Below are 72,089 nucleotides of genomic sequence, written 5' to 3' on the forward strand. Positions count from 1 at the left end.
TTCTCCGCTAGCGGCGAGCTGCTGCTAGCGGAGAAAAGAAAGGACATGTCCTTTCTTCAGGCGGAAGCCGCGCAGGCTCAGCCGCGCGGCTTCCACCCTTGGCAGCTCCCTCCTATGTCGGCTCATTCATTTGAGCCGACAGCAGAGGGTTAAGCCGCGACAGCGATGGTCACGGCGGGCGGGCAGTTCACGTGTGAACTAGCCCTTAGGCATACCTCGCAACTTTTGAAGAACCGAAAGAGGGCGGCAAATTAAGCCTGCCCACTTTTGTGTTGACTCCGCCCACTCGTTAATTTTTCATGTGCCCGCACACAGTATAATCCTCCTACAGTCACCCGTAAATTATATGTCCCCCCTCTATCTCTCCCCCAGTTTCATATACACCCTTCATCTGCCCCCAGATTCATGTTCCTCCATCTCTGCCCCCAGATTCATGTCCCCACATCTCTGCACCCAGATTCATGTCCCACCTCCATCTCTGCCCCCAGATTCATGTCCCCTCCATCTCTGCCCCCAGATTCATGTCCCCACATCTCTGCCCACAGATTCCTGTCCCTCCATCTCTGCCCCCAGATTCATGTCCCCCATCTCTACCCCCAGATTCATGTCCTCTCCATCTCTGCCCCCAGATTCATGTCCCCACATCTCTGCCCCCAGTGTCATGCCGTCCTCTCCATCTCTGCCCCCACTGTCATACCGTCCTCTCCTTCATCTGCCCCCAGATTCACGTTCCACCTCCACATTAAACTTACCTTCTCCTCCGCTCCTTCGCCGCTCTCTGCGCGCCTCTCTCGCTGACACATGCGGCTGAAGCGAGGAGCTGACACAGGTCAGCTCCTCGCTTCGCCGCTGCCCGCGTCTCTCCCTGACACATGCGGCTGAAGCTGCTCGCGTGCTCGCTTCGCTGCTGTGTGTCTCTCTCGCTGACACATGCGGCTGAAGCGAGGAGCTGACCTGTGTCAGCTCCTCGCTTAGCCGCTGCCGCCGGCTCCTGGCTTGTCACATCGCGTCTACAAGCCAGGAGCCGGCGGCAGCAGCGAAGCGAGGAGCTGACACAGGTCAGCTCCACGCTTCAGCCGCCTGTGTCAGCGAGAGAGAGACGCAGCGGCGAAGCGAGCACGCGAGCAGCTTCAGCCGCATGTGTCAGGGAGAGACGCGGGCAGCGGCGAAGCGAGAAGCTGACCTGTGTCAGCTCCTTCCTTCAGCCGCATATGTGTTCAACTCAGATCTGTGTCCTCTGGACGCAGATCTGAGTTGAAATCGGGACATACCTCCCTCCAACCGGGACCGCGGGACATGTCACCCAAATCGTGACTGTCCCGCAGAAATCGGGACGGTTGGGAGGTATGCAGTATAATCCTCCTACAGTCACCCGTAAATTATATGTCCCCCCTCTATCTCTCCCCCAGTTTCATATACACCCTTCATCTGCCCCCAGTTTCATGTCCCCCTTCCATCTCTGCCCCCAGATTCATGTCCCCACATCTCTGCCCCCAGATTCATGTCCCTCCATCTCTGCCCCTAGATTCATGTCCCCCCAGATTCATGTCCCCCCTCCATCTCTTCCCCCAGATTCATGTCTCCCCTCCATCTCTGCCCCCAGATTCATGTCCCCCATCTCTGCCACCAGATTCATGTCCCCCCATCTCTGCCCCCAGATTCATGTCCCTCCATCTCTGCCCCTAGATTCATGTCCCCCCAGATTCATGTCCCCCCTCCATCTCTTCCCCCAGATTCATGTCTCCCCTCCATCTCTGCCCCCAGATTCATGTCCCCCATCTCTGCCACCAGATTCATGTCCCCCCATCTCTGCCCCCAGATTCATGTCGCCCCTCCATCTCTGCCCCCAGATTCATGTGCCCCATCTCTGCCCCCAGATTCATGTCCCCCCATCTCTGCCCTCAGATTCATGTCCCATCTCTTCCCCCAGATTCATGTCCCCTCCATCTTTGCCCCCAGATTCATGTCCCCCTCCATCTCTGCCCCCAGATTCATGTCCCCCATCTCTGCCCCCAGATTTATGTCCCCCATCTCTGCCCCCAGATTCATGTCCTCTCCATCTCTGCCCCCAGATTCATGTCCCCCCTCCATCTCTGCCCCCAGATTCATGTCCCCCATCTCTGCCCCCAGATTCATGTCCCCACATCTCTGCCCCCAGTGTCATGCCGTCCCCTCCTTCATCTGCCCCCAGTGTCATGCCATCCTCTCCTTCATCTGCCCCCAGATTCACGTTCCACCTCCACATTAAACTTACCTTCTCCTCCGCTCCCTCACCGCTCTCTGCGCGCCTCTCTCGCTGACACATACGGCTGAAGGAAGGAGCTGACACAGGTCAGCTCCTCGCTTCGCCGCTGCGTGTCTCTCTCGCTGACAGATATGCGGCTGAAGCGAGGAGCTGACCTGTGTCAGCTCCTCGCTTCGCCGCTGCCGCCGGCTCCTCTACAAGCTAGGAGCCGGCGGCAGTGGCGAAGCGAGGAGCTGACACAGGTCAGCTCCTCACTTCAGCCGCATATGTGTCAGCGAGAGAGACACCCAGCGGCGAAGCGAGGAGCTGACCTGTGTCAGCTCCTTCCTTCAGCCGCATGTGTCAGCGAGAGAGACATGCAGCGGCGAAGCGAGGAGCTGACCTGTGTCAGCTCCTTGCTTCAGCCACATATGTGTTCAACTCAGATCTGCGTCCTCTGGACCGTGTTCCGTCCGTAAGGAGTCCGCATGAGAACCCTTCTGGACAGAATACAAGCGCAACTGCAAGCGCTTTGCAGTTCAAGCACCTGTGCCCCATAGACTATAATGGGTTCTGTGGGTTTGCCGCGCACCACCCGAACGAACGATTTCAAAGGAATCCACCTACCAAAGGAACTGTCACATGTTATCATGATAGCTGCCTATGTCCCCCACCTCTGCAAAAAACATTTCTGCCTGTTATATCTACATGCTGTGACCCCCCTCCTCGTGTCCTCCAACCACATTCGGCTGTATTATTATTAACATCACTTCACACAGAGAACTAAATGATCCTGCAGTGTGTCTTTGATTCTTTCTTTTTAGTTGCTATGATTCCTAGTATTTCTCTATCTGCCATGAGCTTGTATGTGTTTCTCTCTTGTTATATACTACTGTACATCTATGAAACTGTATCATTGAAATTTCCCCATTGTGGGACTATTAAAGGATTATCTTATCTTATCTTATAGACAATGGGGCCCGTGCGCTTGAACTGCACAGCGCTTGCAGTTGCGCTTGTGTTCCATCTGTAGGGGTCCTCATGCGAACCCTTACAGACGGAACACATCAGCATGTGTGAACTGGCATTAGATCTCCTTTCTGATTCTGTTTGATGGCTGGCAGACTGACACTTAGCCTTCCACTGTTAAAAAGGCCTATTCATCCCAAAAGGAGCAAATGTTCAGAATATAATCACGGACAGATTCTGTAAGGAAGGTTGTAGCACAAAAGGGGAGAAAGCTGCTGTTTGGTGGTCATTGGCAGGTGATGATGGGAAGCTTGTGAGTACAGACATGCCGTGAAGAAGTATTCATGGCGGTCGGGGCCTAGATAGAGAAGGAAATGGAAATAATGCTAACGTGATGTGGCTGCCAGTCATGAGGAGAAGTTGCGGTGGGGGCCCAAGCTGGGCTTTTGCATCGGGCCCTGGAGCCTTTAGAACTTATCCCCGTACTTGGTCAGCTACAGCTGTAGAATAGTAGAATATAGACCAACACCAGCTCCAGCCAAGCTCCCAGTGATGCAGCTAAAGACTATACAATCCCTTTTTAGGTCCCGTTTCTGATACCTAAAAAAACAAGGCTGCTGGCTGAGTAAAAGTAGAGTAGGGCAAGTACTGAATGTTATAAAATCTTAAAATGATGCCTGTTTTTGTACAGTGCAAAAATGCAGCACTCAATATTTCTTCCACTAGGTGGCGCTTTGCACTAGTGCATTATACAAAACTAAATTGAAGGGATTTGTACTCATGCTCATGAATGTGTTGCCTTACTAGCACCCCATGTGGCCTGACTCAGTATTGCAAGTAAATATTAAAATCTAATAAATACGCCACATAAAGAGAAAACATCACAAAGTGTTATAAAAAGGTACAAAAATAAAGGTACAAGCCAAGAGAAGTACAGTATTAGTGGGTGAAGTTTCCTATAGGGTTGCCTGCTTTGCTTGCTCTCAGGCTTTGCCAGCACTTCTGAAACCACGCAAACATGTCAGCTGCTATTCAACAACTGAGAAACTGCTAATAAAGCCGAACACTCGGTGCCACATTTACATTTATATGAAAGCCACATCTCTCGGCTGCAGTGAAAATATTGTAACCACCAGTCTGGTTTGTTAGCACACTTCACACAGACCATTCCACAGGACATACCACTTCCTGATGGTGGGAAGCCAAAAAAAGCTGAAGTGATGAATGAGAGGACCGCCAAATATATCAGGTATCTCCATTTGTTCCAGTGGCTTTAAGGTGTCTTTGTTGCTCTTAGAGGTTTGGTTTGTAGATTATTTTTCTAACTGAGTTATGGTTGCGATGAAAAATGGAAAATTTGTCCTTACACCACTGACTATAAGATGGAAAAAACACTTACTGAATTCTACATAGTGAAGGAAAAACATGTTTTTCTAAAATGTGCGATGACAAGAGCAGTATAGTATATATGCCTACCGTATACACGTAACCTTGTCACGGCGGCTAAGTCCAGACTCCAGAACTTGTCTTCTCATCATTCTAACTCTGAAAATTTAGGCGACTACTTTGTGATTTTTTTCCCCCTGATTTTGTAACATTTTTAGGGTGCATTCACACTGCGTAAACGGCAGCTTATTCTGAACGTAAAACACGTTCAGAATCAGCGGCGTATAAAGCAGTTCCATGCATTTCTATTGGAGCCAGCATACGAGCGCTCCCCATAGAAATGAATGGGCTGCTTTTTTCACTACGAGCGCTCCCATTGAAGTGAATGGGAAGTGCCCGCATGTACAGCTAGCTCTGCTCATGCCGAGCCGTACACGCGAGCACATCCCATTCACTTCAATGAGAGTGCTAGTAGTGAAAAAAGCAGCCCATTCATTTCTATGGGGAGCGCTCGTATGCTGGCTCCAATAGAAATGAATGGAACTGCTTTTTACGCCGCTGATTCTGAACGTGTTTTACGTTCAGAATAAGCTGCCGTTTACGTAGTGTGAATGCACTCTTAAGGAGTTATCTGGGAGAGGGGCTCAATATAAAAAAAAAATCCTATTAATATTATAAATGTGAAAGTTTGTGAGTTTGGATGTTTGTGGGTTTGTGTGTCTGGATGTTTGTTAGTCAATCACGCAAAACCCGCTCCACCGATTTGGCTGAAAGTTTCCACAAACATAGTTAATACACTCGATTGCGCAATAGGCTACTTTTCGTCACAATAGCGCACATACGTTTGTGCCAGGACCCCCACAAAACCCAAACTCACACCACCATCTCTGCAATCTCACACACTTTGGACCATAGCAAGCCACAAAATTCATATTGCCCTCTACAGCCTAGCCCCTAACCCCACACAATCACATATACATATACTTTACCACTTTGCCCCTCACCTTACCGATACTCCAGGAGGCTCTCTTTAACGCTCCGGAGCAGCCATGTTTGCCGACCCCCACCGCTCTGACAATCCGCAACACCGCCCACCCATGTCAATACCCCTAGGAGGTCTAATAAATGCAAAAAAATTTTTTAAAAAAAGTAAAAAAAATATAAAAACAAATAAAAAGGATTAAAAATTCAAATCACCCCCCTTTCCCTAGAACACATATAAAAGTAGTTAAAAACTGTGAAACACATACATGTTAGGTATCCCCGCATCCGAAATCGCCCGCTCTACAAAGCTATACAAATATTTTTCCTGTTCGGTAAACGCCGTAGCGGGAAAAATGGTCAAAACTGCCAAACTGCCGTTTTTTCACTGTTTTGATTCTGATAAAAATTTGAATAAAAAGTGATCAAAGCAATAACATTTCCCAAAAATGGTAGAACTAAAAAGTACACCCGGTCCCGCAAAAAAAGACGTCCTATACATCCCCATACACGGACGTATAAAAAAGTTACAGCTGTCGGAATATGGCGACTTTTAAAAAAAAAAGTTTTTAACACAGTTTTGGATTTTTTTTAAGGGGTCAAAATGTATGTAAAACCATATAAATTTGGTATCCCCGGAATCGTAACGAAACACAGAATACAGGGGACATGTCATTTTGGTTGCACAGTGAACACTGTAAAACCAAAGCCCGTAAGAAAGTCGCAGAAATGCATTTTTTCTTCAAATCCACCCCATTCAGAATTTTTTCCCTGCTTCCCAGTACATTATATAGAATAAATAATGGTGGCATCATGAAGAAAAATTTGTCCCAGGAAAAATTAAGACCTCATATGCCTCTGGGAGCGGAGAAATAAAAAAGTTATGGGGTTTAGAAGGAGGGGAGTCAAAAACGAAAAACGAAAATCAAAAAATGCCATCGGCGGGAAAGGGTTAACTTCAAATACTTCTGTCCCAAAGTCACTATGTAAAGTTTCTCACAACACCGTATATATAGCAGCTCAAATACAAATTAACTTCAACACAAAAGTCTCACGTATTCTCAGAATTATTGCAAAAACAAGATACAAAGTTACATTTCATATCCCATACCTTATACACAGTACGAAAACCTTACCCACACCTGTATATACCCACTGCTACAATCACCGCAGACGAAGTCGTGGGTACCAGCTAGTGTCTATATAAATTCAGCGCTCAGACCGATTTGTTGGGTTATATTAGTAGAGATATATATAGTAATGGTAGTTAAACATGGTAGTCATGTGTAATGTTTCCATCTTTAACAAAGCAGATCATCTTCATACATGGATTGCACCAGAAGCAGTACAAAGTAAGAGATGGGTGGCATGAAAATGGCAGTAAATTCTATGCTACTCGACTTTTACTTTCCACTACTTCTGATTAGAGATGGACGAACGCCTCAGGACTCAGTTAGTTTCAGGTTCAGGTGGTTCGGGTCCAAGATTATTTAGGGACGGAAAAGCTTGGTATGCCTTAAAAAGGCTTCAAACATTTTGTAGGATACCCTTAGGGCATCTAGGACCCTATCTATCCAATTTCTAGCTCTCTAAGGCAAACACAGCCGAGGTTAGGTCAAAGTGAAAATGACATTATTACACTCTGGGGTCTCTTTAGAGTCATACTGGAGCTTTCCTATGGGGTCAGGCATCCGGTGTCACTGCTGAGGTGACAGGGAGGCACAAAGCAAGTAACGCAAGGTGACTATGAATGTTTTCACCTCCCCTAGGCCTCCAACTATTGCATTCTAGAGTCTAAAGAGACGTCAAAGTATAATGTGGTGGCCATCTTAAAAGAATGAAACGAAGCAAAACTCACTGGTCCTCCGCCATTTCTATTCTGACTCTGTCCATGTTCTCCGCCAGTCTCTCTCTCCGATACATACCATAGGAAAAGAGCCTGCAGCCGATCACTATCCACCTCAGCCAGTGTTTGGCTCAGCATCATTACCTGTGTGTCCGGAGGGACTAAAGGCCAGCGGGGACTAGAGGAAGCAATGACACAGGGCAAGCGCTAGAACGGTGAGGTGATCATTGCTTCTATTTTTCTAACCTGTTCAGAGCAACCAGACAACCCCTTTAAAGAAGTCTTGCCAGCCTTCAGGAGGTGTTCTTTGATTCCCTATTGTACCCCATTCACTAAGCTGTATATACTGTAGAACTCAATTAACAATGAAAGCCCATAAGATCCTGTCTTGATCAATACCATCCCCTAAATAAGGAGGGGGGGGGGGGGGGTATTACAGTATGTATCTTTTACCGGTATTCAACTACACCCTCAAGGACTCCATGGTAGAAATTCAGCATTGGGTCTGTATAAAGATGCTGTATAAGACATGCCCCAAATCAGGTGGCAATAGTGCTAGAATCACGTTGGGTCTTCTGTTACGTTCATCATTCGCATTGTAAAGATTTTTACTGCCTCATTTGGAATCTCATCCACTATGCTAGTACTGTGCATTAAAAACCAGAAACATAGCACAGTTAGGGGAAATCGAACAACTCAGTTTGAGAGATTTATTTACCTCATTTTTTGTGTTTTTTTAGAGTGTATTTTAGAGGTATAGGCACTCCTTTGAAGGGGTTTACGTCTGATACATGGGGGATTCTCCACTTGGCTTTTTTGAGTAGTTCTGTGTATTACAGGAGGTTAGTAGCTGGCGAGCATTGGCAGAGAACCTGCTATGGCTACACCTTATGTGGATGGGCCACATACAGCGGACATGGAGTTCCCCTATGAGTGCTCCTCTGCAAGTCACAGCGATAAAAACTATGCAAAATCTGGGGGGTTTGTTGTGGCTCATCTATAGGTAAGGATCGGAGGGAACCAGTGAAATATACAGCAATAACATGAGACGCCACGGGTTGAAAACATTAACATCAGGGTTTAGTGGCAACTTGTGAGTGAGATTTGTTTTAAGCTGTGGTGCTGTGGAGGATGGGAGGATGGTATGGTATTTGTCAATGGTAGGCCAGAAACTCTCAACTGACTCCTCCAGCCTACCTTCTAAGTTAGGCAGAGAATGGGTAAGTGGCGGCCCATATGACAGAAAACAATGTAAACTGTGGACAAAGAACCCTTGCTACTATAAAATCCTAAATTGTCACAGCTTAACCCCACAATGCTTCACAGGTAACCTAGCATCTTCAAGGGTATCAAGAAGCATATGCAAGGAGAACACCATTTAGAACCTCTCTTACAGCAATACATGAAGGAATCGCTTTGTTTAAGCCAATGAGATCATTATATTAGGACCAAACCTCTATCCATTTTTGTAGATGGTCAATGGAGCCTTTAAGATTAATGCAAGAGTTGAATCAAGATGGAAAGCCAAGAAAACCAGTTAGATCAAGTCTCTCCAACCTCTCTGACCAGCCATACACGTTAGATTTATGGCTGCTTAGATGGCCAATTCCTAAAACGGACAGAATTCTGACATGTAGATTCTGACAGCAGACTTTAGTCTGCCAAAAAGAGATTGTCCACGCTTTAAATTTCCGACTGGCTGTTGGCCAAAGTGGCTGCAAATATCTAACAAGGTAGATTTGGTTTTGACAGACTGAATTCTGGCCATAGCAGTATTATTACAGCTGATAGTTGGCAGAATTTTGCAAAAATTTGCAGGGCCAGATTAAGCCTTCAGGACTTATTCGCATGACCATGTAGCCATGAAAAAAGTACACCCGAGGGTTACCCGCTTCCACAGAATCTTCAAAGATTTTATCTATTGAGGGATCCGTGAAAAAAGCCCAGAAAATAGTATGTTCTATTATGTCATGGATTGCTCATATGCACCATTAAAACAATGGTCATGTAAATATAGATCCTATGTCTAGAATGGAACATTCTAAAAAACAACAAGTATTCAGCCATGAAATTCTGTCGTGTGAACAAGCCCTTAGACATTTCGTCACTGCGGCATAGTCGCCACCTATGTTTTTAAATTGCTACATGCTGGGATTTTCAGAAATACATTTTTCTTAATAGAGCAACATAAAAATTTCTTACAATAAATTAGGCAGCAATTTCAGGGCGACTATATCTCAGGAAATCTAAGCTACTCACGTGACTCCATCGATTTTGAAGATATGTTTAAGCTACTCAATGCATTCCCTTTAGACAGCAAGTTCACAGCGATGTTTTGTAGTGTAATAAAAAGCCTAGGTGTAGCCTCAACCTACATGTACATGAATACGGCAGAAATACCCCAAAGAGACTAAAGAGACTATTTAGCAAGCAAACACTGGGTTAAGGATCAGCATAGCCGTGCATGATGAGAAGTTTATATCAGCAGGGTGCCCGCACCACTGGTCACTCCCAGTTTGCATGCCAGGAGAACGCTGCCATGCAGAAGGAATTGCTAAGCCTGCTGAAGTGTTTCTAGAGCTTGCTAGTGATGGAAGGATGGGAGAAGGAGCCAGGGCTCGGAGCTGGAAATCAGTTACTATGTCTGTTTATTTACACTGCAGAGACACCGGACAGAGGGCTGAACTGCGCTTACTGATCATTTCATCCTCCACTGACTGTGCAAAAGTCATCTTTCATGTAGAAAATTAAAGAAAGCTGTAATGAAGGAAGGATAAATCCTCAAAGGAAGGAGCGAAGTGTGATTACTCTAATTAAAATGCTCAAGAACCGCACATATGTGTTTCTGATCTGCTCATTTCTTATGTTTCCTTTGTGAAATAGTTGTTCCAGTTAACCCTTCATACAGAACATAGACCATGACACATCAGTTGTATGAAAGTTAGTTGAAAATTACGCATCTCTGAAGTATAGGGCAACATAAGGCCGCTTTCCTAAATCTAGGAAGCAAAGAAGGATTTTAGCATTCATATTAGAGCCTCAATACCTGGACTATTGTGATACTTCAGCCAAACCTAACTCATCCTGGAAATATAAGGCCGGGTTCTGATGGGGTTTTTTGGTCCAGAATTTGACGCAGAGGTCGCCTCAGATTCCGGACCAAAAAACGACTAGTCGTGCCTGGATGCCGGTGCAGTGCAGCGGCATCCAGTCACGTCATTCCTCTCCAGATTAGGCCCAAATAAATGCTCCTAGTCAGGAGGAAGGTGTCACGAGGCAGGGAGGGAGGTGTCACGAGGCAGGGAGGGAGGTGTCACGAGGCAGATGTCCGCGGCTGAATCAGCCGCAGAATCTGTCTGAAGAAAGGGCATGTCGCTTCTCTTTTCTATGAGCGGGAACAAACCGCTTGCGGTAAAAGGAAATGGATGGCTCCCATTCATTTCAATGGGAGGTGGGTTTTTTAAGCACCACGTCAAAATCCTGACCAAAAAACTCCATTTGAAAACAGCCTAAGTTTTCTGCTCTTTCCAGATAAAAGAGTGTCTGATGTTATGGGATCAGATGCGGGATCCACAGCAAAATTGAGCAGGATGCTTATTTATTTAGGATCCTGTTTCAATCTCTACCTCCCAATGATGGAAGGCAGAATCAGGATCACAATTTTGATGCATAATATGCCATGTGAACATTTCCTAAGGCTGGTGATACACGGGGAGTATTTGCAGCAGGATATCTGCAGCGAACTAACTGAAGGCTAACCCACTGCAACAGTAACAACATAGTGAATGAGATTTCTACAGATTTCATCTACATTTAGCAGTTAAAACCCCATCGAAAAGTAATCTGCTCTGATGGTTGCACAAGATCATCATGTAAGTGACGGTCAATACACACAACTGAGTGACATCTGAGTGCTTTCCGTGATACATTCACATCCATGTAGATTCCGCATCCATTCTGTTCTGATAACACGGAGCAAAATAGGACCTACTCTATAATCATCAGTATTACCGGAATACAATAGATCCAGAAGTCCATAGAAGTAAATGCATCACATATGTTACTCTGAGTGACATCTTACTTTTTTCAAGGATAAACTCAGCCGCCAACTCGGATGCACACTTGGTTATGTGCATGGACCCTTTTTGCTACAGGTTTCAACCATCGCTTTCAACTTTTATGATGCCTGCAGGTATGCTACAGCAAAAAACACCTAATTTTGGGTGGGTAATTCATGGCAACATTTAGGGTAACAAGCTGCTCATTTCTCATGAGCCTCCAACCCAAGACCCCATGCACAGAGGGCAATAGGGCTGGAAAATCCATTCATATACTGTATATCATATGCATTTCTCAATCCATACTCTCCACATTTTATAGAGAAGAGAAGAGACACCGAGCGCCCTAAGTGTAGTAGTACACTGTAATAGGGTAAACCAATAATAATATGTGTAAAATGAAACAACCAGATGGCCTCTCACCTTGCGGGGTTGTGAACGGATCACAACGGCCTAGATAGCATGCAAACAATATTCTGTCCTGGAGAGAGTGGCAGCAGTTCAATCTGCATACACTGGAAGATCGTGAAAGGAAATGGGCATAGAAAGGATCAAAAGTCTGTATCAGAAGATCCGCGTTCTCTGGAACCTTTTATTGGGGTAGGTATTGAAGAGTATACTGTTCTGTGCCGTACTGTTCAATACCTACCCCAATAAAAGGTTCTTCGACCAAACTTCTTGGCCTATGTTTCGTACCTACAACCAGAGAGCGCGGACCTTCTGATACAGACCTTGCCCTTGCTGTGTCCATCTCCTCATCTTAGTGATATATGATGTGAGGAATCAAACTCCTCTATTTTAGCACAGTCCAAATCTCACTTCGACTCCACTGTCATGGTGAGACAGAGACAGTAAATCTCCCCTAATTCAGTAAAAAGCCAGGGATTGATTCCTATGACAGTAATTTTTTGACTCCGTAATTTTTTTCTGACTCTATCCAAAATTGGTCCTAACTCCATGGCTTCAACTCCACAACCCTGGGGACAGTGTAACCACAAGCAGGTAGGGACTCTTCACATTATAAATCACTATGCTACTGGGCATCCACGTCTCTGCTTTTTTAGGTCTTGATTCCAAAATGTGCATGTTCCAGAGTAGTTGCCATGTCCAGCTTGGACATCACCTACAAGGGCTGAGAGTGCTGGTAACTGGAACCATCCAAGGGAGACAATCCATAGAGCAAACACAATGTTTGAGGTGGTTCCACAAATGCTCAATTGGGCTCAAATCTGGGGAATTATGGGCCAGGAAAGTACTTGAAAGTCCAACCACTGGCAATCATTTCTAGCCGTGTGATACTAGTTTTATACTAATGCTGACTCTCTGTTGTTGGGGTCTGTCAGGGGAACCAAACAAGAGCAAGGCAGATTACGCATGGGGCTATGCCAACCCCATTGACTATATTGGGATCCGTCAGGTGTCTGTTGTTTTTAAACCCTTCCTGAGGCTGCAATCTTTCAATTTTCATTTTTTGATTTCTCGCCTTCCAAACCCCATAACTTTTTTGTTATTCCATTCACAGAGCCATATGAGGGCATAATGTTTGCTAGACAAATTGTACTTCATAATGGCATCATTTAATATTCTGTACGATACACTGGAAACCTGGAAAAATTCCGAATGGCACCACGGTCAGGTCAGTTGTTTTTCCCCAGATCGCTATATATAATACTAATGGACATTTATCTCTTTCGAAGCAATTCCTATTTAACTTCAATTAGTAATGTATCCCACCAGGTGGTGATAGTTTACATGTAACTGTTACAAAAGTTTTACACCGCCATCTTGTGTACAACTTATATATTACAGCAAATTATTCTGTTGCAAACTAAATATTGTACAACACAAGTCGCCTCTTATTTTTTTCACTTTCACATTCCTGTTTTTCATAGTTGATATTTTGTATATCATCCAAAAAACTGGTTAAACTAAAAAACGAATTTATGAGATCAGAGTATTTTCTCAAGGGAAATAGGAATAAACTAGACATGGTGCCAAATTTGCAAAATAACATTTTCTATCCTAACAAGAATGCCAATGTTGTAGTGCTGCCGATGCCAGCTACCATGACTTCAGCAGACACCTACGTGCATGCTTTGTAAAAATGAATGGGCTACGGGGTTATCATTATTATCCCAGAGCTGTCAGCAAAAGATCCTCTGTCCAACCAATGGTCCATGTAAATCTGGACCTGGATTTGGTGTTTGTTCTTGTGTCACTTTTGTGACATTCTTTGCTACATATTCTGCCATGAATTTTGTTTTCAATGTAAAACTGTGCTATTTTTGTAACAAAAATATAACAAAATTAGCTACAAAATGACTTATTTAGAGTATGTTCACACTGTACATTTTACTGGATGAACATATGGAAACAGTGTCACATAGCTCTCATACTCCTCTTTGGGAGTTATGCAAACAGCATAGAGCAGCACTGTTCAACTATACCTGTAAGTCCTGGCCCTAGAGGTTAGGACAAGGAGCAGTTAATCCACAACTCGGCAGTAATTTGCCAAGATGGGAATGACCCTTTAATATATCTAAATTTCACAGATGGTGCAGAAACCCGTTGGGGGAGGCCAGGAGGGTGAGAGTAGTAATAGTTGCTGTGTTAGCAACAATCTTGACCACATCATCTAGCTCCCCATCTAGGCTGGTGCAGTGCTGAGGGGGGCTGCAGGGTCCTAGGTGGTCGTGGTAGTGTTTTTCCCTGGGGAAAATCATAATAGTTGTGAACATCCCTGGACCTGCTGTGGATTGGAGTGCCCATGATGGTTGTGCAGGAATTACAGGGACAAGATAATATAGCATCTGGAGGTACAATTCATATACTGAGGACAGGGGCTGAGCTGATTGATGGTATTCCCTTTCACAGTCTGCCTCTCCTTCCCTGGGGCAGTCTATCACTATAAATATCATGCAGCACTTCTTACAAAGTCTCTACAAGTACCTAGCTGTGGGGAGTAGGTAACTCAAGGTTGCCCTGTCTGTCCTGAAGCCAAAACAAGGTCAAAGCTATAAAGTACCAGATACACTGTCTACCAATAAGTATTTGGGCACCTGTGGTAGAATACAAAAATAACATTTATTCATATTGACTAGTTGGTAGAACCCAGCAGATGCTTCCTTATGGATGATATTGATAGACACAATACTCCTGGATGCCTGGTGAAACTCCTGGTGTATGTGAGCCATCAGTTGGGTGCGATTTCTCTGGCCAGCACTTGTCGGTCTCTATCTCCCAGTTTCGGGGGTCTGCCGACTCGGGGCACTTTCCGACAATCACCGTTCACCTTCCACTTCATAATCACATAGGCCACTGTCGATTTTGGGTAATTCAATTCACTTGCTATGTCCCTTAAGGATCCACCATTTTTGTGGTACCCAACAATTACCCCTTTTCTTGCATGAAACTAATGCAAATACACTAATGCCAATGCTGTTTCTTATGTAACGGCAGAAGGCATGATGTACATCACGACCACAGATATCTTCATTTGCATGGGTGTCCAAATACTTATTGGTAGACAGTGTAATTCTTATCCATATATACTGATCATGTCCATAACATGGGTATGGAGAAATCCCATGTCCTAACTACTGAATGACACTGGACTGTACAGGTTGATGGTGTCTAACCTAATTCTGCCCTCTAGCACAGTCTCACAGATTCTCATCACACAACTTCCTCCTTCTTAGGGCCCATGCACACGATGCAATGCGGCGTTGATTCTGACACGAAAAACTTGTGTCAGAATCAGCACTTCAAAACAGAATCCCATTGAGTTTAATAGGTTCCGTCTTACGCGTGCTACACATTATAATCAATGGGAGGCTTTTTAACCCATTGATTTCAATGTGTTACGCACGTTAAACTGAACCCATTGAAGTCAATGGGATTCTGTTTTGCAACGCTGACTCTGACACGAGTTTACGTGTCAGAATCAACGCCGCATTACATCGTGTGCATGGGCCCTTAATCAGAGATCATGTGAAGGTTCACTGTCTTCCCCTTCTCAGATTCCCCACTGTCTGGGTTGTGCCCTCAACTCAGCACCCATTCTGATCTATTAAAGGCACATATAAATGTAATTATAAATGTAATATATGCACTGTAGTGTCAACCTGTTTCTCAAAAGTGCATAGAAAATGAAAACCCTTTCTGTACTTCTGCCCGTGGGAAACAGACAAAAACAGCTTACTAATGTAAAGTACATTTCAGATTTACAATCTGCCATCATGTTACTTCTGAAATTATAAATATATTACACCAGAAAAACATGGCCATTTTACCCCTAGGGCCAACTGTACATCCACACTGGATTAAGCAAGACAGTCCTAGATGATTCCAGGTGCTGTCCCGCTGTTCTAAGCATTAGCCCCAGTTTTTTTTGTGGGGTGGTTGAGGGGGTCTTATTAGGGGACTAGTTATGGGAAAATTAAATTATGTTGGGGGCCCACTTTCAAAAAAGTTTTAACAGGGCCCCCTAATGTATTAAAACGGACCTGTGTTTTGGAGTCATCATATTCTGACACCCATATTGTGCACAGGTTGCATAGGGTGTCTTTATTTTTTCCAAGGCCACATGTACTTTTTAGTTATACCATTTTGGGGAATGTCTATCCCTTTGATAGCTTTTTATTACTTCCTGGTGCCGCCTTGTGTGTGGCTGCCTGATACAGTGCTCCAAGCTGGGAGCAACCTTTATCTTTCCTTTTTCACTCTTTTTCTCTGTATCTTCAAGAATCCTGTAACCAAGCAAACTAGCACTATGAATTAGCAACTATAAATCGAATGGAAGATCCTGTGGAGTATTTTGTTCCTTTTGTTTCTATTGTTAAGCATGGACAATGACTCAAGACCTGGAGTTTTTCCTGTGCACATGTGCCTGTTACCATCCCCCCAGGAGCTAAGGACAGCATGGACACCATGTGGCATGGAGGAGAAACCTACATGGAAGTGTGGACTTCTTCTTTTCAAGGAGATAATTTTTAGAGTCTATTGCTGATGTGTGAAGATCCCTACAGCTGACTGGTATTTCTTTCTATTACTGTGGACACGTGGGACTCTGTTACAACCTGGGAACCTACCATCACCCACCTACCCATGTGTTTATGGAAGCTTGGCAAGAGAGCAGCACCCTGTCTACCTGGATGGCTTCAGACCTCTCTGGGCAGTAGAACACAGTGGTAAGAAAAAAGGAAGAGGAGGGCTTGTGATGAAGGATATTTGGGGCATTTTTTTGTGGTTAATGGACAATAGCGCTGATGCAAGATACCGAACTATCAGCTGTGAGCATGAGATCTCACCACCAACCAAAGGAACTGCCACATGTTATCATGATAGCTGCATGTGTCCCCCACCTCTGCAAAAAAAACAAAAAAAAACAACGTTTTTTTGCCTGTTATATCTACATGCTGTGACCCCCCTCCTCATGTCCTCCAACCACGGTCGGGCTGTATTATTAACATCACTTCACACAGAGAACTAAATGATCCTGCAGTGTGTCTGTGTTTCTTTCTTTTTAGTTGCCATGATTCCTAGGATTTCTCTATCTGCTATGAGCTTGTATGTGTTTTTCTCTCTTGTTATATACTACTGTACCATCTATGAAACTGTATCACTGAAATTTCCCCATTGTGGGACTATTAAAGGATTATCTTATCTTATTCAAATTTTTCTGAGAGGCGAAAAAGCAAAAAAAAAATAGCGGTTCAGCTCTTGTGATTTTTTTTTTTTTTTTTTTAACACTACAGCCCAGTGTGCTGGAATCTCGCTATATTTCCCCCAGGTTTTTAACTTATGTGTGGTCCAGTTCGGGTCTGGAGTAGGCCTCAGCCCCAAGTGTGAGTCCTGGGCTCATTACTGGGCCAGAAAAAGGCTGTAGATTCTGCATTCCAGTATAGATCCAGGGAGTGAAAGGAGGTGCTTGTTTCTGTGGCTGTAAGTAAGCCACACATATAGTTAGGTTATCACTTCTGTTTAGTTAGTTGCTCAGATGAGCAGGTTTTTAGTATGTTTTTGCCTGAAGTTGTTTTGCTCATTTTGTGGCTGAAGTCAAGGTTAATTTATGTTCCTGTTTTTTTCTAAATAAACACGTTTGCTGCATATTTTGTGTCCCTGTCTTGACTGTTTGGGTCCGCACCACTGCTTCTCCCGAGCTAACTTCCCCACAATATATAAATCCCAAACAGAACCTGGATTCACTGCTAAAAATAATACAGTTCCAGTAAATAGCAGTTCAGGGTTCTTGTTCACAACAACTCTGCAAAGGTGACAGTGGAACGACACATAATAGGCGGTGTGATACCAAATTTCCTTCTTCTAAGCAACTGTCAGTGATCCGGGCAGAAACAGGGGTGTGTAAAGATGGTGAACAAGGAAACTATGGGAGTTCTTTGTGCTAGATCATGCAGTTCTCTTTACTTATAGTCTGTATGTATGTGCTCTCACATAATCACTGTTTCCAGCACCTCCTAAGAACAAAGTTCCTTAAAACGACCATCCTTCTTCTCTCAGTCCAATAAAATGCCCCATTTCAGTCTGTCAACTGGTCAAAATGTCTTTGAGTGCATCATAAACAGGGGCGTATCTATAGAGGATGCAATCTCCACATCTGCCACATAAAATATTCCATTATTCTAAATGGATGATAGGTAATGGCAGATTTTGCACTGGGGATAAGAAGCTTCAAATTACTGCTCTGGTCATAGAGTCTTGTCCAGCAGTCAACAATCTTTCACCAACAGGTGTACTATATGCATATATAGAGCTATGAGTTTTGAGTCCATTCTGAGAAAACTGCATTAAGCTAGGACCCCATGTGGCGTAAACGCAGCATTTTACAGTCACAACAAAGTGATTGGGATTCTAACTAATCCATACCCACTTTACGGTACAATATATGCTGCGGACTCACAGCGATTTCCAAAACTGTTGTGGTTTTGGAAATCACAGCAAGTCAATTCTACCTACGGAAATGATAGCGGTTTCCCTATAGGTATAATTGAAAAAGAAAGTCTGCGAACTTTCTGTCAAAAGTGCTGTGGGAAGAACTGCTAAGGCTAAGGCCACACAAATATTTATTGGTGTGTCACATCAACAGTCTCACCATTAATAGAAGCGATTAAACTGCCCAAAGGCTCCAGTGGGCAAGAGAGAGCAACAGTGAGATGAAACATTTCCTGGTCAGATGGACCCAGATTTCTGCTACACCATGCTCATGGGAGGGTCGGCATTTGGCAGACACCGAATAAATCCATTAACCCTTCTTATCAGTAGTTCAGGCTGGTGGAGGTAGAGTAATGGCGTAGCACAACCTGCATTCTCTAATATGATACCTGCCGTGATGAACTATTATGATTCTGAAGGCCAAGTAGGTCCAATGTGCTTCTACTGTAGATCCGCGTCTCTTCAATGTGTATGATTAAGTGTATCTACATTACACTATGTATTCACTGTTCTTTGTGACTGGTAAGGTATCTTTTGAGAAGACATCTTCAAACACCACCTTTGGCACTGGTGAGATATGATTATTCTATTCGTGTCCCATAAGATAACTGTGTGTCACCATACAAGGTCCACGAACATGTATAGACCCTGCCATTCCATAGGCAGACCATCTTGCTACAGATGTTTGCTACCTACAGCTACTTTTAGATGTACTCACTAAGCACTTTATAATATACAAGTTTTTTTTAAGCTTGATGTAAAATATACTATTTCTCCTCTTTTGCAGTGAACCGCAGACTATCTGTCATGGGAAGGAGTAGGATAACACAGAGCAGATGTGGACTTTCCATTTTGAGGCCGCTCACAAACTCACCTTTAATTTATTTATTCCTAAACATAGAGTATTGTTCACAACTGCGTATAAATAAACCTGCCCGCGGGTCTGATTTATATTCCCGCTAGTTACACGGGATAATTACAACTTTATTTACTACAAGCCAATTAGTCTGCGCGGCCGTCATCTGGAGCACATGTATAATGACGCTCTACAATGAGGCCATGTGAGCGCGCTCTCTGGAGACAGGTTACTAAATCTGCATTACATACAATGTCATTTATATCATTCTGTATTGTTATGGAGCCCGCTCACAATTATCCATAATGTGTTTGTAAAATGCAGAGCAGAACCCTATATGGATGTAATTACCATGACTATATACATTAGCTAACATGACATAGTATCAGGCTAGAGAGAGAAATGAGAGACCTTATATCCCATAGACTATAATGGGGTCCGTTGGGTTTCCGCCCGGTTTCCACCAGAAATCAGTTGAGACAAAGGTACTGCTTGCAGGATTTTTCTCTCCGCATATTTTATGCGAAATGGGGGACTCGTTCCCGAATGGTCGCCCAATACTAGTGTGACCACAACCTAAAAAAAAAGTTGCAAAAGAAATGTATTTTTTCTGTAGCATTTTTCATTGATGTTTTTCTTGCGTTTTCCTATGCCACTCACTCATGTTTTTGAAAATCTCATGTCAGTTATACCTGCGGAAACGCAGAAAGTCCATAGAGGAAAACTCTGCGAAATCGGAATTAAAAATGCTGCAAAAAAAAATGCAATGCGTTTCTACTGTGCTTTTTTTCCACAGCTTTTTTTCTGCTGCGCTTCGCTGTGTGGGGCCTGAACCCTAAGGCTAAGGCCCCACGGGCCGTATCCGCAGCACTAAAGCGCTGCGGTTCTTTCTGCAGCACTTTTAAGAGAAAGTTCACAGAGTTTTCCTCTGCGGATTTTCTCTTAACATTATATCTGCAGGAAAGCCGCCAGCGTTTCCGTAGATATAATTGACATGCTGCGATTTGCAAAGCCACAACGGCTTTGCAAATCGCAGCGTGTCCGCTCTGCGATCTTTTCCGCAAAGTGGGGATGGGATTCGCATGAATCCCATCCACTTTGCCTGCACTGTACAACGCCGCAATTTTTCGCAAATCATGGCGTTTCCGGTCCGTTGGGCCCGGCCTAAAGAAATTTATAGACAAAAGCAAAATATTTTTGGAAGTATAAATACTAATCCCAGCGGATTTCGGGAAAGGGTTAAGAGTAAATTTCAAAAACAAAAAAGATCGGAGGATATGGGAATTTAAAGTCATGATGACCTTTGACACTCTCCATATAGGGTTAAACCAGTCACAGGATTTTATGACGTTTTACAACAACTAGACACCACATGACTGATCAAAGGAACCATAAACTCAGAGAACCTTCCTGTGAACTGATATATATATATGTTTTTTTTAACTGCTTCTTTGCATGTTCTGCTTTCCATCTATTTTGCATCTAACACTCTATTCCTGTATAAATATGCCTGCCTTCAGATATTGTGTTATACCAGCCTGATGAAGAGATAGCTTTAATATCCCGAAAGCTCGCAATTTGTCATCATTTTTTAAGTTAGCCATTAATAAAGGTATCAACTACTGAAGACTTCTCTCAAAAAAAAAAAAATAATTATTTCATATCCACTGGCTAACACGGTACAAAGATATATTTTCTTTATTAATGGGGTTGAGCCAATCTTGAGATTTCAGGATTGATTTTAAAATCCGATTTCCGATCATTTTCTGGCTGATCCCGATTGTGAAATTTGCTCGATCACAGAACGGAATCTGATCCCGATCGCTCATCCCTAGTCAATACTTCTGTATGGAAAAAGTCACTTTTAGGGTTGAGTCGATCTTGAGATTTCAAAATCCGATTTTCTAGCTGATCCCGATTATGATATTTGCTCGATCGCTCACCGGAATCTGATCTTTTCCAATTCCGACTGCTCAACCCTACTTATTAACCCATTATTAGCACTAACAGACCTTTACAATAAAATACTTTTTTGCCCAAACCACCCCTTTAATCTATTACAATAAACACTACAGAAAATCTTTATGTTTTTTATTCCAGACTCATAGCAAAATATAAGTGCTATATATAAGTTGTGTAAAGTGCTTTGTATTTTTACATACATATTATTATGCAGGACGTGCCACTACAACAGACAGTAAATAGAACATAATCCACATAATAGTCTGCATATAATATCAAACTACAATTGTAATAAAAACTAGGGACACATGAAATTATCCATATTAGGACATAATAATAATAATAAAAAAAGGTCAAATCAGTGTTGCCCTGCTAGTCATACAAGTGAATACACTTTGCTGTTTATGGAAGCCCTCAATTTGGTGACAGTACAGTAATGGAGGAAGATGTAAGAATTACTGTATATAGGAAATACTTCATCTTATTGGTTACAGTTACATAGTAGATGAGGTTGGATGAAGACATAGGTCCACCAAGTACAACCTATAACCTTACAGTGTTGATCCAGAGGAAGGGGGGAGAAAAGCTTATACCAATTGGCGCATGTCAGGGAAACAATTCCTTCCAACTTTGGCAACCAGTATAAAGCCATGGATCAACTTGTCCTTCCCAAAACCCATATAACCCATAATATTTTTGTGTTCAAGAAAGGCATCCAGGCCCTCTCTGAACTTGCACAATGAATCCATGTTTTTTTAAAAAAAAAAAAAAAAAAGTTATGCATAGTCCATTGATATACTGTACATTTGGAAAAACTTTGGACGATACGGACTGGATTCACATTAGAGTTCGCTTACGTTTGGGGAATATGTCCCCGAATCCGTTTGAAAAATGCAGAAAGAGAAGTTCTGCAAGAAAGTGTTTTCTCTCTGCAATTTTCAGGCAGAAAACCAGACGAAACCCAATATAGTCTATAGAGTTTGAGGATTTTCGTGGGTAACTGTTTTTTCAGCGCATTGGATTTCCATTTTCAGGTCCCCAAACGGAGTATTGGTTATTTCATTATTTTCAAGCATCCCCTGGCTTTAAATATATATTCTGGACAATCCCTTTAATGGGGCACATAATGGTATATACAGAACTATAATTATGCAACTGCATACAAGAAGAAAACGTCCATTGTCCATAGCAATCCATCACAGCGCAGATTTCACTCCTTGAAGTGTTTTTGAAAATTGAGATCCAGATCTTCCACTGGAGATGACATAGTAAGCAAGAGCCGCAGATCATGTGGAGTGAAATAGAATAGACATTCATGTAATTTTCAGTTTGTTTCATTCAGCTTGTTGTGAATTACGGACATCACTGCTACATGAAAAAGAGAAATAGAACATAGTAGAGGAGAATATTTTTCTATCACTATAAGTATATTATAAAAAGAGAACGAAAACTTGGTAATCTTCAGTAGTTGATACCTTTTTAATGGCTAACTCATAATGATGACAAATGGCTAACGTTTCGAAGCGCAAAAGGCTCCTTTCTCAAAGTAAATTTAAAAACATTTTTGAAGGATGCATATATATATATATATATATATATATATATATATATATATATATATATATATACAGAGCAGGCACAAAGGGTGTTAGATTTCAGGAGGGGGGGGGGTTGGTTGTTAGTAATTGGTGAGACAATGTAAGCATTTGGTAGAGACAATGTGGTAATTGGTGAAGACAATGTAAACACTTGCAGGTCCTTATCAGTTCACACTGTAAAAAGACATGAACCCCTGTGATGCATTAAGCCCACATTCTAGTGTCTGAAGCAGTTTCGTGAATTTATACTCATGTATGCGCCTTTCTCTCTTTGATCTGAAATTCCCTCTCAAAACCAGAATTTTCATGTCATTGGTGATGTTGTGGTCCCCCCTGCAGAAATGTTTTGACACAGGAAGGTCAGTTCTTTGTTCTTTAATTGTATGGCGATGTGAGTTCATACGCAGTCTAAGCTGCTGTCCGGTCTCTCCAACATACAGATTATCAGTGGAGCATTTGGTACACATAATTAAATACACTACATTGGATGTGCTGCAGGTGAAGGTACCTGGAATTTTATATTCCCTGTTAGAGTTTGGTATCTCTATCCTGTCTGTAGTCAGTATGTGGGGGCAGGTTTTGCACCTCTTATTTCCACATGGAAATGTTCCTGTGTTAGTTGGAGGTGACAGTGAGCTGCTGACAACCATATTCCTGAGGTTTGGTGGCTGTCTGTAGCATAGGAGAGGGGGGTCCGAAAATATGGATGTTAGACGGTTGTCTTTTTGTAGTAGTGGATGTAATTTGCGTGTGATACCTCTCAGCGCCTCCAGTTGGGGGTTATATGTGACAACCAGGGGCACTCGATTGATCTCTTGTTTGGTATTGTATCTTAATAACTCCGATCTTGGGATTCTGGTGGCCCTGGTGATTTGGTTATCAATTGTTCTAGGATGGTAACCCTGCCTCAAGAATGTGTCCCTGAGGCCTCCGAGGTGTTCTTCTCTATCTGCAGGGTTAGAACATATGCGATGGTATCTGATGGCCTGGCTGTAGACAATGGAGTTCTTTATGTGTTTCGGATGAAAGCTATCCCATCTTAGGTAGGTTGGTCGGTTCCGAAGATTACCAAGTTTTCGTTCTTTTTTTATATTTCCAACCCACTGGCTAACACGGTACAACAACGAACATTTTCCTTTTATAAGTATATTATATACTGTACTTTACTTCAGTTCAGGATACAAGTCCTCATATAAAGGGGGTGGTCCACTGTGACTTTCTACAACGGGAATATGTTCATGATGCTGACTTGAAACAGGAGAACTGTAAAGAGCAAAAAAAATCATTTAGTCAAGGTGACAACTTCCAGCAGTGATTTCATTTGCAGATTGTGGATTAAAGCCTACCTACGGGTATAAACAACTTTCTACAAATGAATAGCACAGGTGACTATAAGAAACTTTGTAACATGTCTTATTAAAGAAATAGGTTTTATTCCCCACTTTTCAGGCTGAGTTACTTTCTGCATATTCGTCTATGAAGAGGAGAGGAGTAGGATGAGGCTGCCAAAAAAGATACTCAAATAATTACTGCTGCTACACTCTGCTACCCTGTGCTTTTTTAACACTGCTAGATTGTAGATAAGACGCTACTAGTGACCAGAAAATAAATTAAGTAACCAGCTGGTGGCAACCTCTTACTTCACCCCTCCCCTCTCCATAGAGCTCTGTACATCAGGCTAAATACAGAGATGAATATAACGTAAACAACATTTTGAAGATAAGAAGGAAGAGAAAAGCTTAATAAGAGCTGAAGGAAACAGATCTCCTTAATAAGATATATTACAAAGTTTCTTATATTCACCTGCACTATTCTTTTATGAAAAGTTGTTTATAACTAGAGGTAAACTTTAACAAAAAATGGATATATCTTCCATAATTCAGGATGGTGAGTAGATATGATAATAGAATGTCATGATCGGCAAGGAGTTCCTACAATATCACGTACTATTATGTTATATACATAGCGCCTGATCAGGATCTGAGCAAGTGCCAAGTACAATGGATATCAGCAGGAACGCATCCAACACCCATGGGCAGAGCATTGGCACGGGCATTGAAGTCAATGAGAGACTTTTTTTTCAGCACTGAATCTGGTGTGGATTCCACACCTAATTCAGTGCCATTTTCTTCCATGTGAATGCACCCTTAATTGGTTACTGTTATGGTGTGCATTATATAACTTTCATGTAGGGCTCAACATCCTTACAATTATTACCTGACACACAGACTACTTCAACTCTGACTTTTTAAAAAATCACCACACGATAAAAAAAAAAAAGGTTGCTAACCCCTGATATAGACTGTTTATCTCTTACAACGAACTTAGATTTGTGGCTGTTAGGGTTGGTTCACACTAGCGCATGTATTCCGTCCACAAGGAGTCCGCATGGAGACCCCCCCGGATGGAATACAATCGGAATTACAAGCGATGTGCTTGCAAAGCACATGGAGCCCATAGACTATAATGGGCTGTGTGTGCTTGCCGCGCACTGCCCGCACGAATGAATTGTGCAAGCAGTGCGCGGCAAGCACACGGAGCCCATTATAGTCTATGGGCTCCGTGTGCTTAACTGCACAGTGCTTGCATTAGTGTTGGTATTCCGTTCAGGGGGTCTCCATGCAGACTCATTGCGGACGGAATACAAGCGCTAGTGTGAACCAACCCTTAGTTAGGCTGAGATATCAAAAAAAGCTATGTGTCCACAATGTGGGGCCTCAGCCTAGAGAGGATAGTTTGATCCACCAACAAGCACAAGCAGCTCTTGTCAACCATCCAGACACAGGTGGCACCTTCAGTAAACATCTCTGAACCATTTCCATGAGTTTGCACAAGGAAAATTGGTTTCTTCAGCACACATTGACAGCCAGCCACCATCACTTTCATTTGCAATGGGGTCAAGAATGAGAAACCTGGACTGCTACAGCCTGGAATTGTATAGCTTTTAGCAACAAGTCCAGGTTGTGTTTGGGATCTGACGACGGTCAGGGTTGAATATGGAGACCCCGTGGTGAGCACTTCAAAACTGCTCATGCTCTGCGCACTGTCCCAAATACCGGTGTCATGATCTGAGAAACCATTATGTGCTACAGTTATTCAGCCCTTTTAGTGATAGGAGTGATACAACTCAGCCATATGTGCAGGACATCCTGTGACATCCAGGGCCTCCTGTGTTGCCTCTCATGGCAGGGCATCTGCTATCTTTCAGCAGGATAATGCTTGCCTACACACAGCAAGGGTTTCCCATGTGTCTGTCTCCACCAGATTACAACACTTGCTTAGGGTGCCCAGCCGTCAGATTTGTTGCAAATTCGGCATTTATGAGAACAGCGGGGACACCAGTTTCAGTAACCTATGAGTGTACAGGACCTACAGGTCCAGCTGCAACAACTGTAGGCAAATATGCTGCAGGATACAATGCGGAACCTGTAGGCCTCTATGTCCAACTGTATCTCAGAGGAAGACCAACAGAGACTCCCCAATAAACTTGTCCTTTCACTTTAATATTGCAATCACTTACATATATTATTATTAAATTCAAACATTTCATTTTGTTCAATTTTGAACACCCAACAGACATCATAAGCAGCAATAATGGCAACTTCATGCTGTGAAAAAAGTCTCAGACATATACGCATGAGGCTTTTACTTGCTCCTACAGACATCTCCCATACATGTATGCTGACACTGTAAACTCAGGAAGGGCATCATAACTGTGGGGATAGAAGTCTCTGACTACAGACACTTTAAGCTCTCAAGTGCTATGGTCTATACAACCACAGCATCTGAGGGGTTAAGACTTTCACTTAATGAATGGCTCCCCGGCGGTGATAGCAATGAAATATTACAGTCTTACTGTGGTCATTCTCAATAGTAGCAGAGGGATTTTACCATAGACTGCAATATAGTAGTATTGCAGTGTATGATTTAATCTACCAATCACATATTAGCATATGAGGGAGGGGCAAAAAAAAACAAAAAAAACATCAAAAAGCCCAAATTGCCATTTTTTAGAATTGCTGAATTAAAAGGTTTTTCCAGTTAATTTGTTACTGATAACCTATCGTCAGATTACTCTCCCTCTTAGATTTCAGTGACAAATGAGCGCACACTTGATCATCAAAATCAGGAACCAGATCCTGCATATTCTTAATTTCATTTAGCATCCATCTGCTGCTGGACCGTAACCAATATGGTTTTCATAAGATATCTATTTGACGCCTTATAAAGTTGAATTATGAAAGAATCTGTATAAATGGCTTCTAGTTACTGCTCTAATATAGAGTTAAACTGTAAATAAAAACTATATAAGGCCCGGTTCACATTAATGTTTGGGTTTCTGTTCGGGGAGTCTGCTTGGTGACCCTCTCCAAACGCAAACCTATACGCATAAAAAAGCAGTCCCTAAGGAAACCCGCAGACTGCATAGACTATAAAAACATGTTTGCTTGTGAACCAGGCCTAATATAGACATGATATAAACAATCAATGCAAAAAAGTAACAAGTCACAATATTGAGTTTGTGCCAAAATGGACACGGTACAAACCTCTCGTTTACTGGAGATTGTGAAGAATCGTCGTCTTCTACAAATGCTGGATTTTCCAGGGGAAACACGCTATAGTACTGAGGAGGAGATATTGGCAGGTCTATCCCATTAAGTATTCCAGTACTATTACTAGAGACAGGAGAGGAAGCACTTGGATTTCTTGCTATAGCATCATAGGGGGTGTAGGGAGGAGGAATATACTGGAGCACTGTAGCACCATGGAAACTTATTGGCTGATTGATTCCCGTGAAGACAAAAGACTGTCCAGTTGTGGGTTGTTCTGGCTCAGCAACTGTATCATTATGTCTCTTACATAGCCTACCAAAAATCATCTTAAATCTACACACAGAAATCAATACAAAGGTCACACTAACCGAGAGCATAATAGGACCAATCAGTTTAGTCCACTCAAAACCATCATCATATCGAACCCATCCCATTATAGTAAAAGTGATTCCAACCAGTCCCATAAAAATTCCCGAAAACAGTAAAGTTGCCCCAGATTTACTCCGTTCGGAAACCCGTACTTCAGGTTCGCTGTTTGGATATGGAGGGAGGGAAAATATATTGATGGGGGAATCATCCACACGAGGACTGTTCTGTTCCATTATGACAAGCCAGCTGCCTCTTCCTCCATCCAGGTAAGAAAGAAATCCTCTGCAGTCTGAAGGGGTAAAAGTTCAGACAGATCCTACGAGCCCATGCTCACATGATTACTGCACAGAAAGGAGAGACTTTGGTATAAAGTATAAAGGTCTGAGCAGTGGAGCTTAGATATAAGTGATAAATCTATATTCTGCAGATATATACAGCGTTACATCAGTCTGTTATATAGGCAGATAATGTCTGGAAATTTTCCATATCTTTGAACTCTAAACATAGGTTATGGCCCACTTATATAAAGAGACATTAGCTATTCATATTAATGTTTAACAAGTGACAGAATAAGACAATGCAGAATGTATAAAGTCACCACGCCATTGTAAAACTGTAATAAAAAAAGGTTTCTTGGCATACAGGCCATGGCAAATGTTTGGGATTTTTCACACTCATCTAAGACACATTGCATCGTAATAAAACTTTGTTGTTTTGTGGGAAAAGTTGTTTTTTAAAGGCACCATTTTGGAGTACATACAGTGCATTGAAATGCTTTTATTATTTTGGAAGGGGAGCAGATTAGAGAAAAAGAATTCTGCAATATTTTATTTTATGTTTTTATGCCATTCATCATGGAGTATAAATGACATATTAAGGGTGCATTCACACTGAGTAAACGCTAGCTTATTTTGTAGAGTAAAATTACACTTGTAAATTTTGCTATCCCATTGACTTCAATGATATTTTTTTACAAGTGTAAAAATACGCCTGTAAAAATACGCCTGTAAAATGTCATTGAAGTCAATGGGATAGCAAAATTTACAAGTGTAATTTTACTCTACAAAATAAGCTAGCGTTTACTCAGTGTGAATGCACCCTAAAGGTTCACACCAGCACTGGGTCTCTGCTTTACGCAATCCGGCGGGTCTCTGTCTTCTGCCCGAAAAACTGGACAGAAGACGAAAACCCGGCAGTCAGTTTTCATACCCATTCCCTTAAATGGGTTTGCAAAGTGACCACCCGTGAGAGTCTTGTGCCTCTCCTCGGCGAAACCGTTTTTTTAACCAGACAACAAGTTGGACATGCAGGACTTTGTGTCCAGTTAAAAAAAAATCAAAACTTTTTGCCGTGGAGAGGCACAAGACACTCACGGGTGGACACGTTGCAAACCCATTACTGACTGTCGTGTTTCCTGTCCAGTTTCTCGGGAAGAAAATGGAAACCCGGAAAGCGGAGACCGGACACAGGTGTGAACCCGCCCTCACTTTATTCTGTAGATCAAAATGATTACCGCAGTAGCAAGTGTATAAAGTATTTATAGGGTATTCTACTTGAAACACCTTTTTAATAAAAATGTTTTTTTGTGTATAGTGTTGCTGTATTCTGAGAGCCATGACTTTAATATTTTTCTACCAATGGAGCTGTGTGAAGGTTTATTTTTTGCTTGATGACCTGCAGTTTATTTTGGTCCACTTTTGGGTACATGAAACTTTTATAAAGGGCTAACAAAAAATACCCAGCAATTCTGGTATTGTTTTTTTATCATCATTAATTTTTATAGTGTTTGTAACATACGGTAAGCATTCCTGTCTCTTTAGGAAGAGAACACATGGGACAAGGCACAGGAGGTACAGAGTGGCTTACAGTAAGTTGAGACATGAGGGATGGATATGAAGATGAGTAAATCAGAAAAAAGAAGCTATCTTCTCATGACTCCATGCACTATACAGTATTGCGACCCAGTAGTTTGCTCACCTATAAAAGGTTGTTTTCTGCAAGCTGTGGGGCCACATTGTGGGACAGCCTGTCTTAAACTAACTAGCACTAACTAGAGAACTGAAGGTGCTCTCTGAAAGACGTGTACTCAACTGCAGCTACCTACACACCAACAATGCCAACAGGGCAAAACTAGTTAAACGGGATGTCCAGGAATTCACAGAGGACTCTGTACACTGTATAGTGGCATTACTTCATCTGAACTCCAACTGACACCAATGGGAGCTGAGCTTCAGTAACATTGTCAGGCCACTATATAGGACATGAATGTTGTACTCCATGCTCCATAGCTCCATGCACTGTATAGTACTGGGCCCAAACGTCCCCTCCCCAACAGCTGATTTGTGTGGGGCCAACTGTTGCCCCCCCACACCTGTCAGATATTTATGGCCTATTTAAGGAAACCCTGGACAACCCCTTTGAGGGCAGGCTGGAGCTAAGTTACCAGCTAACTCCTCCCTCTTCTGAGAAACCACAGAGTAAATGCCACCCCAGTTTACCCAGTAGCGTAGGAAGGCAGGGCGCCAACATCAGTCTTGAACAGTGCAATAAACATTATAACTCAATATAAAACATAGAAAACAACATCATAACAAATAAATGGAACATTTCACAACAAGCAATGTCCTTGTGAGACACTACATGATCGAGAGAACATCTCAGCTCAAATAATAGTCTGCTTTATGCAAATCACAAAACTAGATTTCGGTAGAAAAAAAACAGAGAAGCTAATTTTCTCAGATACAAGAGATACAGTAAGGGGGCGTTCACACTAGCGTCGGTGTCTGACAGCTAGTGCCCGATGCTAATGTCCGCAGAAGATTTTAGCATCAGATACTAGTTATGTCCGTTTGCAATTTGCATAATTTTTAATGGGACATCATATATTGTCCTTAAGTGTCCGTCTACAAAGATGTTCGATTTTTCAAGCGAACAGCAAAATCCTATATGTAGGACACTTAAGGACAATACATGATGTCCCATTTAAAATCATGCAAATTGCAAACGGACACAGCTAGTGTCCGATGTTAAAGTCTTCCACGGACATTGGCATCGGGCACTAGCTGTCAGACACCTACGCTAGTGTGAACCCAGCTTAAGCGGCACCAAAGGTCTAGTGTCCTAGTACCCTACTAAGCTAATTGAACTATGGCTGGGTCTGTGTCCAGCTTCAGGGTTGGAGGATGAGGAGTGACCCAGTGATGGAAGTCAGAATAGAGCTTTTCTTCCTGAAGACCAGTGAAAGTGGAAAAAAAAAAAAACATCCCTTGTTGCTACGGTGTCTGTACGTGACCTCTGAGGACAACCAGTCGCCTCATCTGCCTAAAGAAACCCGGGATATCATAGGCCACTGATTGGTCTGAGCATTCACACGTGGCAAGGACTTCTGCCAGAACAAGCCCCTGGGGCACCATGGTAATCGATAGTGGTACGGGATAGCGGAGTGCTGGGTACAGGTGAGTATGTTTTGGGGTTTTTTCACCTTCTCTGGCCTCCAGGGAAAAAAATGTTTTTCCTGGACAACCCCTTTAAGGCTAAGACTCCAAATAGCAGAATGCAACTACAAAATGCTGAGGGGAAAAACACAGCTGAAACGCATCACGTTTTTTTCCGCAGAATTTTTCATTGCATACCGTATTTTTCGGACTATAAGACGCACTTTTTTCCCAAAAAATTTTGGGGGAAAAGAAGGGTGCGTCTTATAGGCCGAATGTGGCGCCTGGCACCCGCTCTAATAGAGAGGCGGAAGCCGGCAAGTGATAGACGCCATTACAGGTGCCGGGGCTTGAGACATCGCTGCCCTGCCATGCATGAAGCCAGCAGCAGGGGCGATGCTATTCCGCTCCTCCGTCCCCCCGCCGCTGGCTTCATGCAGAGCAGGGCAGCGATGTCTCAGGCCCCGGCGTCTATCCCTCCCCGGCATCCGCCTCTCTAGTACAGCGGATGCCGGGTCAGTATCAGCAGCCCCTTCTCCCCCGGGGCCGGTCCCCACCGGCCCCGTACCTGTAAAGATGCAGGTCGGCTCCTGCGCGGCGATATCGCAGGAGCCGACCTGTTCGGGTGACAGCCGGGAGCCTAATGAGGCTCCCCGGCCTGTCACTGCTGTATTAGTATTGCGGCTGGTCTCTATGACCAGCCGTAATACTAATAGATAGAATGTCCCATAGACGGCAATACAGTTGGGGGGGGGGAATAAAATAGTAAAAAAAAAAAAAAAAAAAAAAAAGCTTTAAAAATATATAATAAAAATATGAAATAAATAAAAGTTCTAAATCACCTCCTCTCCCTAGAATATATATATAAAAGTAGAAAATCATATGTCATAAACCACCGGGTTTTTTTTTTCAATAAAAGGTGATCTAAGCAATAGATATTCCCCAAAATGGTATAACTAAAAAGTACTTCTGGACCCGCAAAAAAAAACACTCTATGCATCCCCGTACAGCGGCAGGGTCACCTGTCAATGTGGCCTTGCAGCTGTTGCAAAACTACAACTCCCATATATTAAATATTTTACCAGTTTTTGCTTCAAAATTTTTTTTCCCTATTTTCTTCCTCTAAAACCTGCGTGCGTCTTATAGTCCAGTGCGTCTTATAGTATTTCTCTGGATCTTTTTTCTTCCTTTATTCCTATAGGGAGTATGCAAGCATTTTTTTTCTACAGTGTGTGGATGGAAATATCCAGAATCACCATGCTGGTTATGTAAAGCTGTAGGAACTGCATTGCCTCTGCTATTACCTGAATAGGAGCGGTGCTGCACTACCACTAGCAGTGTCCGGCGCCTGGAGGCTGCAGAAACCCCATTAAGCTGGTGATACACATTAGATTTCAGATGGACATTATATCGTCTGATCAACAATGGGATCATTTGTACAAATAATTGCTCAGTTAATATTAGTAACTAAACTTTCATACCAGGGGAAGATGATTATTTGCTGGAAGCAGCTGATAGTGTCAAACACAACAAAATTTTAGTTTGGGGACCCTATGTGGCATAAAAGTCGTGGTTTGCCCACTGCAGGAATGACGCAGGAAAAAACACTGCATTTTACAGTTACTGTGTAAAGGATAGGATTCTAGTGAATCCCATCCCCCACCCAGCAGTAAAATACACAAAGTGGACATGCTGCGATTTTCAAAACTGTCACAGTGATTGCAGGAAATTGCAGCATGTCAAACATACTTATGGAAATGCTCACGGGTTCCCTATAGGTATACTCGAATCAGAAAGGAAACCTCTGCACTTTCTGTGAAAAGTGCTGTGGAAAAAAACAATGTATTGACAAGAAAAACGCTGCAAAAATACAATGACAAATGCTGCATTTATTTCTCAGGATGAGGCCCCACATCATGGAAATGCTGTTTTTCTTGCAGATTTTACTTTGGTTCAAAAACCTACAGCAAAACCTGCATCAAAAAATCTGTGTTTCCTCCTTAGGGTTGGATTCTGAGGTGGATTCCCACGTCAAAATCCGGTCCAAAAAAACCACATGAGAACTCACCCTTAGGCTAAGGCCTCACTGGGCGGAAACGCAGCAAAAAAACGCAAAGAAAATGGTGTGTTTTCTGTCGTAGAAAAAACGCGCATGTACATGCATTTTAATCACATTTTTCAGTTTTGTGCTGCAGAAATTTATATGTTTTCTGTTGAGCTTTTCATTGCGTTTTGCTCGAGTTTCTCATGTGCAATAAAGAAAGGCTATGTTGAAAATCCTAAAGAATTATGGTTCTCTGCTGCCGGAAGCACCGCAATTTGGCCGCGGCAGAAATGCCGCTGGAAAAATCACGGCGTTTTACAGTACTTGCAAAGTGATTGGGATTCATGCAAATCCCGTGCCCGCTTTGCGGAAAAATCACACCCTGGACACGCTGCAATTTCCAAAACCGTTGCGGTTTTGAGAATCGCAGCATGTCAATTATATCTATACGGAAATGCCATCGTCTTTCCCATAGATATAATAACAGAAAGTCCGCGGAGGAAAACTCTGTGAACTTTCTGTTCAAAGCGCTGCAGGAAGAACCGCAATGCGGTCACGCCGCGGTTGTTCCCTCAGCGTTTCAGCACAGCCTCAACCAAGCAAAACAGTGTTTTTGTCTGCGGATTTTGATGCTCGTGGCGTTTCTGCTGCGTTTCCTCAACACATTTATCATGCTGCGTTTTTGCTGCGGTTTTCACACTTTCCATTGAAATCTATGGAAGAAAAACTCAACGTTTCCGCGACTGTAATTGACATTCTGCGTTTTTCAAAAATGCAAACGTTTTTGAAAAACACAGCTTTTCCGCAGAGTTTTTTTCCCTGCAGTGTGGGGTTGGGATTAGACAAAATTGCATTCACTATGCTGGTACTGTAAAATGCAGCGTTTTTTCCACAGCGTTTCCGCAATGCCCAAAAACGCTGTGTTTCCGCCCAGTGGGGCCTTAACCTGTATCTTATTCTTTATCCAGGCTAGAGAAGGCCCAACAGGGTACTAGAGACTCCTTTCAAGTATACAACTTTCCCCAATAAACTTGTCCTTTCACTTTAATATTATAATTACATATATTATTATTTCATTATAAGCAGCAATAATGGCAATTTTATACTGTGAATAAAGTCTCATACATATACACATGATGCTTTTTCTTGCATTTACATCTCCCTAAAGCTGGCATTGTAAACTCATCATAACTGTAGGGATAGATAGATATATTTGACTGCAGACACTTTAAAGGGGTTGTCCCATCACAAGGATCCTATCTATACTGCTAGTTTATGTGGATTTAAGACTTTTCCTAAATGCATTGCTTTATCAAAACTGCTTTGTTTGGCCGCTATCTTAATTTATTCCCTTCATTGTTTACACTCCGTTTCTATGGACCTTGGGATTATCTGCTCATTTGTCAAGTGAGGTAGCTGCCTGCTCTCAGAGGGGGAGGGAGGGGCTGGGAGCAGCTCTGAGCTGTTTGTGTCTTTTAATTAGCGGAGTTTCTCAGAGAGCTCTGGGATTTCTGAGCTCTTATCAGTCAGTTTAATTGAATTTGGCTGATAAGGGCTGAGATAGGGAGTCAGTTACCTCTGTATGTAATGCAAACTCACTCAAATCCAGCTCTGCTACATCAGCTTCACACTGTGGTAATTCATTTACAACCAATCCCGTGCAAGTGAAACCCCGCCCACCAATGTGCCGAGAAAAGCAGGAAGTGAAGAGAGCACAACAGCCTGCATATTAGTGAACAAGCATCATGGGAATACCCCTTTAAGCCCTCAAGTGCTATGGTGTGATGCAATCACAGCATGTGAGGAGTTAAGAAGACTTTCACTTAATGAATGGCTCCCAGGCGGTGATAGCAATGATAGTATTGAGGTCTAAAACTGAGTTCACACAGAGTTTTATGGAGTGGATTTTGACGTGGGAATCCACCTCAAAATCTGCTCAAAAAAATTCCTCCCGTGGCTAGCTGTGACTGGATACCAGTGCAGTGCACCAGCATCCAGTTGTGGCATTCCGCTTCGGATTAGGGCCAAATGAATGGGCCTAGTCGGGAGGGAGTGTCGCACCGCGTACGCCTGCGGCTGATTCAGCCATGGAATCCACAGAAAGATAGGGCAGCTTGCTTCTTTTTTCCGTGAGCGGAAGGAAACCGCTAGCAGAAAAAAGAAGTGAACCCCTTCCCGACTATGGCATTTTTTGACTTCCTGACCAAGCTCGATTTTTCAAAACTTTATGTGGTAATAACTTTGGAGCTAAGCTTTAACTTACCAAAGTGATTTTCAGATTGTTTTTTCATAACACATTGTACTTCATGTTAGTGGTAAATTTTGGTTGATATGTTTTGTGTTTCATTATGAAAAAATAGGAAATTTGTTGGAAATTTTGAAAAATATGCATTTTATAATGTTTGAAATGATGTGCATTGCATACAGATAGTCAGACCGCCAAAATTATATCATAAATCTCATGTCCCAGATCTCTGCTTTATGTCGGCATCAAACTTTAGTCACCCTTTTATTTTTTACGGACATTAGAAGGTTTAAAAGTGAAACAACAATATTCAAAATTTTCAAGAAATTTCCAATACTCATTTTTAAGGGACTAATCCAGTTATGAAGGGGTTTTGAAAGACCCTTGTATTAAAGCCCCCCATAAATCACCCCATTTTCAAAACTCCCCTTAAATAAGCCAAAACGACATATACCTAGTAATTTAAAGGGGTTGTCCCATCACAAGGATCCTATCTATACTGTTTGTTAATGTGAATGTAAGACTTTTCCTAAATACACTGCTTCAGCAAACTGCTTTGTTTGTCCACTATCTTACTTTATTCAATTCATTGTTGACACAGCCCTTGACTTATCTGCTCAAAAGTCAAGTGATGTTTCTGCTGCTCTCAGGGGGGAGGGAGGAGGGGCTAAGTGCAGGGAGCGAGCCTGTGTTTCTAGCTATTCCTGTGTCTGCACCACGTGACCTTCCTGCTATCAGATAGGGGAGAGGAGCTGCTTTCATTTCTGAACGTCTTCTGTTCTCCCAGTTATCAGGCTAGCTAACTCATTTGTGTTCATTATGGCAGAGACAGGCAGTCTCTGTATGTAACACAGAATGGAGTTGCTCCTGCCTGTACGTCCAATATTGTGCATATAGTGTTTAAGGACCTTTGATGACATCACAGACCCTTCAGCCGCCCCATAGGATCATGCTATGTGGTGGGCGGAGCTACATGCTAATTTGGGGGCGGAGCTAAACGGCAGGTTACATGTGAAACTCCGCCCACCAAATGATGCAAGAAACCAGGAAGAAAGAAGATTTTACAGCAGTGAAGACTGGTGAGTATGCGACATGGGAATACCCCTTTAACCCTATAAGTGCTTAACAGGAATTAATACAAAATGGTGGTGAAATTTTCAAATTTTATTTTATTTTACTAATATTTTCGTTTAGCCCTAGAATTTGCACATTCACAAGGGGTTAAAGGAGAAAACGCATCCCACAATTTGTTATGCAAGTTCTCCGGACTACCATAGTACCCCACTTGTGGGTGTAAACTAATATATGGACTCACAGCGAGACGCAGAAGGGAAGGCGCGCCAAGGAGCTTTTAGAGGGCAGATCTGGCTGTGATGCTTCAGGAACCATGTCGCATTTACAAAGCCCTTGAGGTGTCAAAACATTGAAAACCTCCATATTGACCCCATTTTGAAAACCGCACCCCTCAAAGAATTTATCAAGTGATGTAGTGAGCATTAGTAACCCCGAAGTGAATATGTAAGCTGTGTGGAGTAAATTAGGTACACCAAATCCCATTCTATTTTCCCACTAGCTCCTATGACATGGATGGGGAAGAGGGGCATTCTGGTGGATCAGCGCTGGTGTATTATCTCTCATAAGCTCTAAATATGGGGTGTCCCCTGAAAACGCTCGCACAGCTTATACATTTCCTTCTAGTCGCAGCCACTTATGTCCTAATGATTTGGCGACTTTTGGGGTTTTGTCTTCACATTGTACAAGCTAGATTTTTATTTTTATCTTCTGGCAATGTGGCCGTATGAGGGCTTAGTGTTTGCGGTATTCGATGTACTTTTCAATGTCACCATTTTGGGGCCTGTAACTTATTGACTACATTTTATTAACTCTTTCTGGGTGGGATGTAAAAGGAAACATCAATTCTAGCATTGCTTTTTAGCATTTTTTTTTTCCCGTGCAGAGTACAGCATAAGTAACATGTGACCTTTATTCTGCGGGTCGGTACGGTTACGGCGATACCTCATTTAAATGATTTTTTTAATGCTTTGCTATTTGTGCAGAATAAAATTCAATTTAGGGAAAAAAATCAATTATTTTTGCATCGCCATCTTCTGAAAGGCATAACATTTTTATTTTTCGGTAGACAGAGCTGGTTGAGGGCTTATTTTCTGCAGGATGACCTCTGCTTTTTATTGGTACCATTTTGGTTTTCATCTGACCATTTGATTACTTTTTATTGAACATTTTGTAAGGGAAAGGTGGTGAATAATCATTATTTTGTGCGTTTTTTTTTTTTTTTTTAATGATATTCGCCGTTCGGGTTAAATAATGTTTTAATGTTATTGTTCAGGTTATTACGGATGCGGTGATACCAAATATTTAATTTTTTTTTTCTATTTTTCTTTATTTTACATAATAAAACATTTTATATGGGGAAAAGGGGATTTTTGGGGCTTTATTTATTTCTAATTTATTTTAAACTTATTTAAACTTTTTCATAACTTTTTTTTTCTGTCCCCATGGGGGATTGAAGCAGTGATCTGCTGATCTCTGCTTCACTAGATGTATGCTGCAATACACGTGTTACACGTATATTGCAGTGTACAGGAAGTTGTCAGCCTGTGTAGACACACAGGGCTGACAGTTTCCTTTTTGGCAGGATACCCGGGTACGTGGAGGGGACGGTATGTTAAGGCTGACACTCGCAGGGCATGGTGCACACACAGGTTCTGTGTGCGCACCATGTAGCCGCCGTAGTACTACAGTGGTATGCGGGAAGTCCTTCCCGGCAGCGCCGTACTAGTACGGCGGATGTCGGGAAGGGGTTAAAGTCAATGGGAGGTGTTTTGGGAGCTGGATTCTAAGGCGGATTCCGCGTTAAATCCGGTCCAAAAAACTCAGTGTGAATCCAGCTTTACTGTGGCCAGTCTGAAGAGAGGGATTTTACCATCGACTGCAGGGGAGGCTAAAAAGATAAGCAAAAATAAGAAGTAAAATTTAAAAGAATGTCAAAAATTCTAAATAAATAATAAAATTAGAAATAAAAGTTCAGACACCCCCCCACCACCATCCTCTAAAATATATATAGAAAAACAGAGAAATTAGGCATACCCAAGTCACAAAATAAAAAATTGTTTATGCTATATTTGGGGGAAAAAATCTAAAAGTCCAAATTGCCATTTTTAGAATTGATGAATTAAAGGGTTTTTTTTTCCAGTTAATTCTTACTGATGACTAGAGATGAGCGAACACTAAAATGTTCGAGGTTCGAAATTCGATTCGAACAGCCGCTCACTGTTCGAGTGTTCGAATGGGTTTCGAACCCCATTATAGTCTATGGGGAACATAAACTCGTTAAGGGGGAAACCCAAATTCGTGTCTGGAGGGTCACCAAGTCCACTATGACACCCCAGGAAATGATACCAACACCCTGGAATGACACTGGGACAGCAGGGGAAGCATGTCTGGGGGCATAAAAGTCACTTTATTTGATGGAAATCCCTGTCAGTTTGCGATTTTCGCAAGCTAACTTTTCCCATAGAAATGCATTGGCCAGTGCTGATTGGCCAGAGTACGGAACTCGACCAATCAGCGCTGGCTCTGCTGGAGGAGGCGGAGTCTAAGATCGCTCCACACCAGTCTCCATTCAGGTCCGACCTTAGACTCCGCCTCCTCCGGCAGAGCCAGCGCTGATTGGCCGAAGGCTGGCCAATGCATTCCTATGCGAATGTAGAGACTTAGCAGTGCTGAGTCAGTTTTGCTCAACTACACATCTGATGCACACTCAGCTCTGCTACATCTGATGTAGCAATCTGATGTAGCAGAGCCGAGGGTGCACTAGAACCCCTGTGCAAACTCAGTTCACGCTAATAGAATGCATTGGCCAGCGCTGATTGGCCAATGCATTCTATTAGCCCGATGAAGTAGAGCTGAATGTGTGTGCTAAGCACACACATTCAGCACTGCTTCATCACGCCAATACAATGCATTAGCCAGTGCTGATTGGCCAGAGTACGGAATTCGGCCAATCAGCGCTGGCTCTGCTGGAGGAGGCGGAGTCTAAGGTCGGACCTGAATGGAGACTGGTGTGGAGCGATCTTAGACTCCGCCTCCTCCAGCAGAGCCAGCGCTGATTGGCCGAATTCCGTACTCTGGCCAATCAGCGCTGGCCAATGCAGTCTATTAGCCCGATGAAGTAGAGCTGAATGTGTGTGCTAAGCACACACATTCAGCACTGCTTCATCACGCCAATACAATGCATTAGCCAGTGCTGATTGGCCAGAGTACGGAATTCGGCCAATCAGCGCTGGCTCTGCTGGAGGAGGTGGAGTCTAAGGTCGGACCTGAATGGAGACTGCAGTGGAGCGATCTTAGACTCCGCCTCCTCCAGCAGAGCCAGCGCTGATTGGCCGAATTCCGTACTCTGGCCAATCAGCGCTGGCCAATGCATTCTATTAGCTTGATGAAGCAGAGTGTGCACAAGGGTTCAAGCGCACCCTCGGCTCTGATGTAGCAGAGCCGAGGGTGCACAAGGGTTCAAGTGCACCCTCGGCTCTCCTACATCAGAGCCGAGGGTGCGCTTGAACCCTTGTGCACACTCTGCTTCATCAAGCTAATAGAATGCATTGGCCAGCACTGATTGGCCAGAGTACGGAATTCGGCCAATCAGCGCTGGCCAATGCATCCCTATGGGAAAAAGTTTATCTCACAAAAATCATAATTACACACCCGATAGAGCCCCAAAAAGTTATTTTTAATAACATTCCCCCCTAAATAAAGGTTATCCCTAGCTATCCCTGCCTGTACAGCTATCCCTGTCTCATAGTCACAAAGTTCACATTCTCATATGACCCGGATTTGAAATCCACTATTCGTCTAAAATGGAGGTCACCTGATTTCGGCAGCCAATGACTTTTTCCAATTTTTTTCAATGCCCCCGGTGTCGTAGTTCCTGTCCCACCTCCCCTGCGCTGTTATTGGTGCAAAAAAGGCGCCAGGGAAGGTGGGAGGGGAATCGAATTTTGGCGCACTTTACCACGCGGTGTTCGATTCGATTCGAACATGGCGAACACCCTGATATCCGATCGAACATGTGTTCGATAGAACACTGTTCGCTCATCTCTACTGATGACCCATCCTCAGATTGCTCTCCCTCTTTCCGTAACTTCAGCGACAAATGAGCGCCCACTTGACCATCAAAATCAGAAACCAGAACCTGCATATTCTCAATGTCATTTAGCATCCTAGCTGCTGCTGGACCTTAGCCGATAATGGTTTTAATAAAATATCTACTTGAGCCCTTATAAAGGTGAATTATGGAAGAATCTCTATAAATGGCTTATAGGTATTACACTAATATACAGTTAAACTGCAAATAAAAACTATATAACGCTCGGTCCACACCAGTGCTCAGCTTTCCATTTCTTGGGTCCAGTTATGGGTCCGCTTGGTTTCTGCTCAGTTTCCACTCAGAAAAATACAGGACTTTTCTCTCCGTATTTTTCAAGCGGATTTGGGGACAGAAACCCCAAAGGGAGTTTAGACGCTGGTGGGAACCCAACCTAATATAGACATGATATAAACACCAAACAATGTACCAAAGTAACAATCAAATCACAATATTGAGTTTGTGCCAAAATGGACACTGTACACACCTTTCGTTCATTGAAGATTGTGAAGATTCTTCGTCTTCTACAAATGCTGGATTTTCCAGGGGAAACACGCTATAGTACTGAGGAGGAGATATTGGCAGGTCTATCCCATTAAGTATTCCAGTACTATTACTAGAGACAGGAGAGGAAGCACTTGGATTTCTTGCTATAGCATCATAGGGGGTGTAGGGAGGAGGAATATACTGGAGCACTGTAGCACCATGGAAACTTATTGGCTGATTGATTCCCGTGAAGACAAAAGACTGTCCAGTTGTGGGTTGTTCTGGCTCAACAACTGTATCATTATGTCTCTTACATAGCTTACCGAAAATCATCTTAAATCTACATACAGCAATTAATACAAAGGTCACACCAACCGAGAGCACAATAGGACCAATCATTTTAGTCCATCTGATACTCTGACTCTCATCATGTCGAACCCATCCCACTATAGTAAGAGTGATTCCCACCAGTCCCATAAAAATTCCTGAAAACAGTAAAGTTGCCCTGGATGTATCCCGTTCAGAAACCCGTACTACAGGTTCGCTGTTTGGATAAGGAGGGAGGGAAAATATATTGATGGGGGAATCATCCACACGAGGACTGTTCTGTTCCATTATGACAAGCCAGCTGCCTCTTCCTCCATCCAGGTAAGAAAGAAATCCTCTGCAGTCTGAAGGGGTAAAAGTTCAGACAGATCCTACGAGCCCATGCTCACATGATTACTGCACAGAAAGGAGAGACTTTGGTATAAAGTATAGAGGTCTGAGCAGTGGAGCTTAGATATAAGTGATAAATCTATATTCTGCAGATATATACAGTGTTACATCAGTCTGTTATATAGGCAGATAATGTCTGGAAATTTTCCATATCTATGAACTCTAAACATAGGTTATGGCCCACTTATATAAAAGACATTAGCTATTCATATTTAGCAATTGTCAGAAGTCAATGCAGAATGTATAAAGTCACCACACCATCATACAACTGTAATAGAATAAGGTTTTTTGGCATACAAGCCATTTTTCATACTCATCTAAGAAACATTGTATTGTAATAAAACCTATTTTTTTTGTGGGAAAAGTTGCCTTCTAAAGGCACCATTTTGGGGTACATGCAGCATCCCAGAGTACTACTGCTTTAAGTGTTTGTCTGTTGTGCCTCTGGGATATGTTGATGTGTCCCATCCTCAGGGCCGGTTTTACGCAAAATGGAGCCCTGGGTGAGTTTTCGAGTGGGGCCCTAAATTTGAAGATACCGTACCGTCACAGTTCGGTAACCGAATACACATATAATCACTTTAAACTATATTTTAATTATATTAAAGAAATTCAATGTAATATACACCAAACATTATTTAATAGAACTTTAAATTCTGTATCCTAATGGATGGATTCACATAGATGCATAAAAAAAAACACAATGTCTACGCCACATGGGGCCCCAGCCTTAGGCCCGGTTCACATCTGTGTTCAGGTTTCCATTCAGGGAGTCCGCTTGGGCACACCATGAACAGAAACCTATATGCATTAAAGAGGACCTTTCACCTCCTGGAGCACATGCTACACTGCTAGAAAGCCGACAGTGCGCTGAATTAAGCACACTATCAGCTTTCCCGTTCTGTGCCCCGGTGAAGAGATATTGATTCCTTTACCGTAGCCTTCACTCTTCACTATGCCCTTCCTCATAGTAGCGTCTATCGCGCTGTACTGTGAGAGGGGGAGCATTCCTCTCACAGTACACCCACTACATCTAAAGCATCCCTTTGGTGGGGACAACCATAGGGTATTTTTCTGTATGCTTAGATGGCTGTAAACTAACCGATCTTTGAGGGATCTCACTTTCCGGAAGGTTATCTGAGGTCTATCCCCCATGGCTGCCTTTATATCGGGGTCAAGGGTCAAGATGCCCCAATGATGCTGCAATATTTTTCGTACTTCTGAAGCTCTGTTGTCAAATGTTCCAATCACACCAACAGAGCCAGTTGTTTTTTCTTTGGCTCTTAATAGTTGAGTACAGTCACAAGCCAAAGAGAACTGATATGCTTCCCTTAGGATATGGTCAGGATATCCTCGCTTTAAAAAGTGAGATCATAAGTCTGCCGCCTGGTCCACAAAGTCCTGCCCCCCAGAGCAGTTTCTTCTCAGTCTCAGGTATTGACCACGAGGAATACCCCTCTTCAGTGGATACGGATGACTGCTGTCCCACTGTAGGAAGGAATTTGTGGCCGTCGCCTTCCTGAACACTTTTGTGTACAGTATTCCGTCATGTCCCTTAAATAATAAGACATCCGAAAAAGGAAAACAGGAGCCCCCTACCTCAAACGTAAATGATAGGCCTAGCTCATTGACGTTAAGGTGCTCAACAAAAGCTGAAAAGGTTTCTAGACAACCTCTCCACAAGAATAACATGTCATCAATATACCGCGCCCACAGTTCAATCTTGGTGACAAACTCCTCATTGTCCTCTCCAAAAACCATCATCTCCTCCCTCCAGCCCAGGAGCAAGTTTGCATAAGTAGGCACACATGGATTACCCATGGCAGTGCCCTTGAGCTGGTGGAAGTGTTTGCCGTTAAAGACATACAAATTATGGGTAAGGAAGCCTCACATCAGGGAGGAGATCAACTGGAATTCCCAGCTCTGAGCTCAACGTTTCATCCTATTTATGAAAATACTTTTTCCATCTTAATTTGCAGGTAAAGAGGTGTAGATCCTTCAACCAATTAAAAAAGTTGAAGTCAGAACTGGGCACAAAGGAAAGACCCCTGCTCAGGACACATATTTCAGTTGGACTGATAGCTTTAGATGACAAGTTAATCACCTGGAGCTCTGTGGGGCCTGAGGCAGGTTTTGATTTCTTAGGAGGTAAGACTGTTCTAAAAAAACACCTGTCTGGGTTTCACCCCCTCTCTCTCGTGCTCTGCCTCTACCCTTTGGTATACCACGACTTGTTTTATTGCAGGTCTCTGAGTCAAAGCGTTCCGTATCTGTTGAGGAGACTTTTGTTTCACCACCTCTAAACAATGACCTGTCTCCTATGGTACTATATGCTCTATTTCTCTAAAGTCTTATAAATCACAAGAGAACTGCTTATGTTTGCGCTCCTTTAGATGATACTGGAACTTCTCAAGTGTATTCTGAAGTTGCATTTCTTTAGATGCAAATTCAGGTTTCCCCTGAAATTTCTTAATGATGTCAAAGTTGTTCTTTAAGTTGAACCTCTAACACCTCCAAGTGACTTCTCTCCTCCTCCAAAAGCAACTGCAGCAATCTAAGGGAAAAAACAGTGGCCTCTTTTTCCCACTTGGCTAATAGATCAGCATTTCTAATACGCGTCGCTGGAAGAAATCTCACCCTAAGGCATCTTGGGACAGTTATTCTTTATATAGCTCTCCAGACTCTGAAATTCGAACCAAGAAACAATCTGTTCTTTAAAAGCTATAGTTAAATCCTTAAATGCCTTATTAAAGGAGGGAGTATAACGTATTTTGTACAAAAACTTTATCTGAAAAAACCTCCTTAGCCTCACTCAACCGTGACTCCTTATCCAGGCCAACTGATAACAGAGCAGCCATGCTCTAAAGGTCCAATACATAAATACAGCCAAAAAAAATGAGCAACAGTGTACAAATCTATAGTCCAGAGAATGTAGACGCAAGGCAACACATACATACATTCTAGTATGCCCAAACACTGACTGATGCAAATATAAAACTTAATATTTAATAATCTATGTTAAAAAAAAAAAAAAGAAGGTCCCTATAAAATACATACAACAACCCGTGTTTCTAAGGGACAGCTCGGTACTGCCCATGTCAGGGCGGGAGCAACTGGGGGTCAGGGTAAACTGTTAGGGCGACAATAGGGTGAGTCCTGGTGTCCCTGTGGCGTGCCCTTTACCACTTTTTCTCCTGCCTTCAGAAATTGGTAAAACCGTTTCATATCATATTGTTTATACCATATTTCTGTGACAGATTAGAAGTTTACACCTCTCTCTTGGGTACAATACGGTACATGGTACACACTATTTTACATATTATGTGGGTTGTTGTATGTTTTTCATAGGGACCTTTTTTAACATAGATTATTAAATATTAAGTTTTATATTTGCATCAGTGTTTGAGCATACTAGAATTTATTAATGTGCATTGGGTGCACATTCTCTGTACTATAGTTTTGTACACTGTTGCTCATTTTATGGCTCTATTTATGAAATCAGTCTCTAATACAAAAAAAAGTGATCAGATGTCCCCAAAGGTCTCTTATGACCTTATTGGAACACAATCTAAATAAATAAATAAATAAATAAAAATAATAGAAAAGTTTTTTTTTTTTTTTAAATGTACATAAAATAATTTTAAAAAATAAATGAAATAATACGCCAATAAAACGCCGTTATTAAGTAGTAACCCCACCCCCAACGACACCATACGAAATAAAAATTACCATAATGGAGAGGAAAAACTGTTTTATAAAGTTTTTCAGCAGCACTTTGTGTTATTAAATTTAAAAAAAAAAGTTAAAACCAGACACAATTTCCCTCCTATTTTGTTTACATTTTCTTGGATATAAAATAAAATTAAAACTCAAGCGAAAATAAAACAACACCATAAAAATAAAGCCCTATGTGTCACCAAAACAAAAAAGATGCAAAAATTAGTTGAATGAGACGTATGAGAAAAATATTACAGCCCTCAAAACTACACAAAAACCCTAAAATGTGTCTGGTTCTGGACCAGAAATTGGCCCGATACTGAAGTGGTTAAATAGGCCCAGGGGTGGTGAAATTTTTTTTTTATAAAAAACATACGTGTCCCCAGTGCTCTGGTGTCTTCCCATTGTGGTCTGGTTTGACTTGCTCGTCTGTCTTCTTTTGCTGTCTTCACTGGCTGTGACATTCCGGGTTCCTTCTACTGAGGCCAATCAGCAGTCTAAGGAGGAGACCCAGGGACATCACAGGTAGTGACATCCCTGGCTCTCTTCCTGAGGCCACTGATTGGCCTCATCAGTCACATATACTGAGGACTTCCACTGGAAGACAACAACTGCGCTGGGAGACACCGGAGCACCAGGGACAGGTCAGCAAGTTTTTTATTGTCTTTTTTTCACCTTCCCCAGCCTAATTATAAAATAAAGTTTTAACCTGGACAACCCCTTTAAGAATTATCTTTTAGCATGAATATTGGGAAAGCTTCCAACATACAGGCTAAATATCTGTAGTGTTACATTAGCCAGTGTCCTAGACAGGTAGTAAGTACAATCATGTAGTCATGTACTTACTATCACCCCTGTAAGAAAATTATACTTTTTGTTTTTTGGACAAAGCCCATTGGAGTGGGTGAAACCCACGTCGGGCAGTGTTTGATGGTGTGGTGAGGTATTGCTGGCGGTCATTATGTAGTATTGGCTGGGATTTGGCATTATGCACATTCTTACTCATAGGACTCTTCTTTTCATTTTTATTACTTTTCATGGTATTTATACCTAGATGTTAGTGTATTTAGTTTATGTCCATGAGTGTTTGGTACATGTATTTATTTAATCTCACCCTCATATTCTGCTTTACTTGTTGCACTTTACACACCACCTTGGTATCCCCGGTACTTAGACTTATATAGTCCCCCATGACTTATATGTATTTCTTGTTTGTGTCTGTGTATCCATATCTTTATTCAGGATATTAATTTATTTATAGGTTTTATATTATTTGGGTGTAGATGTTTGTTTTGGTATCTTTTTAAAAAAACAAAACAAAAAAAAAATGATTTGTTCAATGAGATTAGGCAATATATACAGTGTTGGCCAAAAGTATTGGCCCCCCTGCAATTCTGTCAGATAATACTCAGTTTCTTCCAGAAAATGATTGCAAGCACAAACTCTTTGGTATTATTATCTTCATTTATTTTGCTTGCAATGAAAAAACAGAAAAGGGAATGAAAAAAAGTCAAATCATTGATATAATTCCACACCAAACATAAAAAAGGGGGTGGACAAAAGTATTGGCACCGTTTGAAAAATCATGTGATGCTTCTCTAATTTGTGTAATTAACAGCACCTGTTACTTACCTGAGGCACCTAACAGATGGTGGCAATAACTAAATCACACTTGCAGCTAGTTGAAATGGATTAAAGTTGACTCAACCTCTGTCCTGTGTCCTTGTGTGTACCACATTGAGCATGGAGAAAAGTAAGAAGACCAAAGAATTGTCTGAGGACTTGAGAAGCAAAATTGTGAGAAAGAATGAGCAATCTCAAGGCTACAAGTCCATCTCCAAAGACCTAAATGTTCCTGTGTCTACCGTGTGCAGTGTCATCAAAAAGTTTAAAGCCCATGGCACTGTGGCTAACCTCCCTAGATGTGGACGGAAAAGAAAAATTGATGAGAAATTTCAACTCAAGATTGTGCGGATGGTGAATAAAGAACCTTGACTAAAATCCAAACAAGTTCAAGCTGCCCTGCAGTCCGAGGGTACAACAGTGTCAACCCGTACTGTCCGTAGGCGTCTGAATGAAAAGGGACTGTATGGTAGGAGACCCAGGAAGACCCCACTTCTTACCCAGAGACATAAAAAAGCCAGGCTGGAGTTTGCCAAAACTTACCTGAGAAAGCCAAAAACATTATGGAAGAATGTTCTCTGGTCAGATGAGACAAAAGTAGAGTTTTTTGGGAAAAGGCATCAACATAGAGTTTACAGGAAAAAAAAGAGGCCTTCAAAGAAAAGAACACGGTCCCTACAGTCAGACATGGCGGAGGTTCCCTGATGTTTTGAGGTTGCTTTGCTGCCTCTGGCACTGGACTGCTTGACCGTGTGCATGGCATTATGAAGTCTGAAGACTACCAACAAATTTTGCAGCATAATGTAGGGCTCAGTGTGAGAAATCTGGGTCTCCCTCAGGGGTCATGGGTCTTCCAGCAGGACAATGACCCAAAACACACTTCAAAAAGCACTAGAAAATGGTTTGAGAGAAAGCACTGTAGACTTCTAAAGTGGCAGCAATGAGTCCAGACCTGAATCCCATAGAACACCTGTGGAGAGATCTCTTGATGGCAGTTTGGAGAAGGTCCCCTTCATATCTCAGGGACCTGGAGCAGTTTGCCAAAGAAGAATGGTCTAAAATTCCAGCAGAGCCTTGTAAGAAACTCATTGATGGTTACCGGAAGCGGTTGTGCGCAGTTATTTTGTCTAAAGGTTGTGCTACCAAGTATTAGGCTGAGGGGGCCAATACTTTTGTCCGGCCCATTTTTGGAGTTTTGTGTAAAATGATCAATGATTTGAGTTTTTTTCATTCTCCTTTGTGTTTCTTCATTGCAAGCAAAATAAATGAAGATATTAATACCAAAGAGTTTGTGCTTGCAATCATTTTCTGGAAGAAACTGAGTATTATCTGACAGAATTGCAGGGGTGCCAATACTTTTGGCCAACACTGTATAGATCAGTTCAGTAACACAGAATACCTGGTAGGGGGTGCTGTAGATAATCTAATAAACTAAATAACAAATAGTAGAAATGGGTATTTCATGTTTAGGCGCTCCCTACAAGGCCACATTTATCTTGGGCCCGCACCTCATTAAATCGCAGCCTGTCCGTCCTGCTGGTATAAATAATATGACATCTGTAATTGCCATAAAGTATTATAGCATTTAGATCCAGTTTAAACATTTCTGAGCAGTTATATATGATCTCCACCATCAGTCTATACTGATACACTATTGGTTTGAACACTACACTATATGAACACTATTTGGTTTTCTTGTGATTTTTATTTTAGACCCTTTTTTTCAAGCCTATAGTTTATGATTTGTTCCCCGCCTGAGCCTCTGTGTATCATCTGTAGCTCTTTTAGTTCTAGTTTATGCTGATTGTTTCTTATCCCTTTTGTTAATCTAATGTTTGCAATTAGTCACTTTGTCAATTGGTGCAAAATGGATTGTAAGGTCAATTTGTAAATTTATAAAATTTTGTAAAATTGTCGTGTTGAATCTGGTATAGGTGCGTATAAGAGTTGGTTCCAGAATTATGCAAGACCCTCTTATGTCTCGCATTTGTTTTTAAATACAATCGCTGTATTTTGTACATTTGCTACAAAGTTGGTAATTCTACTTTTAGGGTGCATTCACACTGAGTAAACGCTAGCTTATTCTGAACGTAAAACACGTTCAGAATAAGCGGCGTCTAAAGCAGCTCCATTCATTTCTATGGGAGCGGGGATACGAGCGCTCCCCATAGAAATGAATGGGCTGCTTCTTTCACTCCGTGCAGTCCCATTGAAGTGAATGGGGAGTGCCGGCGTATACGGCAAGCTCTGCTCATGCCGGAGCGTACACGCCGGCACTCCCCATTCACTTCAATGGGACTGCACGGAGTGAAAGAAGCAGCCCATTCATTTCTATGGGGAGCGCTCGTATCCCCGCTCCCATAGAAATGAATGGAGCTGCTTCACTGTGTAGTGTCATGCTATTTTTTATTATGTGGGTCACAGTGGCGTAAATAAAATCTTTTGGGCCCCAGTCCAAAATTTTGTCCTAGGCCTCCTATTCACTCCCTAGAGAAAATTCTTGATGGTGACAGTTACAGGGTGCAAAACACAGTATAATATGCTCCACACAGTATAATATGCTCCACAGTGTCTCCACACAGTATAATATGCTCCCCATAGAGGTCCCCATGCTGTATAACATGCTCCACACAGTGACCCCACACAGTATAACATGTTCCCCACAGTGGCCCCATACAGTATAATATGCACCACAGTGGGCCCCCACACAGTATAATATGCTCGCCACAGTGGCCCCACACAGTATAATATTTTCCCTCAGTGGCCCCCACGCTGTACAATATGCCATGTCCACTTTCCATTAACACTATGTATAGTGGTCAGGGAACCAGGATAGTGGTCCGGGGCCCCAGCCATCTCCAGCTTGCCGCAGCCCTCATACTCCACGGGGCCCAGTCATTGTCGCACCTCCTGTAACAACTACTGGTGGGTCAGTATGATTATGGTAATACCAAATTGATATATTTTTTTATTTGCTTTTCATCACAATTTTCTGACACCCATAACTTGTTAATATTTCCATCTGTTTTTGTAGGGTGAACTGTAGTTTTTATTGGTAATACTATACAATACATATGACTTTTTGATCACTTTTTATTAAATTTTTTTGTAGGGAGAGGTGACAAATAAATAGCAATTGTGCCTATTATTAATTATTATAATTATTATTAATTATTATTATTATTATTATTATTCCATTCACTGCCTGGTATAAACACTTTTATATTTCAATAGGTTGGCCATTTTGAAACTTGGTGATAAGAATTTTTTTTTTATGTAGATTGTGAGCCCCATATAGGAATCGCAATGTCCGTTTTTTTTCCCCATCAGTATGTCTTTGTAGAATGGGAGGAAATCCACACAAACAAGGGGAGAACATACAAACTCCTTGCAGATGTTGTTCCTGGCGTGATCCGAACCTAGGACTCCAGCACTGCAAGGCTTCAGTGCTAACCTCTGAGCCACCGTGTTGCCCCCGATAAGAATTATTTTTAAGTATTTACATGTAAAACAGGTAAAGGTTGGTGAATTGAATTTTCAATATTCCGTAGCAGGATGTAATAGTCATTCTATGATAACAGGTTCCAGGATGTTGTGATAACAGATTGGCATTGTGGCACACTAGCCATGTAATGGATTAGACGACTTCATCACATCATCTGAGCTGTTAAACAGTCATGATTTGTACTACTTATTTTGTACCATTCCATTTTTCACTAAAAACATGGAGAATGTAATGTATATGAATTCAACATAAAATGTACTGGCGTATAGAGATATATTTGTATATGACAGTACAGTATACATGCATTATTCAGGTTTGTAGTCTGAGAAAATCCTCCCACAGTTAAATCTTGTCATTATTAATGTTTATTGTCTCCAATGTGTTATGCTTGCGAAGGTGAGTGACATTTGTCCCTATGTGAATATGGCACAAGTTCCTTTTGGCCTCCATTCTCCCTGTGACACTTCATCTGTTGACAGATGACAAGCCAGCTACATGGAATTTATTTTCACATGGATTTCCCTGCTCTGTTATTATACTAATAAAGGGTTATTTCTGATTATGGACTTATACAAGGTAAATCATTGTTAAAAACATCATTTTAGTTACACAATGTACATAAAAGTCTCATTCATTCCCTTGACCTCTCGATCTCTGCAGCAGCTATTATGGTTTATGGGCAACTTTCAAGGTTTATTATCACAAGGTTTACACAGTAAACACTGGATAGACATCAAAGAATAAGAAGAGAATTCATATTTGTTTTTGGTGGATAAAATATTGCAGGGCTTGTATAGCAGAGAGACTGAAATGCTATCGGCATGATGCAGATTGTATTTCTGCAACAGCCTTAGAGACATGAGTTGGGGAAAATCACTGTACTGTATATATATATATACCTAATGTATTACATATCTGACATTGGAATATCAAAAGCAGTGTCGGACTGGGGTGTCTAGGGCCCACCAGTGGAATTATTTCTAGGGGCCCACCATCAGGATCCCTGCAAACCAGCGATACCAAGACAGGGCGGTTGAAGGTAATAACATATCAGGAGCCATGCTGCTCTCCTGCCATACGATGTGCAACACTGCACTACCTAAACCTATTGCTACATACTGTATGGAAAGTGAACAGCGTGGCTTTCTAGAAATGTTACCATTACCTATAGCCGCGCTGTCCTGGAACAGCTGATCTGCAGAGGTCCTGGCTGTTGTGTCATCACAGATGTAATATTGATGGTCTATCCCAAGGACAGACCATCAATATTACAAAGATGGATAAACCCTTTAAAGATTTGTCCAGGAATTGGAGCGACCCATGTGCTGGGAGGGAGGTGTAAAATAAAAAATAAAAAGCGCCTTCACCTGTTCCTGTTGTTCCGTTGTCCGCTGCCAGTGTCCATTCAGTCTCGCACCGATGCCTCCATGCTGGGAGTCCTGCACCTCATGGGACGACTGAAACCAATTAGGTCTCATTTCTGGAAATCCTGTATCTAACAGACACAGGCGGGGACAACGGAGTGCTGGGGACAAAAGCTCAACGAAAAACACTGTGGAAAAAAATATATTGGGATTCACTGCAATTTTTTCCCACAATGTTTTTTTAGCTGCATCTCGCTGTTGCGCCTAATCCTTAAAGAAGACCTTTCACCATCTGGGGCACATGAGGTTTAATACACCGCTAGAAAGCCAACAGTACGGTGAATTCAGCGCACTATTGGCTTTCACGTTCTGTGCCGGTACCGTAGATCTTCATCGTCAGAAGTGCGTTATGACAGTCAGTCAGGAACGCCCTTCCTTACGGTAGCGTCTATAGCGCTGTACTGTGAGAGGGGTCGTTGCTTACCAGCCAGCGATGACGCTGAGCGCCTATAGCGCTCTCACAGTACAGCACTATAGGCGCTGCTGTGAGGAAGGGATTTCCGGACTGACTGTCTGAAACGCCTTTCTGACAGTGAAGAGCTACGGACTGATAGCTCCTCACCGGGGGCACAGAATGGGAAAGCTGAAAGTGCGCTGAAATCATCACACTGTCAGCTCTCTAGCAGTGTATTAAACCGCAAGTGTCCCAGGAGGTGAGAGCTCCTCTTTACCATCTCAATATACTGTACACCACACTATAAGGATAAGGCCTAACACAGCGTCCCGCAGCAAAAAAACGCTGCGGGAAAACCCCCGGCGCCGACACATCAGTTTTTCCTGCAGCGCTTTTTGCAGAACTCCACAGAGGTTTCCGTTTCCGTGCTCGTTTTGTACACGACACAGGACTGGGAGCAGAAAGCTTCATCCACTGTATAGTTGCCTGGCAGATTCACTGCAGCTCAGCTCCCACTGACTTCAATAAGTGGCGAGATGCAGAGAAGGTGCCGGCTGATATACAGTGGACAGAGCTTTCTGCTTCTGGCCCCGTATTGTGTACAGGACTGGTACCAGAAGTGGCTCCATACAGCTGATCGGTCTGAGGGCTGGGAGTCAGCCCCCTACAGATCAGGCATTTATAGCCTATCCTGACGATAAACCATAGAAAATTATGCCTGGACAACCCCTTTAATTTTCCCCCAAAATGACCCACACTTTAAAGAGGTTGTCCAGCATAATTTATTTTTTTTTGTTTATAATTAGTCCTGGGAGGTGAAAAACAAAGTACACATAAAAAAAACCCCGCACTCATCTGTTCCCAGTGCTCCGGTCCTGCAGTTCTGCTGGTAGTTACATGCCGGACTGGACCACACTGGGAGACACAGACAGGCAGACTTCCCCCCTGCACACTCCGATTGGCAGTGTGCTTAAAAAAAATAGAAAGTGTTTTTAAGGGCTCGTTCACATCTGCGCCTGGGGTCTCTGCCCTGCAGGCATTTTTCAAACCCATTCAAATGAATGGGTTTGAAAAGTGTGCGTCCGTAAGCTCCTGTGAGCGTTTTGTGCTCACCGCGGCGAAACGTTTTTTTTTTTTAACCAGACACAGAGTCGGACATGCAGGACTTTGTGTCTGGTTTAAAAAAAAAAACGGTTTTGCCGCAGAGAGCATAAAACACTCACCGGTGCTCACGGCCGGACTCGAACCGATAGGTTTCCGTCTTCTACATGCAGAAGATGGAAACCTCAGACTGGAGACCAGACGCTGGTGTGAACCCAGCGTTAACTGTGTTTTGCTCAGTAGGGCCTAATCCTTAGTGGCCCCTGCACACAGTATTATCCCCCAGAGCGGCCCCTGCACACAGTATTATGTCCCATAGTGGCCCCTGCACACAGTATTATACCCCATAGTGGCCTCTGTACACAGTATTATGCCCCATAGTGGCCTCTGTACACAGTATTATGCCCCATAGTGGCCCCTGCACACAGTATTATGCCCCATAGTGGCCTCTGTACACAGTATTATGCCCCATAGTGGCCCCTGCACACAGTATTATGCCCCATAGTGGCCCCTGTACACAGTATTATGCCCCTCAGTGGCCTCTGTACACAGTATTATGCCACTCAGTGGCCTCTGTACACAGTATTATGCCCCATAGTGGCCCCTGCACACAGTATTATGCCCCATAGTGGCCCCTGCACACAGTATTATGCCCCATAGTGGCCCCTGCACACAGTATTATGCCCCATAGTGGCCCCTGCACACAGTATTATACCCCATAGTGTCCCCTGCACACAGTATTATGTCCCATAGTGTCCCCTGCACACAGTATTATACCCCACAGTGGCCCCTGCACACAGTATTATACCCCATAGTGGCCCCTGCACACAGTATTATGCCCCACAGTGGCCCCTGCACACAGTATTATACCCCATAGTGGCCCCTGCACACAGTATTATGCCCCATAGTGACCCCTGCACACAGTATTATACCCCATAGTGGCCCCTACACACAGTATTATGCCCCATAGTGACCCCTGCACACAGTATTATACCCCATAGTGGCCCCTACACACAGTATTATGCCCCATAGTGACCCCTGCACACAGTATTATACCCCACAGTGGCCCCTGCACACAGTAGTATTCCCCATAGTGGCCCCTGCACACAGTAGTATTCCCCATAGTGGCCACTGCACACAGTATTATACCCCAGAGTGGCCCCTGCACACAATATTATGTGCCATAGTGACCCCTGTACACAGTATTATGCCCCATAGTGGCCCCTGCACACAGTATTATACCCCATAGTGTCCCCTGCATACAGTATTATGTCCCATAGTGGCCCCTGCACACAGTATTATACCCCATAGTGTCCCCTGCACACAGTATTATACCCCACAGTGGCCCCTGCACACAGTATTATACCCCATAGTGGCCCCTGCACACAGTATTATGCCCCACAGTGGCCCCTGCACACAGTATTATACCCCATAGTGGCCCCTGCACACAGTATTATGCCCCATAGTGACCCCTGCACACAGTATTATACCCCATAGTGGCCCCTACACACAGTATTATGCCCCATAGTGACCCCTGCACACAGTATTATACCCCATAGTGGCCCCTACACACAGTATTATGCCCCATAGTGACCCCTGCACACAGTAGTATTCCCCATAGTGGCCCCTGCACACAGTAGTATTCCCCATAGTGGCCCCTGCACACAGTAGTATTCCCCATAGTGGCCCCTGCACACAGTATTATACCCCAGAGTGGCCCCTGCACACAATATTATGTGCCATAGTGACCCCTGTACACAGTATTATGCCCCATAGTGGCCCCTGCATACTGTATTATTCCCCACAGTGGACTTCCCGAAAAGGGAAGATGTGAACCAGGCCTAATACATATAACATACATTTACACACATACATTCATATACATACACACACACACACCTATCTACAAATATACAGGACTCACACAGTATATCAGACACTTTACACAAATATACACACATTAAATATACATATTTTACCCAAAAAATGTACTTACATTTGGCTGTGTCCTGTCTGTCCTGTCTGGCTGTGGTGAAAGCTCTGTTTACAGCAGCCGGCAGACTTCCCCCTGCACACTCCGATCTGTGTGGGGGAGGGGCAGCACAGCTCCTGCTAGTGACGGCAGTGTGCAGTGCAGGGAGCAGAGACACACACTCCCAGCGATTGGTACAGGGGCCCATTTTGGCACGGTCAGGATCCCGATCGGGCCCCTGAAGATCCCGATCGGGCCCCTGACAAGTGCATTTAGATAAAATTAATAGTCAGGCTCGGGGGCCCACCGGGGAATTCCCCGGTGCTCCGGCGGGCCAGTCCGACCCTGATCAAAAGTTTCCTTTATTATTCACGTTTTGTAATTGTTCACACATTATATACTATATTGCAATATTGTATGGAGCTAGACTCTACTTTTTCTCTGATGTAGTTTTTATACTTGGGAAAAGAAGATTCACCAATACTAGAGAAAACCATGGCTGCCACAATTGACCTTAAACAAACCACCATGACATCCATCTCTGCATGTCAGAAAATATAAAAAGGTAATGGTTGGCCTTCCAGGCAAAACAACTTCAAAAAGAACTTAATCTATCCTTGCCAAATACTGTATTAGGAAATTCTGAGTTACCAGCGGAGGAGTCAGGATAAAGAGCGCTGTGATGAAAAAACCTTACTAGTATGTATTATCAGTGAATTATATGGTTTACATGTATACATATGTAGTGTTTAAGACCTAGGAGTGGGATTATTATCTCACGGTGGTCACAGTATCCCCTGGTTTTGTCACCTATGGGCTGCGCACAGAATTCCATTTTGAAGTCATACAAGACAGACTAAAGGAAACTAGAGATGAAAGAGTACTATTCGAAACTCCTGTTTCGAATAGCACGCACCCATAGGAATGAAGGGATGCAGCCGGCACACAGGGGGTTAAGCGGCCGGCCACCGGCAAAATCTGCGTGCCAGCCGCTTCCACTCATTCCTATGGGTGCGTGCTATTTGAAACGGCCGTTTCGAATAGTACTCGCTCATCTCTAAAGAAAACTTGTTACCAGAGAAGATAGACATAAGAGAGGGAATAAAAACTGCCAAACACAGGAACTTCTTCCTGAAATCAGAGGTCTGGAGCAACTCCAAATTTCCAGGGAAGTAACAAATATCAAATCCCACTTGATAAAGGTGCCCTGACAAAGCAACATCTAAACTGGTTTGGACTCCTGAAGAAAGGGGGCATATCTGAATATGAGCCAGGATCAATCAATACAAAAACGGTTGATTCCTTGAAAACCTTGACACACCTTTGAAGACAGCCCAACCAATCATCTCAGAAGGGCTACAAAAATTACAAGACTTTTCCGTTTTTTTCTCCCTTTTATTTTACAAACTGTTTTTCTTGTTTTGTCTTTTTATAAGCACTGAACCTTTGGGTACTAAACCATTCAATTTAATGGTGTTCCATGTATTGCCTTTTAGTGATGTGTTCGCCATCTGACTGGTAGAGAGACAAATGCATTTGTGAATGAGGTTCCTACTATCCCCCAAAACATTAGAAACATTAGATGGTAACAGTATGTATCTGGGAAGGGGGGGGGGGTTGTGATTTATGCTTAATTTACAGTCTGAGTGAAGGGTAGGTGCATGATTGAGTGAGTGAATGAGTGTTGTGAATTAACCCCCCACTCACATGCTAGATCAGTCCATGAGTGACAAGTGCCTTCATCTCTGAGGAGGATCCAGCACACATTAGACGGACAGACCATTGAGTTATGTTACATCTTCCTTGTGATGGAGCTGTGGAGGAAGTAAATAATGGCCATCAGGTTTCCTTACGATTACACCCAATTGCTGGGGCTCCATACAGTGGGACACACTTTGATCAGTTTACCATCAGAGGACCCTTTTTTGACTTTCACCATATTCTCTAAAACAGAAGTGGTTCTCAAAGAATTTTTGCTTCTTGGACAACTTCTTTGACAACATAGATTTTCAGTCTTAAGACCAACTTGACCATACAGCCCAATAGCTGTACCTTGTAGCCATACAATTACTGCCTGCTATATAACACCATATATGACTACTGTCCCAGCATCTCATGAAAAGTCAAGACATTGACGATAAAAGCCCAGTAATGTATAACATAAAACATACGTTCAGAGATCTGCTTTACTTAAACAGTTTTTGTTGAATTTTTTGAAAAAATATCTATAATTTTTTTTACACATTTTGTTCAATAAATAACAGCACAAGAACAAGAACAAGAACATGGAAATGGTAAAATTAATAAAATAAGTCACAAATGTCATTCGGAAGCTATTAAAGACACTTTACATCAGAAAGATAGGAAGAAAGCATTGTAGGATCTGCTCACAGTAATACATTCGATTCCTAAATGATGTGTAGCCGACAGAGAACATAGAAATAAATCAGAGCATTTATAATCCCTTCTTCTAAGGCTTTTAGTAATTTACTTTCTGCCACAAGCACATTGTCCAGATACTGGACATGAAATTACACACACAAGAAAATGGGAGTGCACAGCTTGCTTATTCCAGAAACATCGCCACACCTATCCACGGGTTGTGTCTGGTATTGCACCTTAGCTCCATAGACGTGAACTGTGGCTTAATTGCAGTACCAGACACTACCTGAGAATATGTGTGGCACAGTTTATGGAAAAAAGATGCCATGTTTGCCTAATCTTGCAGAACCCATTTAATCCATTTTCTCATATATGATTTAGGATTTACACTGGTTTATAGATTTGAGGGGGGAGACATATTCATGGTGGGGGGGAGTTTCTGGGAGTGTTTAAGACGTCATGCACACAGCAGATTAATGTGTACCAGGGCTTCATGGTCGCACACACTATATACACTCTGCATGATGCTTCATACACCACACACAGCATATTATAGAAACTGACTTTTAGGTTGGGGTTCCAAGTGGCGTAAACACCCCAGATTGGCCATGGCGGAAAAAAACACATTGTTTTATAGTCACTGCAAGGGAAACAATTTTATCAAATCCCATCTACACTTTGCGGGAAAAAAACGTTCAGGGTTGTTACCATGATTTTCCCCGCAGCGCTTCTTTGCTGCGGCCTGCTACATGGAGCCATAGCTGTAAGAAGGATTTTCTAGGGGATCCGATGGTGTACGATTACCTCTCCGTACAACTAGTTTGGGTTGTATGGTGAAGGTTTCACTGATCAATATAAGATAAGCTTCATGTAGAGCCAGCCTGACTATAACTCATGAGGTGGCACATTGATAATCCACTACTGAATATTAGCAAGAGGATATGACATCTGTCAGGATATGGCAGCGATAGATGATATTAACACAACATGGTATTCATTCTACTCCTTATTATAGTTCACAGTGCCTATATGTCTTCTGGTACAGGATTAGAGGCAGAGTCTGCTGATTCCCTTGAGGTATTGGTGGATGATGTGGAGGCTTCTGGTAAAGCGGAATCTTTCTCTTCATATTTCGGTGGAGGATCTGATGCAAAATACACATTGGAATAACATTCATTGGAGTAACTGGGTAATGGGATTGTGTATACTGTACATTCTTGGCCTTCAATACTGCCCCCGTCATTCTGATAGGCTCTGCGGAAAGAAACAGGAAAATGAAAATACAAATTAATAGAACAGGGACAGCAGACAAGTGCGGCTAGATAGTGGTCTGATATCTAAGAAACCGGCTGTAAACACTGCGAACATATATTAACATGTGACTGAAAGATTAGAGATGAGAATGTACTATTCGAAACTGCCGTTTCTAATAGCACGCTCCCATAGGAATGAATGGACGCAGCCGGTGCACAGGGGGTTAAGCGGCCGGACACTGGCACAGGCTACGTGCTGGCTGCGTCCATTCATTCCTATGAGAATAGATAACGATAGATAAGGCAATGTATTGGTTAAAATACACCGGTTAGCTTAAGGCTAAGGCCCCACATTGTTGTTTTTTTGTTGCAGATTTTGCTTCGTTTTTTTGAGCCAAAGCCAAGAATGACTACAAAAGGAATGGGAAATTTATAGGAAGCTCTTACACTTCTGCTTAATCTACTCCTGGCCTTGTCTCAAAATAACACAGCCAAAGCTGTTTCTTCACTACATGGGGCCTTAGTCTAAGGCCGGGGCTCAGAACTGCATCTTTTATCCTAACAGGTAGAGTTGTGTGTCTGCAACAGGTGTTGTGTCATTTTGTAAACCATTACACTAGGTCAGATTTGTTATACAGCCATCAATCATGCCCTACCTTAAGTTATAAATACTGGTGTATGGGGGTGGATTCTCACTCCTGGGTAAAGTTGCCCCATCTGAGCCAGCTTCTGGTGATAAAGGTTCCTCAAAATATGGGGGTGGTGGTGATGGGAATATTATAACAGTATCACCTGTTAAGCAAAAAACACTATTAAAAAAAGTAGAGTAAACACAAATATTAATAAACAAACCAAAAATGTCAGTTGTATCATATTATCAATTATTAGAGTTTGGTCCAAAGTTCTGGTGATTAAATTCTTACTTACTTCCAAAAACCAGTCCATGGTCGTGTGATATACAGTCATACCTCCCAACCGTCCAGATTTCTGCGGGACATTCACGATTTCAGTGTCCTGTCCCTCGGTCCTGGTCGGCGGGAGGTATGTCCCGATGAATCTGGGGGCAGAGATGGGGGGACATGAATCTGGGGGAAGAGATGGGGGGACATGAAACTGGGGGCAGAGATGGGGGGACATGAATCTGGGGGAAGAGATGGAGGGACATGAATCTGGGGGCAGAGATGTGGGGACATGAATCTGGGGGCAGAGATGTGGGGACATGAATCTGGGGGCAGAGATGTGGGGACATGAATCTGGGGGCAGAGATGTGGGGACATGAATCTGGGGGCAGAGATGTGGGGACATGAATCTGGGGGAAGAGATGGGGGGACATGAATCTGGGGGCAGAGATGGGGGGACATGAATCTGGGAGCAGAGATGGGGGGACATGAATCTGGGGGCAGAGATGGGGGGACATGAATCTGGGGGAGAGATGGAGGGGGACATAATTTATGGGTGACTGTAGGAGGATTATACTGTGTGGAGACACATTAATTATAATGGGCGGAGTCAACATAAAAGTGGGTGGGGCTAAATTTGCTGCACACTTTGTCCCTCTTTCAGTTCTTCAAAAGTTGGGAGGTATGTATACAGTCCATGGTCATGTGATGGACACACAGGTGGACAGCTCGTTACTAGGCAGAGCTATAATTACTGAGCTGAGATTATAACGAGCTGTCCATCTATGTGTTGTCACGTGACCATGGACTGATTTTTGGAAGTAAACAATGAATGACAGCAAGCAGAGATCTATAAATCAGCAGTCGCTTGACCATGGAATGATTTTTATCCACTAGAAGTAAGCAGAGATCTAGAAAACTGTGAGGAATTGATACAGAAAGTATATTGGAAAATTGTACAACTTTTCATTATACAACATTGGACAACCCCTTTGAAGGGAAAATGTCATACACTCCATTGTAGTTTTATGAAATAGGTGTAAGTATGTAGGTGGGTATAAATAATGCATTTTTTATGTTTTTTTGTTTGTAAGCCGTTCCCTCCTGGCGGCCATATTGTGGCACACACTTGCTGTGCTTCCTGTGTCCGCTCAGTACGGTATGTGCACTTTATGGCAGCTGAAATAAATATCAATCACAAGTTTACAGTCTCCAGGAAGTGATGAGGATGGGGATACCAAGTATATGCATACGGAGCCTTGTCCATATATAAGATGTGTAGTGTTGCTATGCTACTTTATCTAGGCCTTTTAGCGGTATTAGAGCAGCCATTAACTCCTCCACCCTCTAATGTCCAAAAAGGAGCACTTCGCTATGGAAAGTGACATATTAGCGATTCCTAGAAAACATCTATATACGTACTACAGAAAAAATAGAGTACAGTATATCAATAACAATGCAATATTTAAAGAGAATATGTCACCAGAAAACATTTTTTTAAATCAAGTTTTATGTTCAACACATTTTTAAGAAGTTTTGGTGAGATTTTTTTAGAAAATAAAAGAAAATCCTAATGTTAAAAAAATCCTAAAAATTCAGCAGTTTTGACTCTGGTCACTAAGCCAAATAATAGGTGAAAACTTCCTGTTCAGGAAAGTATATATATTTGCAGCAGCCGCCTTCTATATAGATAAAACACAGAATCCACCAGTTAAAATAGTTGATTTCACAGCTTATCTGCTCCCTCCTCTGTACAATGACCTCTGTCCCAGTTACACTGTATGCCTAGAAAAATCTACCATAAAAGTTAATAGAGTCTGCTCAGAGCATTGTGTCTATGGCCAGTGGTCCAGCTCCAGGGAAAAGGAAATGACTACTTTATGCTTAGTGAGAAGAGTTGGATTTGCAAGATTTTTAGCTTTTAATATGAATAATAACATAAACAATTAACATCCCAATATCGGTAGTAATTCAGCAGGAGGCTGGGCTACGATGATTCCAGGGAACAGGATAAGGCTAAATACTGGTGCTAAGAACAGGATTGTCAAAATCTTTAATAAAAAGTGATGGATTTGTTACAGCATGCCGCTTCTTTTCCAGAAATGTGTAAGGGTGCAAAGAGTGAAATCCTTGCAAAACAACTGCAAGTGTGCAGTAAAAGACTCTAGGAAGAAGCTCGGCTACATGCTGACAAATCCGCAAACATGACAAATATTCTCTTTGTAACATGCAGCACTATTTTTAGAAGAAGTCACTTGGTAAAAACCATGAATATGCAATAAAGGTAGGACTTCTTCATGGGACATTAAGGCTGCAATGTTGCACTGCTAGACTGGGAATGTGACCATATTGTAACCCACAATTAAAGGGATTTTCCAGGATTATTGATGGCCTATCCTTATGAGACACCAGTCACCTCCACGATCAGCTGCTTGAAGAGACCTTAGCATTTATATCAGTGCTGAGGCTTCTTCACTACTTACCAAGCACATACAGTGGCTGTGCTTGATAATGTGGCTCAGTCTCATTCATTTGCATGGGTTGCAAATAGTCTACTTGAACATAACGTTACATGGCCAATGCGTTAGAAGTCGGGCAAAGCCAGTTCAATCATTTGATCTGCAGGGGTCTCAGGTTTTGGACCCCTGTCAAACTAATATTCATGACCTAAACTAAAGATAGGTCATCAGTATTTTAATCTTGGAAACCCCCTTTAAGCTGGGGCCCTATCGCAATATGTTACAATTAGAGATGAGCGAGTATTGTTCGGATCAGCCGATCCGAACAGCACGCTCCATAGAAATGAATGGATGTACCTGGTACTTCCGCTTTGACGTCGGCCAGCCGCTTAACCCCCCGCGTGCCGGCTACGTCCATTCATTTCTATGCGAGCGTGCTGTTCGGATCGGCTGATCCGAACAGTACTTGCTCATCTCTAGTTACAATACCTTCAAAGTGGATGGGATTCTAGTGGAAATGCTGTAATTTCCAAAACCATTGCATTTTTGGAAATCGCAGCATGTCAATTATACCTACGGAAAAGCCAGCGGTGTCACTATAGGTATAATAGAAGCAGAAAGTCTGCAATGCGTTTCCGATACTCTTTTACCTGCAACACTTTATCGCTGTGACCCACTACATGGGGCCTTAGCCTTAATTCAAGTGAATTGACAGTCAGCTGAAATCCAAACCTGCTGTATTTCAAGGATTTTCTGATCTGATTTGTCATAACCAGATCCTTTTAGAACTACTAGTTGCTACAATGTAACATGCAAAACCAAAGCAAAATTCTTATATCTCAGCAAACCCTCTAGATATATTCTACATAATGCTAAAACAAATGTATATACAGTACACATATTTATACTAAACATTAGTCAAAGCAGAGATACACTGTATACAATACAGCTTGGAATGTCAGCCACAAAGAGATACTGTCTATACATGCGGACGTGAGTAATAAGTACAGCCGACCGCACAACACGGAATGCAAACCCAGGGAAATACTTTCCAGGATGTATCCAGAACAGACAGGTAAGAACAGGTTGTCAGAGACTTCACTTCATAAGATTATCGATTGGAAACATTTGCTGGACCATTGATGTATTGTAGTCTATAGACCTGGGAACAACAAAACCCATCGTCACCTCTGTATATAAATAAACCCATTAATGAGTCATTACATCAAGGTGTGGAATAATTCTGGCAAGTCACCCTTCAATAATTAGAAGGTATCAAAGGTGCTCCTGGGTGTAGTTACTATGTATCTATAGCAACAGGAGGGGTTTTTTAATCAGGTTAGTACACCAAGTACTAAAGGCTAAGGTTCACATGAAGGAGGCATGAATACATTTTCTGACTGTTGCACAAACAGATCTGAATGAAAGGCTCAAACCCACACTCTGTTCTTATCTATTGTGTGAAACAAATATATTATACCTAACATTATTAATTCTACTTTAAGCAAGAATGGTTTTGGTTACATGGCGCTCCCACAACCTTCCAGTGACTGATGGACAAAATCCTTAGGCCACATCGCAGGTACGCTTCAGTCAATCTTCACGATATTGTCATTTTTCAGATTGGGAAAGTCACTTGCCGAAAGTGCAAGCTGTATTAGATTCCCTTCGGGCAGTTGGGTTAAGTGCTAATCCCAAAAATTGTACTTTGGGCCTTTATTTGGGGTACACGATAGGAAGCGGAATCATAAAACCCCAAGTTAATAAAGTAGAGACTAGACTCCGTCCCCTGAGTAAGAAGCAAGTGAGGGCTTTCCTGGGAATTATGGTGTACTATCGGAGGTTTATACCCAACTTTGCCTCTATTGCAGCTCCCCTGACTGACCTAGTCTCCCCTAGTCTCATCAAATGTAGTGACGAAGCTGTTGGGTATTCCAGGAGTTAAAATTGGCCTTATGAATACAACCAGATCTGATTACTCCCGACTATACCAAAGAGCTTGTGGTACAGACTGACGCCTCTGATGTGGGGTTAGGTGCAGTCCTTTCTAAAGTCATTGAAGATGAGGAACATCCAGTCACTTACTTAAGTAGAAAACCTACTCCCCACCGAAAGGAATTATAGTATTGTGGAAAGGGAGTGTTTGTCCATGAAATGGGCCCTGGAGTCTCTACGTTATTACTTGCTGGGCCGACATTTTAGGTTGGTTATTGATCACTCCCCTTTCACATGGATGCCTCGGGCCAAAGAGAGGAATGCCCGAGACACGAGATGGTTCCTCACCCTAAAAAATGTATAATTTAATGTGGAGCACCGATCTGGTAGGTTCCAAGGAAATGTGGATGCTCTGTCCAGGACATACTGTATGGTGGCAAAAAGTGTTCGCCCCTAAAGGATCGAACAAAGGGGGAGGGTAAGTGAGAAGGTGACAGGTAAATTTTTGGAAGGTCGCTATATCTCTCCCAGATTCCTCACTTATGTATGGTAAGTGAGGTTACAACACAGAGATCTGTAACAACACCTCAGCTGTGAGAAGGCCTTTCTGTTAACCACTTCTTGTCCTAATAGGGAGGAGCCTTCAAGCACAGGTGAGAGCTGGGCCTCATTAAAGACCTATAAAAAGTTGTCAAGACCTCAGTCCTGGGCAGTTCCTTGAGAGAGAGCCGGCACCGGTTCTGTCACAACCTTAACTGGTGAGATCCCGGTGTGGATGGTTGCCATTACTGTGCTCTGTGTTCACTGTGTGGCTGAAGCAAGCCACACATACACTTAGGACACTGTTTAGTTACAAGCTCAGACAAGCAGGAGTTTTTTTTTGTTGTTTTTGTCTGACTGTTAAGGCTTGTTTATTTTTTTTACCAGATTTTTGACAAATAAACGTACAGGGTAAAACCATGTTTAAACTTGAATTTTTGTGTCTGTCTCTGACTGTCTAGGCCCACTGCTTCTACCACTGAGTAAATCCTCACACACTATATATGGGACTTCCACCGGAAGAAAACACTTGAGCAGCTGGACCGGACCATGCTGAGAGACACAGAAGAAATGGGGTCAGGTGATTATAGTTTGTTTTATTCTTTTCCCACCTTCCACAGCCTAATAACATTTTTTTTTCAATCCTGGTCTACCCTTTTAAATTTTTATCGGAAAAAATATATGATCAATAGGGGGCAGACACCCCGCGACCAGACTGATCATTTGTACAGAGCCACTTCTGGTGCCCGTCCTGTAAACAATATGAGACCGGAAGCAGAAAGCTGTATAGTGGCCCGGTGTCTTTACTGCAGCTCAGCTCCCACTCACTTCATTGTGTAAACTGCTGCATACGATGATCGGTATTGATCATTTATTATAAAAAATTTACAACCAGACAACCCCTTTAAGGCTTCATACACACAAGCATATTACAGCTCCACAAAACCTCTACCTGCTTTCACATAAACTGTGTGCTATTAAAAAACGGATGTATTGCTAGAGTATTTCTGTGTTTGATTCATCCGCCATCATTTTTTTTTTTCTTATGGACCCATAGACATGTATGGCTTAGAGGACTATAGAAAAGAGGAAAAAAAATACTGCATCTCTGAAAAACACATGTGTGAATGGCTCCATTCACTATAATGGGTCTGTATATTGTCCATCTCTCTACGTTTTTTTTCCATGGACAGCACACAGACAGAAGAATCATTAGTGAAAGGGTCCTATATAGAGGTGTAAATCTGGGAATACATGGGAAGGACTACAGGGGAATACCTACTGCAAACTCTCCTGGGGCTAACCTAGTGCCATCTACATTGGCAGCATTGTCAAGGAGGTTTATACAATGTTCGTCCAAATGCTTTGAGTAAAACCTGGCTTTAAATCCACAGAATGTCAATTGTGTAAGCAAAAGTAATAGGCTGTGTTTTGCAAAAACGTTAATATTCTTAATAAAAATAAATCTCACCCACTTTGCTTGCATCATAAAAATCTAAATTTTTTCTGCTACGGCCAAAAACACCACGTTTAGGAATTTCTGTTGCAGAATCCTTATCAAAATACAGCAGTTCTCTGAGTGCCCTTGTCTCAGTAGCATGGAACTGCATGTGTCTCTGTACACGAGGATGTATTGTATGTGAACTATATGATTAAAATTCAGTATCAGAGACTGTAAAAATCTACGACAAGCAGCACTTTCCTCTCTGCATTTTTCATGTGGAAACCACACAGACCCAATTAGAGTCTATGGGGTCCGCTGGTTTCCTTAGGCAACCGCCTTTTTATGTGGATAGGTTTCCATTCGGGGGTCCCCAAGCAGACTTCCCGAACGTAGATGTGAACCAGGCCTTACATCTACCTAATGAACCAAATTCATGGAGCAGCCCCTTCAATTACAAATTCACCATAGTGCTCTGTTTTTCAGTACTAAAGTAAAGGACTTTTGGTTCCTTTAAGGTCAATTCTTCCCACCTTACAAACTAACCTGCAATAGCTTTCCTCAAATTTCTTCCATTTAGATTATGCATTAAAGGGGTGTTCCCACCATAACAGCTTATAATCTATAAAATGATCCACGCTTATATTGAGGATGAGGGTACTGTGTTCCCCAATTTAACAGATTGATGATCACACATGCACACGGAAGTTTCATTTATTCTCCATACCACTGGTGGCCACTGAGTACAGCAATTGGCCATCTGCATCAGTCCCAAAGACGCTGAAAGTAGCAGCGTGGATGTGTGCAAGTCACTATGGAGGATATAACTGGACCCCCAGCGATCAGACACTTGACGCCTATTATGGGAATACGTGATAAATTGTCATCATGTAACAATGCATTTAAACTACAGGCAAACGCTATACACTGTGTACCTAATGCCGGGCCTGAGGGGCCTCAATCCACAGTGTCATGCACTCTTTAGGCCCTGCAAGATTATAACACTCTACCATGACTATCACATTTACAGCACAATACAACATAATCTACTTACCCACAGTAACGTGAAATCGGCCATCTGAAGGTGCTTGAGGTTCCTCCTCACTAATTGGATCATCCCGACTTTGGCGACCATGTTTTTTCTTTAAATGTCCCATCACAAGAGAACCCAAACCAATGAGAATGATCACAGGTCCCAATATCTGCAGAGACAGGAGTCCGCAGGTTCTGGCATTCGAGCTTGTGCCAGTAACATTTTGATCTGGGAAAGATTCTTTACATCCAGGTAACCAGGCCCCTAAAATACTGACAAGTATTCCACAAGTCACCATCAAAAATCCAAACACTAAACACTGAAAAAACTGTCGGCTTTCTCCAAAGAGAAATAAGCGGTCCGGATCCATTTCTCCATTTGGCAATGGCCTTCTAGTGGCCTCCAACCTTGATCTAGATTTTGCTAGCACCACAGAAGCCAGTCCTAACACGGCTAGTGAAGGTCCCACTATTTTAAAAGGTGTAGCACAGTAGTTCTGCATCCCAACCTTGCAGGCCTGAAACACATAGAGTGATAAAAGGAATCCGGCACAGAAGAGCATTCCTCCAAATATATACATAAAGAATATAAGTCTGCTGATCGTGGCATAACTGTGTGCCCATCGCGTGAAGCAGCCTGGGGTCTCCATCCTAGAAGATGGTTTGGATAGTCTTCCAAAGAGAAGATATCTGGTGGAAATACGAAAGGAAAGAAACTTATAGTTACAGTATACAATTAAAAAAGCCACATTAAAAGAATGAAGATCTAGTCCTAGTTTATACACTGGTGCTCGGTTCCCCCAACAGAGATTAGTAGTCCCTATAACTAGTGACATCCACGGGAATCTTTGCAGTAGAGATCTAAAATACTTTTCCCAGTTATTTCTAAAATGAATTTAATCCCAGAAGACCCTCAAGTTGACCATATACAGTAAAATAATGTCAGCCAAATCTGTTGATTTTTAGCACAAGCGGCTAATCATGTAATGCAGGGGTGGGCAATTAATTTTCCCATGGGGCCACATGAGAAATTGTAACGGTTCTAGAGGGCCATGCACGTCACGGCAAATTTAGCTCCACCCAATTCTCCGCTGACTTCGCCCATTCTCAATCATTTTTCCATGTGCCCCACAAAGTAAAATCCTCCTACAGTCACCCTAACATTATACACCCCCACATTATAATGTTTTCCTCCAAATGTCCCACAGTATTAAGTCCCTCTCCTGGTGCCCCAGTATAAACCAGCAGAAACTAGAGGGGTCATTAAACTGGGCTACCCCCCATGGTTTAATATCCTCCTCCAGCTTCCCCAGTTTAATGTCACCCTCCATCTGCCCCCTAGCTTAATGTCCCCCCTCCATGTGTATTCAGTTTAACTGCCCCCCCTACATCTGCCCCTAGTTCCCCCCTCTTGCTCACACATGCTGTCTCTTCTCTCTTTATCATCCAGCAGCCTCCATTGCCGGCAGCTTGCAGCAAGCACACAGTCCCATGTGGCTCCGCCCACTAACGAGTCATCGCCTATCATGGTGATAGGCTGTGATGACATCATCACAGGTCCTTGAAAAACCTTCCACTAGCTATGCGGGCCGGATAGAAGCAGTCAGAGGGCCGGATGTGGCCTGCGGGCCGTACATTGTCCAGGTCTGTTCTAATGCATACGAAAGTCCTCATGACTCTGCATAATAGGTGATATCGAGAGAAAGGAGTGGTGGTCTTCATTCAACCTCATCTACTATGTAACTATACTTATTCCCATTTTAATAGATCCCTGAACAGACTCAAGTCAATGAGAGATCTACAAAAACGGATGCCCTTTGGATGACATTGACCATGAGAAATGGACTGTTTCATCCATTTTTCAATGGCGGTCTGGTCTTCTGAATAAACCCTCACTGCCCGATACTTCTTTTTGCTGTATAAATCCCTTTTCATCAACCATCTCATTATTATTATCACATGCAGAATTACAGTCACAGGTAACAACAAAATATATAGATAACAAAGGATTCACCATTCACCGCCCTTTACAGGTTACAGAGCATGCCCTCAACACCCTCCAACAGAAGTCGATGAACCTCTCCAGTTTATGTCTCCTATGTAGCTGCTGTAAGACATGATGTTTTGTGAAAAACTAAATACACACAGGAATAGCCTTAAGAAAAGCCTTTCTTCTCTTGCGCTTATTATTCTGATCCGTGCCGCCATTCCTGAAAAATATCTTCTTTCTTCCTTATGGAAATGAGTTGCCTCGCAGCACTGGAGGAGTCCCCAGTGCTGCGTGAAAACTCTCCAGCGACGGCCTCTGTCTGCTTTGCTCCGGAACGGCGGTGAGGGTCAGAATAATAAAGGTAAGGGAACAAAAGCCTTTCTTAAGGCAATTCCTACGTGTATTTAGTTTAAAAGGGGAATTCTAATGATAGAATCCGTTTAAAGAACAAACATGTCCACCTTCTATATTTCATTAAACAGATACCTGTTCATATCTACTTTGCTGCTACATATATCTACAGCGTATCCCATACATGTGAAGATAACCTTTAATAAATGCAGTCCAATCATACAAGGAATTCCTAAAGGACTAAAATGATTTACGTCTTCTTATAGTTTAATAAGACAATTTCAATAGAGTATGAGATATCTTGTGATCCTTACAACATACAAGGAAATAAACTACATTACGCTGGGTTCACACTAGCGCCCGCAGTCCGTTCTCAGCTTTCTGTCTTCTGCATGAAGAAGACGGAAAGCTGTCAGACCGGGTCTGGCAGTGAGCATTTTTTTTTAAATCGGACACAGAGTACTGCATATCTGACTCTGTGTCCGATTTAAAAAAAGAAAAAAACGGTTTTGCGGCGGAGAGCATAAAGCGCTCACCGCCGGACATCTTTCAAACACATTCAAATGAATGAGTATGAAAGAGTCCTGCAGGTTTCTGTCTCCTGCTTAGTTTTGTGCAGGAAACGAAAACCTGCAGAACGGAGACCGGGCGCAGTTGAGAACGAGCCCTTACTCTTATATCTGCTGAGAACTTCCAGTTTTTTATATAGTGTGTGAACGAACCCAAAGTGACTCAGCGCAAAGCTGCTCATAAATACATTTTCCCTGTGACCTGATTCCTCCAGATCAGTTAAAGTAAGTCTTAAGGTTGTTTAATCTTTAACTTGGAAGCTTCAACTGTCTTATTTGCTGTAGAACCAGATGTCAAAGATGGTTTAATTAAATTATCAGAAATGGAATAAAAAAGAAATAATAAAAAACAAAAGGAGGAATTTCTTATCTCAAATGGTTGGCACAAAATGGTTGGTGGCACATCATTGGCGCATGAAAGGGTCTTGCGCCACAATATCACCCATCTAAGCCAGAAATCCAAAAATACAAGCATTCTGCATATTTAACCTCTTCCTGGCATCTGTCGTACTATCACGGTCTTTAAAAATGGTGGACACTCTGCAGCTGTATTGTACAGTGGAGACCCAAAGCTATTACCCACGATCAGAGTTCACACAGGCTTGTCATAGTAATATAACTATTGAGTAGAGATGAGCGAACAGTGTTCTATCGAACTCATGTTCGATCGGATATTAGGCTGTTCGGCATGTTCGAATCGAATCGAACACCGCATGGTAAAGTGCGCCATTACTCGATTCCCCTCCCACCTTCCCTGGCGCCTTTTTTGCTCCAATAACAGCGCAGGGTAGGTGGGACAGGAACTACGACACCGGTGACGTTGAGAAAAGTAGGCAAAACCCATTGGCTGCCGAAAACATGTGACCTCTAATTTAAAAGAAAAGCGCCGCCCAGGTTCGCGTCATTCTGAGCTTGCAATTCACCGAGGACGGAGGTTTCCGTCCAGCTAGCTAGGGCTTAGATTCTGGGTAGGCAGGGACAGGCTAGGATAGGAAGGAGAAGACAACCAACAGCTCTTGTAAGAGCTAAATTCCAGGGAGAAGCTTGTCAGTGTAACGTGGCACTGACGGGCTCAATCGCCGCAACCCAGCTTTCCCAGGATCCTGAATGGAATACACTGTCAGTGTATTCCCGTATACCCGATATATACCCCGATACCCGTTCCAACGGTGTGCCCCCCCACCTTCACCCCAGAAATACCCTGCAAGTCCCCTAGCAATAGAATTGGGGCTATATACACCCACAATTTTTACTACTGGTATACAGTGCCATTGTCTGACTGGGAATTCAAAGAATATATTGGGAATACAAATACCCTCATTTCTTGCTACTGCCATATAGTGCCAGTGTCTGACTGGGAATTCAAAGAATATATTGGGGTTACGTGCACCCACAATTTTTACTACTGGTATACAGTGCCATTGTCTGACTGGGAATTCAAAGAATATATTGGGAATACAAATACCCTCATTTCTTGCTACTGCCATATAGTGCCAGTGTCTGACTGGGAATTCAAAGAATATATTGGGGTTACGTGCACCCACAATTTTTACTACTGGTATACAGTGCCATTGTCTGACTGGGAATTCAAAGAATATATTGGGAATACAAATACCCTCATTTCTTGCTACTGCCATATAGTGCCAGTGTCTGACTGGG

General features: G+C 42.6%; 3 protein-coding genes across 4 annotated transcripts; all 3 read right to left on the reverse strand.

Annotated features, from left to right (window-relative positions):
* Positions 1-21,372: 21,372 nt before the first annotated feature.
* On the reverse strand, positions 21,373-28,008 carry LOC142192501 (transmembrane protein 174-like). Of its 2 annotated transcripts, none has more exons than XM_075262420.1 (3): positions 27,379-28,008; positions 23,999-24,094; positions 21,373-22,601 (listed from the first exon to the last, which is right to left on the reverse strand). In XM_075262420.1, the coding sequence occupies exons 1-3, from the start codon at positions 27,984-27,986 to the stop codon at positions 22,568-22,570; spliced, it is 738 nt and encodes a 245-aa protein (XP_075118521.1). In that variant the 5' UTR covers positions 27,987-28,008; the 3' UTR covers positions 21,373-22,567. The 2 variants fall into 2 exon arrangements, with proteins under 2 accessions (XP_075118521.1, XP_075118522.1); XM_075262421.1 differs by having other exon boundaries at positions 23,994-24,094.
* A 13,073-nt stretch (positions 28,009-41,081) lies between these two features.
* LOC142189564 (transmembrane protein 174-like) lies at positions 41,082-41,741 on the reverse strand. Its single transcript, XM_075262175.1, has one exon. It carries the CDS (start codon positions 41,739-41,741, stop codon positions 41,082-41,084), a length of 660 nt encoding a protein of 219 aa, XP_075118276.1.
* A 17,011-nt stretch (positions 41,742-58,752) lies between these two features.
* Positions 58,753-68,129, reverse strand: TMEM171 (transmembrane protein 171). Its single transcript, XM_075262422.1, has 3 exons — positions 67,543-68,129; positions 59,871-60,006; positions 58,753-59,215 (listed from the first exon to the last, which is right to left on the reverse strand). Exons 1-3 carry the CDS (start codon positions 68,099-68,101, stop codon positions 58,987-58,989), a joined length of 924 nt encoding a protein of 307 aa, XP_075118523.1. The 5' UTR covers positions 68,102-68,129; the 3' UTR covers positions 58,753-58,986.
* Between the last annotated feature and the right edge of the window lie 3,960 nt (positions 68,130-72,089).

Source organism: Leptodactylus fuscus, chromosome 1, assembly GCF_031893055.1.
Source record: "Leptodactylus fuscus isolate aLepFus1 chromosome 1, aLepFus1.hap2, whole genome shotgun sequence".
In the NCBI taxonomy this organism is placed as follows: Eukaryota; Metazoa; Chordata; class Amphibia; order Anura; family Leptodactylidae; genus Leptodactylus; species Leptodactylus fuscus.

Excerpts from the sequence above, each read along its gene's own strand:
- LOC142192501 (XM_075262420.1), bottom strand. The coding sequence starts at position 27,986 with ATGGAACAGAACAGTCCTCGTGTGGATGATTCCCCCATCAATATATTT. Across the intron at positions 24,095-27,378 it reads CAATCTCCAGTAAACGAGAG|TTCTCCTGTTTCAAGTCAGC; the intron begins GTTTGTACCGTG and ends TGCTCTTTACAG. Across the intron at positions 22,602-23,998 it reads GACTTGTATCCTGAACTGAA|CAGTGATGTCCGTAATTCAC; the intron begins GTAAAGTACAGT and ends TTTTTCATGTAG.
- LOC142189564 (XM_075262175.1), bottom strand. The coding sequence starts at position 41,741 with ATGGAACAGAACAGTCCTCGTGTGGATGATTCCCCCATCAATATATTT.
- TMEM171 (XM_075262422.1), bottom strand. The coding sequence starts at position 68,101 with ATGTATATATTTGGAGGAATGCTCTTCTGTGCCGGATTCCTTTTATCA. Across the intron at positions 60,007-67,542 it reads CCGATTTCACGTTACTGTGG|GTGATACTGTTATAATATTC; the intron begins GTAAGTAGATTA and ends TTTGCTTAACAG. Across the intron at positions 59,216-59,870 it reads ACCAGTATTTATAACTTAAG|AGCCTATCAGAATGACGGGG; the intron begins GTAGGGCATGAT and ends TTCTTTCCGCAG.